Source organism: Cricetulus griseus, chromosome 10, assembly GCF_003668045.3.
Source record: "Cricetulus griseus strain 17A/GY chromosome 10, alternate assembly CriGri-PICRH-1.0, whole genome shotgun sequence".
In the NCBI taxonomy this organism is placed as follows: domain Eukaryota; kingdom Metazoa; phylum Chordata; class Mammalia; order Rodentia; family Cricetidae; genus Cricetulus; species Cricetulus griseus.
Genome location: NC_048603.1, coordinates 15225298 through 15287095, shown reverse-complemented (window position 1 = coordinate 15287095; position 61798 = coordinate 15225298). Strand labels below are relative to the sequence as shown.

Sequence of the window (61798 nt, the reverse complement as noted above, 5' to 3'; positions counted from 1 at the left end):
CCAGGTGCAAAGGACCCCCCCCCTCCACGCACACACACACACACTTAACAGTCTTTTTGCCCTCTCATCTCTCTGCTCTCTTTCTCGCTCTCCTCTCTCTGGGGTAGAGCAGACTTTTCCTGTCTCTCTCTCCTCTCCTGTCCCCTGTTCTGTCTCTGTGTCTCTCTTTCTCTTCCCCCTCCCATCTCTGTTCCCGGTTGGCCAACACCTACCCCTCCCTCTGCTCCCTTTCCCAATAAACTCCACGTGCAAAGTTTGTTGAGTTTTGCGGTTGGTGTTTCATCGCCCGCAGCTACAGCAACGGAACAGCATTGCAGCACACAGTGGGGCGCCTTGCTCATGGCCAAGGTCTCAGGATGAAAAGAGGGAAATTCGCCTTCCGTTTATTCTCTTTGGAAGGACAGTAGGGAAATAAACCCCGGGGTGCAACCCCCAATCTTAAATTTTAATCAGTTGTAGTCAAGGTTTGCAGTTAGGTGGGCCTGGGCACCGCTTCGCAGGAACACAGCCTAGAAACACGTTTTACCTCACTCACTGTAAAACGCTTGAGACCAAAGGAGGAGAAGGGAAAACGCTCTGGTCCAGGTGAGGGCAGGGGTTGCCGGGGCCTGTGAGGCCAATCAGCGGATGGACAGCCGGGATAGCCAATGGTCAGCGGAGGCTTAGTCCCCGCCCCGCTCGCTGCTGCATTGAGCACCTGCTCCCAGTCGCTCGCCGGGCGAGCCAGAGTGAGGTCCAGGTGAGCATCCCGGGGCGGGGGCCGCACAGGGTGAGGTCCAGGTGAGCATCCCGGGGCGGGGGCCGCACATCGCTCGCCGGGAGAGCCAGAGTGAGGTCCAGGTGAGCGTCCCGGGGCGGCGGCCGCACACGGCGAGCCAGGGTGAGGTCCAGGTGAGCATCCTGGGCACACGCACACGCACAGTCGCACTGGACGGGAGCGTGCTGCCGGTGAACGTCCGTCCGGTCCGGTAAGGCGATTGGAACTTTGCAGGCTAACCCTGCGGCTCGCACGGGGGCGCGGTGGTGGAAGTTGGGCACCGGCACCGCTAACCGCTTCAGCCCCGGTGACCACCGCACAAGCCTAGGGAACGACTCCCGGCGCGGACGCTGGCAGGTTCGAGCTCCAGGCGCGTCCCGGGCGGTTTCCCCACGTCCCGGGGCCGGTGGTACCTGGAAACGGTTGCCAAGGCCCGGGGATGCATTTCCCGTCTCTGCCTGCAGAGGGCGCGTCGCCGCCGCCGCCTCGGTGGGAGAGCCGGGTTTCCCCGTTGCCAGGGTTACCAGGAGACGCTGCAGTTTGCCCTGGAGATTTTGTTAACACGCTGATTAGGAAATATGGGAAGCGGGCGTGGAGCAGGAGAATAAATCCAACCCAGCCAAGAGCAAGCTTTAGAGACAAAGACTGCAAAACAGTATGGGAGAAAAAGAAAATACAAAACAAAAACCTCTAAGAATACATAAGCCACCCTCTGGAAGTTGAGAATTAGCTTTGAGTGATATAATGTATGTGTTGAGGTCTGGCTGTGCTAGTTGTGTAGGCGAGGGTGATCTTGAACTCCTGGCCCTCTCAAGGGCTGGCATTTGTGCCACGCCCCGCTCGCTAACATGCGTTAACCTTTTTTTTTCTTTTGGTTTTTTTTCAAGACGGGGTTTCTCTGTGTTAACAGTCCTAGCTGCTGTCCTGTAACTCGTTTTGTTAGACCAGGCTGGCCTCGAACTCACAGAGTGCTGGGATTAAACGCTTGCACCACCAATGCCCAGCTGCACACAGTTAATCTTAAGAAAAATGTATCTTATGGGGTTGGGAGGGGGAGAAGGAGCAGGATAGCTCTCAGAAGAGTCTCAGAGATTTTAGAATAGTGTAATAGTGTTCAGGATGAAAATTTACTGGGGTACAGCAGGGCGTTGGTGGCGCACGCCTTTAATCCCAGCACTAGGGAGGCAGAGGCAGAGGCAGGCGGATGTCTGTGAGTTCGAGGCCAGCCTGGTCTCTAGAGTGAGTTCCAGGACAGCCTCCAAAGCTACACAGAGAAACCCTGTCTCAAAAAACCAAAAAAAAGAACATTTACTGGGTTAGGTAAGAGATACCTCTGGAAGAGCTGTCAGTGCCATCTCTCCAGCCCAAAGCTAACATTTTTAATTGCCACAGTTTTAAGGATTCTACACAGAAAGAAAAAAAAAACACACCCAGAAAACTAAAAACAACAACAACAACAACAACAACAAAAAGAAATAAGCGAACCAAACAAACACTTCAGCAGGACTTAAAGAAATTTGTGGATTCTGAATATTGGCTTTTTATTGCATGGCGTGAACTAGACTACTGCCACAGAAATTTGTAATATATGCTGTTTGTGTTAGGGTTTTTTTGTTTTTGTTTGTTTGTTTGTTGTCAACTTGACACAAGCTGGGGTTATCTAGGAAGAGGGAACTGAAATTAAAAGAGTTGCCTTCGTCAGATTGGCAGGTCTGTGGGGTATTTTCTTGATTACTGATTGATGCTGGAGGGCCCAACCCACTGTGGGTGGCCCTGGGAGGTATCAGTAAGGTGGCTGAACTGGAGCCGTGGGGACAAACCAGCCAGGAGCATCCTGCATGGCCTCTGCTCTGGTTCTTGGCTCCCGGTTCCTGCATGAGTTCCTGTCATGACTTCCTTGGTGATGGACTGTGAGCTGTAAGATAACTAGATTCTGTCCTTCCCAAGTTGCCTTTTAATGGTGTTTGTCACAGAGACAGAAAGCTAGCTAGTTTTGGCGCCGCCCCAACCCCCACATTTTTGTTAGTGTGAAGTTTTTATGACAGATACATTTTGTAAATTTCTAAGTTTTTCAAATAGTGAATGCCATTTATTTATTTATTTTGAGGCAGGGTCTCACTGTGTAGCATTGGCTGGCCTAGAACTCTAAGGAAGACCAAGCCTAGAACTCACAGAGCTCCACCTGCTCCCAAGTGCTGGGATTAAAGGCGTGCGCTGCCACAACTGGTCCTGTCTCTTTTTTTAATTATTATTCTTTAGGTTTTTAAGTTTGAGAACAGCACTGAAGAGGTTTTTTATATAAACTATTATTTTATTAATGTAGGTGTTTTGCCTTCGTGTATGTCTGTGCATCACACATGTCTTGTGCCCACAGAGGCCAGATGAGAGAGCTCCAGATCACCTGAAAGGAGTTGCTGTGAGCCTGGTGTGGGTGCTGGGAATCAAACCCAGGCCCTCTGCTCCTTGCCGCTGAGCCAGCTCCCCAGCCCCACACTTAAAGTTCTAAAATATATAAAGCTGTTAAAACACCCGACTTCATTGCAGGAGGCTTTGTCACTTGTCTGTTAAGAGGGCCCTAGTTCTCTGTCAGCGACAGCTTCATTTCATATCAGAGACACGTAGTTCTCTTTCATCAAGAAAGTCTTCAAATATGATTTTTTTTATAAAGCATTGTTTGTGCACCAAAACCTGCTCTGCCATTCTGTCCCAGCCTAAGGTGAAGACTAAAATACCATCCAGGCAATGGTGGCGCACACGTTTAATTCCAGCACTAGAAAGGCAGAGGCAGGCGAATCTCTGTGAGTTCAAGGCCAGCCTGGTCTACAAAGCTACACAGAGAAACCCTGTCTCAAAAAAACAAAACAAAAGACTAAGATAGCATGCCGGAGGAATGGTTGGACTCAGCTAGTGTTAACAGTTATTATCAGAGAGAAGGTTCAAAATATCCTTCTTCTTGGGAGAAAACAACCACCCCACCCCTTTTCCTCCAGACATACTCGGGGATCCCTGCTACCCAAACTGAGCTAAATCATAATATGCATTGGGTCACATCTATTTTCTTATACCATGTTTCAGCCATGGCGGCTAAGGACTGCCCATCACTGTGGAGCTTTGGAACAACAAAGACGTTCAAAATTCCCGTGGAGCATTTGGATTTCAAGTATATTGAAAAATGTTCAGACGTGAAACACCTGGAAAAAATTCTCTGCGTGCTGAGGTGGGCATTTAAAAAAAAAAATAACTTCGCACTTTAACATGCCAGTTTTTTTGTTTGGTTTGGTTTGGTTTGGTTTTGGTTTTTTGAGACAGAATTTCTCAGTGTAGCTTTGGAGCCTATCCTGGCACTCGCTCTGGAGACCAGGCTGTCCTCGAACTCACAGAGATCCGCCTGTCTCTGCCTCCCGAGTGCTGGGATCAAAGGCACACACCACCAACGCCCAGCTCAACATGCCAGTTTTAATGATACCATTGCCCTCTATTTGTGAAGTGTTAGGGTAGGGAACTCCCAAATATTGAGACTAGAATGTGGGTTCCATGTTGGTTTACACTGTGATTCTGGAGGGCTCTGGCCCATGTACTTCCCACGTGGGACATAGGTTGATTTGGATCCAAGGGAGTCGTCATCTTTGCTCTGCATTGTCCAAGAAGAGGTAAACCAGGCATAATCGCAGCTGCTGGCGAAGGCGTGACCACACAGGGTGACTCACTGCTGCCTGGTCACAGGGAAGATGGTGGGGGGTCCTGAAACAGGAAGTTACTAGAGCCCCACTGTGGTGCTGTCAAACTGCATGCATCCCTGAGTGTGTGTGTGTGGTTGTTAAAAATACAGGTTGAAGGGACTCGTTCCCAGCCATTCTACTTCAGAAAGCCTGAGGAGGAAAACTGTGCTGTTAACAACGCAATGGATTGTTGTGTGGGGGTCTCGGGAAGCGCTGCCCTGTGGACTGCCAACCAAACCCCGTTTGGGTTTCCTTCGAGATTTGATTTGGCAAACTCTTGCGGATCGTGAGCCAACCCCCTTGCCAGGACATAGTTGGCGATGCTTGGCTCTTCACTAATTCTTGTTTTTATTTTCTCTGACCCTCCCTGCTTCAAATAACACAGATTTATTCATTTTGATTTTGTATGTACGTCTACATATATGTACCACATGTACGCCAACGCCCAGAGAGGCCAGATAACTTCATTAGCTTTCGAGGGAAGGAATTCTGTTTCTTGAGTGGTTCACTTTAGGGGTGTTTTGACTAAGCTGTTTCTCTGCCATTTTCTCCTCCTCATATATTTAAAAGAAAGAAAGAAAGAAAGAAAGAAAGAAAGAAAGAAAGAAAGAAAGAAAGAAAAAAGAAAAGAAAGTGACAAGGGCTGGGGATGTTTTAGAATGCTTGCCTACTATTCAGGAGGCCCTGGTTTGACTTACATCAATGGAATTTGGTGCCAAATGCTTGCAATTCCAGCACCAGGAATGTGAGCCCAGAAGGATTAGAAACTCATGCTGGTCCTCAGCCACATATGGAGTTTTATGAGAGTTATATGGAGTTATACATCAGCATGCACCATACGAGACCTTGACTTAAACTCCCTGAAAAGGAAGCCTATGTTATCTCTCATCTTGACTCTAATAGCGAATTTCTGAGACGTTTTCAAATTGCCTTGTCTGCATAAAATGAGCATATATGTTAGGTAGGATTCATAAACTTCAAGTTTATTATTTTATGCATATGGGTGTTGTGCCTGCAGGTAAGTCCATGCATACAGCCACCATGAAGGTCAGGAGGGTGGAGGGCGTCAGGGAACCTGAACGGGAGTGACAACCTCTCATGCATGTGGTGCGCACTGTTTGCTTTGGAACCCTCACCCCCGTGTCTGCCTTGGATTCACTTATACGAATGGCCAATGCCGAATTCCAATCTTGCACAGCCCTTGAGAACAAAGAACCCCGGGGGTCCCAGGTTACCCAGTTGGCAAACCAACAGTCTAGAGGGCCTCTAAATAAGGTGATAATCTAAAATTATAACCGCTCTTTAAGGTCCGGTGAAGAGGGCTATTATCCTGAACTCACAGAGTTTTGTGAAAAGCGCCTCATGGGCTTGGCTCCTGGAAGTCGAGCTCTGAGGAAAGATAAGCCCGCAGCAACGGCGTCCAGCTTCACAGCGGAGGAATGGGAAAAAATCGACAGCGACTTAAAGGTAGAGTGAAGACCAGTTTGGGGCAGCGTGTGTGTGGCTTGACATCTTCGCCTTTCTGCTTGTCAGTGGACGGCTTTTAGTGGTGGCCTCTTTTGTTTTGTTTGTTTGTTTTATGGAGACAGGGTTTCTCTGTGTAGCTTTGGAGACTGTAGACCAGGCTGGTCTCAAACTCACATAGATCCAGCTGCCTCTGCCTCCCTAGTGCTGGGATGAAAGACATGCGTCACCACCACCTGGCAAATGCTGGCTTCTTAATTCTAGACTAATATTGTGAGTTTGTGTGTGGGGATGCATCCTAAATTTCTGTGTCATGCTCAACCACAACCCAGTCACCATCCTTACCTTTAGATACAGATACTTGGGGCTGAGAGTGTTACCACCTGTAACCCTGGCACGTGGGAGGCAGAGGCAGGAGAATCAGAAAGAGCTGGAGCCTGGTCACACAGTTGGTGGGAAGACTGTCACGAGAAACAAAAGCAGAGAAACTCTATGGCTGGCTGTGGGGCTTTAAATCTGCTTTTGTACTTTCTTGACGATTATAAGGACTCAGGTTATCTTGGCAAAGAATTTAAAAATATTTTTGTTGGAGAGAGAGAGTCCGTGTCTGGGTTGAGGATGGCTCTGAGCGCCTAACCTCCGGCTTCTGCTTTGTAAGGGACCGCAGGCTTGTGAACCACACTGGGGTCTCTTTCGTCTTGATGGTAGTGCTTTTATAGTAAATCTTGAAATCTGGTAGTGACAGTTCTTAATTCTGTTGTCTTTGCCAGGGTCACTGTTGCTGTGCTGAAACACCACAGCTGAAAGCAACTCAGGGAGGAAGGGGTTATTCGGCCTACACTCCCACATCACAGTTCCTCATGGAAGGAAGTCAGGGCAGGAACCTGAGGCAGGAGCCGATGCAGAGGCCATGGAGGGGAGCTGCTTACTGGCTTGCTCGCCATGGCGTGCTCAACCTGCTTTCTTACAGCACCCAGAACACCAGTTGTGGGGTGGTCCTCCCCCGTCAGTCACCAATAAAGAAAATGCTCAACAGTCTTGCCTGGCAGCCCATCTTCTGCAGGCATTTTCTAAACTAAGGCTCCCTCCTCTCAGACAACTCTCGCTTGTGTCAAGTTGACAGAAAACCATCCAGAAACCCGTTCTTTTTGTTAGCTGCTGTGCTTTGTTCTGGTCCTCTGCTTTGCCAGTTTCTATACAATAAATGTGCTTCTGGTTGGACTGAACTCTTGAATCATTCTGTTATTGATATTATATTGTAGCTCAAACTGGCCTTGAATCTCGGTCTCTTACCTGTGTGTATCAAGGGCTGGGGTCGTAGGGTGCTGCACTTGCTTTGTGAATCAGTTTCAGGAGAACTATAACATCTCCTTGTTTTGTTCTGTTCCCTCTCGAGAAAGGGTCTTTCTATGTCTCCCCGGCTGTCTCGTAATGCACTGTGTTGAGGAGACTGGCCTTGGTCTCACAGAGAACCACCCGTGACTAAAGACATGCTCCAGCACACCTGTCTGCGCACTAGACCTTAGCAGTATTTCGGCTCCCACTTATAATGTTTTCCCATTCATTTAGCTCTGCGAAAGAGTCTGTTTCCTACCCTCACAGATGAAATGAGCCTGTCAGCACTAAGTATAACGTTAGCTTTAGATTTTATGTAGGTACCCTTTGTCAAACTAGGAAGCTCACTCCGATCCTTGGTTGGTTTTTGTTTGTTTGTTTGTTTGTTTGCTTGCTTGCTTTGTTTTGAGATAGGGTCTTTCTATGTAGCCTGGGCTGTCCTGGGTCTTTCCATGTAGATCAGGCTGTCCTGTGACTTTCCATGCAGACCAGGCTGTCCTGGGTCTTTCCATGTAGACCAGGCTGTCCTGGGAGTTTTATATAGACTGGGCTTTCCTGGGTCTTTCTATGTAGCCTGGGCTTTCCTGGGACTTCTGTGTAGTCCAGGCTGTCCTTGAACTCACAGAGTCACTCTCCTCTGCCTTCTGAGTACTGGGATTAGAAGCATGTGCCACCACACTCTATCTGTTCCTTGTTCAATAAGAATTTTTTTCATGAGCTTGTTTTAAATTTTGTAAAGAAGACGTCTTCAGAATTTATAGAGCTGATAAACAGTTTTATTTTGGTCTCTAAATATGATTTAATGAGATACACAGACATTCCATGCACACAAATGTGTGCGCGTGTGCGTGTGTGGTGTGTGTGTGTGTGTGTGTGTGTGTGTGTGTGTGTGTGTGTGTGTGTGTGTAGTATGTATGTGTGTGTGTGGTTCATGTTGGCGGAATTTCATTGACCTGTTTGTTTATTTATTTAGTGTGTGTGTACATGTGGTGTAGCTCATGTATGTATGGGTACACGCACCTGTGTGTGTCCTCAGAGGGCATTCAGTATCCTCACTGTCACATTGCTCCGTCCTGTTCCTTTGAGGCAGGATCTCTCCCTAAACCCAGAGCTTGCATGCTTTTTGTTTTTGTTTTTGCTAACCCCCTTGACCTTTCTGTTTTCACCCCCAGCATTGCTAGGGCTACAGGTGTCCATGAGACCACTCCTGGCGTGTTATGCGACTCTTGGGATCTGAACTCATGCCCTCATGGTTGCGTACCAAGGGGTCGTAGCCATAGAGCCATCTTTCCAATCCTGGAATTTAAGTATAAATTGTGTATGAGTTTATAATTACCACATTGATCTTTAAAGGTCAGCTTTATATCGTGTGATCTTGAATTCATAGATTAGTTCTGAGGCTTTATGTAGATGCATTGGATTTTGTTTTATCTTTTGAGACATTGGAACTTCTACTTGATACTTTTTCTAGTCCAGTCCAGCCAGGCTGCTATTTATTTGTTTGTTTGTTTATACTTGCCGTATTTTAAAACTACATTCATTTATTTGTTGTGTGTGTGTGCAAGAAAGAGATATCACAAAATTGTTTTTAAATGTACTGCTCTGGCAGGGAAGATGGCTCAGTAGGTAAAAGCCCCTGGAACCCGAGCCTGATGACCCGAGTCATCCCCAGAGCCTAACAGGGTGGTGTGCATCTGTAATCCCCGAAAGTGGGAGGTGGAATTAGCCAGAAGGTCTAGGGCCAGCCAGGCTGGAGCAGTCGCTGCAGCAGAAAGGAGGGCAGAGTGTCCCTAACAAAGTGGAAGGCAGGACCGTAGCATATACACAGCCTCCCTCCCTCCCTCCCTCTCTCCCTCCCTCCCTCCCTCCCTCTCCTTCCCGCCCCACCCGCTCCAGCTGTTTTTATTTTATCACTTTCTGCCCATTGGCCTCCTTGTAGAGGGCAAACAGCTCATCGTGAGTCGTGGAGGTTGCTTTCCTCCGTCGCAAATCCTTTTTTATCCCCCACTTAGTGAGCTGTCTCCTCATGCCCCTGCTTTTCATCTTCGCCTTCATCGAGTCCTTCAGGTTTTTGTTTGTTCGTTTGCCATCCTCTTTGTGGTGTGTGCATTTGTATTCACAAGTGTGTTCACACGTGTGCGCCCATCCGTGTGGGACCCAGAGATAACCATCGGGTGTCTTCCTCAAGCACTTTATTCTCCACTTTATTTTGGGGACAGGATCTCTCTGGACCCGGGCCTAGCCTTACTGATTATGCCAGACTGGCCAGCCAGGAAGTCCCCCACCCCCTCATCCCCCACCCCACCCCCACCCCGGGGATGGTGAGGGAATTACAGGTGCAGGCCTCCTCACCAGGTCCTCGAGCTGTGTGTCCAGCCCTGTGCCACCCAGGCCGTCACCCACCTTCATCGCTTTCTCCTGTGTGTTTCCTGTCACTTCCCTGATGCCCTCCTGCTCCCTTCCCCCCTCCACAGCCCTTGTTTTCCATTCCAGTCTCTCTTCCCTTGCTGCTTTTCTTTTCCTCGCCTGGCGCCCTCCTTTTCAGCCACTCTTCCTCCAGCACAGATCGCACTGACAACGTCCTATGTTAGCGAATTCCAAAGCTCTGCCAAATATTAAAGCCGTCAGTATGTGTTTACTGGATAATAAGTGATACAAATGTCACTGGTAATGGGGAAGTCTCTTTCTTAAGCTTTTTTCCTGGCATCTCTGAACACACGGCTTAGAATGTAGGGTGTGGGCCGCGTGTGGCGGTACATGCCTGTACTCCCAGCATCTGGGAGGGACAGCAGGAGGATGAAGAGCTCAGGGGCCACCTTCAGCTACATAGTTCAAGGCCAGCCTGGGCTACATGAGACCCCCAAAAGATAAAATAAAACATACCAAAAATAAAAGACAAAATAAGAAAAGGTAGGCAAAAACAACATGAAAATTCTTTAAAATTTTTATTCCATCCATCTATATCTGTCTGTCTGTCTGTCTGTCTGTGTGTGTGTCCACAGCACCACATGTGTAGAGTTCAGAGGACAATTTCGGGGAGCCAGTTCTCTTGTACCATTCTCATCCTGAGGACTGAATTCATGTCACTAATCTTGGTGACAAGTACCTTTACCCATTGAGCTATTTCACTGTCTCAGATATTCTTTGCTGAGCTGTAGGGGAAGCTGTAGCCACGCCTTCTTAGGGGCTGGCTACAGGAGTACCTGAGGGCTTGTGAGGGCGTGGTCAGAGTGAGTAGGGGGACTGCGATTTCGGTTTCGGTTTCTCTTTGCTTCTTGCTGTACAGACTACCACCGGCTGGCTGGTTCGCTCTGTAAGTAAGGCTTTTCCCTATTAAATATCCTTATATTTCTACCTGACTCCGTATTGGTAATTTCTTACTATACTGAGCCATCTCGCACCTGCCCCCAAATATTCTTAATGAGACTTACCTACACGTTAAAAAAAATAAATAGTTAATAAAGTAAATTTTGTGTTATGGGTGTTTCTAACAATTAAAAAGAAAAAGGAAGGACCTTCCAGGGAGAAAGACATGGGAAGTGGACCGAGAGACTCTCTGAGTGACTTCTAACTCTACGGTTGCCTTCTGCTCCATCCTTGTCAGACTTGGGTGTCAGAAATCAAAAGAGAGGAGAATACGAGGTATTTCCATGACCCCGAAACATATCAAGAAGTGGAAGATCACCTGCCTCCTGTTCGAGGCTCAGACGACAGTGCTCACAGGGGCAAGGTAGGCCTTTCCGGTACGGGGCTGGGTGGGGGGCAGTGTTGACAGGGGCAGGGTGGTGGCTGTGGCTTACGGGGATATATATATATCTCTGTCCAATCAGTATAAACCACCGTGACCTCAGTGTGGAGGGTTTCCCTGTGCTGCACACTGTGACCTCAGTGTGGAGGGTTTCCCTGTGCTGCACACTGTGACCTCAGTGTGGAGGGTTTCCCTCTGCTGTACACCGTGACCTCAGTGTGGAGGGTTTCCCTCCCCTGTACACTGTGACCTCAGTGTGAAGGGTTTCCCTCCCCTGTACACTGTGACCTCAGTGTGGAGGGTTTCCCTCCCCTGTACACCGTGACCTCAGTGTGGAGGGTTTCCCTCCCCTGCACACTGTGACCTCAGTGTGGAGGGTTTCCCTCCCCTGTACACTGTGACCTCAGTGTGGAGGGTTTCCCTGTGCTGTACACCGTGACCTCAGTGTGGAGGGTTTCCCTCCCCTGTACACTGTGACCTCAGTGTGGAGGGTTTCCCTGTGCTGTACACTGTGACCCCAGTGTGGAGGGTTTCCCTCCCCTGTACACTGTGACCTCAGTGTGGAGGGTTTCCCTCTGCTGTACACTGTGACCTCAGTGTGCAGGGTTTCCCTCTGCTGTACACTGTGACCTCAGTGTGGAGGGTTTCCCTCTGCTGTACACCGTGACCTCAGTGTGGAGGGTTTCCCTGTGCTGCACACTGTGACCTCAGTGTGGAGGGTTTCCCTCCCCTGCACACTGTGACCCCAGTGTGGAGGGTTTCCCTCTGCTGTACACTGTGACCTCAGTGTGGAGGGTTTCCCTCTGCTGTACTCCGTGACCTCAGTGTGCAGGGTTTCCCTCCCCTGTACACTGTGACCTCAGTGTGGAGGGTTTCCCTGTGCTGTACACTGTGACCCCAGTGTGGAGGGTTTCCCTGTGCTGTACACTGTGACCTCAGTGTGGATGGTTTCCCTCCCCTGTACACTGTGACCTCAGTGTGGAGGGTTTCCCTGTGCTGTACACTGTGACCCCAGTGTGGAGAGTTTCCCTCCCCTGTACACTGTGACCTCAGTGTGCAGGGTTTCCCTGTGCTGTACACCGTGACCTCAGTGTGGAGGGTTTCCCTCTGCTGTACTCCGTGACTTCAGTGTGGAGGGTTTCCCTCTGCTGTACACTGTGACCTCAGTGTGGAGGGTTTCCCTGTGCTGTACACTGTGACCCCAGTGTGGAGGGTTTCCCTCTGCTGTACTCCGTGACCCCAGTGTGGAGGGTTTCCCTCTGCTGTACACTGTGACCTCAGTGTGGAGGGTTTCCCTGTGCTGTACTCCGTGACCCCAGTGTGGAGGGTTTCCCTCTGCTGTACACTGTGACCTCAGTGTGGAGGGTTTCCCTGTGCTGTACACTGTGACCCCAGTGTGGAGGGTTTCCCTGTGCTGTACACTGTGACCCCAGTGTGGAGGGTTTCCCTGTGCTGTACACTGTGACCTCAGTGTGGAGGGTTTCCCTCTGCTGTACACTGTGACCTCAGTGTGGAGGGTTTCCCTCTGCTGTACACTGTGACCTCAGTGTGGAGGGTTTCCCTCCCCTGTACACTGTGACCTCAGTGTGGAGGGTTTCCCTGTGCTGTACACCGTGACCTCAGTGTGGAGGGTTTCCCTCTGCTGTACACCGTGACCTCAGTGTGGAGGGTTTCCCTCCCCTGTACACTGTGACCTCAGTGTGGAGGGTTTCCCTGTGCTGTACACTGTGACCCCAGTGTGGAGGGTTTCCCTCTGCTGTACTCCGTGACCCCAGTGTGGAGGGTTTCCCTCTGCTGTACACTGTGACCTCAGTGTGAAGGGTTTCCCTCTGCTGTACACTGTGACCTCAGTGTGAAGGGTTTCCCTGTGCTGTACACTGTGACCTCAGTGTGGAGGGTTTCCCTGTGCTGTACACTGTGACCCCAGTGTGGAGGGTTTCCCTCTGCTGTACACTGTGACCCCAGTGTGGAGGGTTTCCCTGTGCTGTACACCGTGACCTCAGTGTGGAGGGTTTCCCTCCCCTGTACACTGTGACCCCAGTGTGGAGGGTTTCCCTGTGCTGTACACCGTGACCTCAGTGTGGAGGGTTTCCCTGTGCTGTACACTGTGACCCCAGTGTGGAGGGTTTCCCTGTGCTGTACACCGTGACCTCAGTGTGGAGGGTTTCCCTGTGCTGTACACCGTGACCTCAGTGTGGAGGGTTTCCCTCCCCTGTACACTGTGACCCCAGTGTGGAGGGTTTCCCTCTGCTGTACACTGTGACCTCAGTGTGAAGGGTTTCCCTGTGCTGTACACCGTGACCTCAGTGTGGAGGGTTTCCCTGTGCTGTACACTGTGACCCCAGTGTGGAGGGTTTCCCTGTGCTGTACACCGTGACCTCAGTGTGGAGGGTTTCCCTGTGCTGTACACCGTTACCTCAGTGTGGAGGGTTTCCCTCTTTTGGTTTTTCAGTTGCTCCTCTTTTCCTCTCCTTTCTTTTCCTCTAACTCCTTCCCTCTCCATCTTTCTTCCCTTTCTTTCTTTCTTTCTTTTTTTGGTGTGGTACTTACTAGAGTTACTTGGAACCTCTCACATTCAGCAAGGGCTGTACCACTGAGCTCTACACCTCTTTTACTTTTTATTTTGAGACAGTGTCTCCCACAGTGTCCCGAGATGGCCTTGAACTTGTGGCCCTCCTTCCTTATCTTCCCAAATGGCCCGGATGCCCTCTTGTGTAAGCTGGATCTGATCACTTGGTGATGGAAATGAAGCTGCCTTTTCTGAAGGCTTGCATTTTGGGGCCAACATCTTTTCATCTTTCCCCGTGCTCCTCCTCCTCCTCCTCCTTCTTCTTTTTGGTTTTCTGAGACAGGGTTTCTCTGTGGCTTTGGAGGCTGTCCTGGAAGTAGCTCCTATAGACCAGGCTGGTCTCGAACTCACAGAGATCCACCTGCCTCTGCCTCCCGAGTGCTGAGATTGAAGGTGTGCGCCACCAGCGCCCGGCTATTCCGACTCTTCTATTCCAGCCCATTTTTTCAGAGCATGAAAGATACGGCTTGGTGTTTGGGACTTTGGGATCCAATTCTGCCTATCTGGTAGAGGTGCAGCGGCTTCGTCACATGTAATCAGCTGACTACATACGTTAAATGGCAGGCAGACAGGTTACGCACATAGAGACAGACGGCCCTCGGCTCCTTAGTGCATGTGCTTCTCCTGTTTTCATTCTTTTGCGGTTGGTCCGTATTTGGTCTTGTATATCACCACCTTTTAACTCAAGGCTCTCACAAAGAAAGGGTCCACTTAAAGTCAAATTGCAGCCTTTTTGGCACCCGATCGCCTTGCTATTTCTGACTACTCAAGGCTTTCAATTCTGTGTTCCTGCTAGTCTTACAGTTTTGTTGTTGTTAACTTACATTTATTTATTATTTTGTTTTATTTTTTTGAGTAGGGTCTTCCTATGTAGCACTGACTGGCCCTGAACTTACTGTGTAGACCAGGCTGTTCTCAAATTCACAGGAATCTGCCTGCCTCTCCCTCCCAAGTACTGGGACTAAAGGTGTGTACCATCATGCCTGGGCTATTTATCTTTTATTTTGTGTACACACACACACACACACACACACACACACACACACATACACTCACACACACATGCACACACACACACACATACACTCACACACACACACACACACACACACACACACACACACACACACACTTGAGGGCAGGCTTATACCGTAGTACGTGTGTGCCGGGCCAGATCTGGTAAAATGGGTTCTTTCCTTCCACCCTGTGGATTCGGGAGACTGAGCTCAGGTCTGTTTTGGTAGCAAGTCTGTTTACACATTGAGCCATCTAACTGGCACCCCCCCTTTTTTTTTTCTAGAATCTTCAGTTTTATTTCCACATCACTTTCCATCACTCTGTTCTCTGATAATTTACCTTCCTGGACTTCTCTGCTCCTCATTAGGGTTACACTGGCCGTTTGGGATGCTGCCATCTGTAACCAAGGAACGCTTAATTACTAATGGAGCAAAATGGGCTATGTCTATGCCCTAAACCGTAGCAACATAGAATAATTGACCTGGTCTTTGTTTTTATGTATTTATTTATTTTTGATTTTTTGAGACAGGGTTTCTTTATGTAGCCCTAGCTGTCCTGGAACTCACTCTGTAGACCAGGCTGGCCTCAAACTCAACAGAGATCCACCTGCCTCTGCCTCCCAAGGGCTGGGATTAAAGGCATGTACCACCAACGCCTGTGTTTTTAGTGTTTTGTGTGAAAAGCTAAGAAGTGTGCAGAAAGCCTTGTACTGAGCAGGAAATAAACTTTTACAATGCATCTCAACAGAAGTACTGTGGGCCAGCAGGATGGCTCCCCTGGTAAAGGTGTCTGCCACCAAGCCTGATGACCTGAGTTCAATTCCAGGGACCCCACTCATGGTGGAAGGAGGGAAATTTTAGATTTTAGATTTTTTTTTAAATTTTATTTTATGAGTATTTACCTGTGTGTATACCTGTGTGCCATCTGCATGCCTGGTGCTGTCAGAGAACAGAAGAAAGCATCAGATCCCTAGGAACTGGGGTTAGCTGCCATGTGGGTGCTAGGAACTGAACTGGGGGGGGGTGGAAGAATAACAAGTGCTGTTAACCTTCTCATTCTGAGGAATTACACACACACACACACAACAGACACACACACACACAGAGACACACACACACACAGATACACACACACAGACACACAGACACACACACACAGACACACACACACACACACACAGACACACACACACACAGATACACACACACACACACAAACACACAGAGACATACACACAAACACACACACACAGCGACACAGACACAGACACACACACACATATACACAAACACACATACACACAGAGACACAAACACACACACACACACATACACACACACACACACAGACACAGACACACACACATACACACACAGAGACACAGACACACACACACACATACACACACACACAGAGAGAGACACACACACACACACACAGAAAGAGACACATACACACACATACACACAGAGACACACACACAAACACACACATACATATACACACACACACAGACACACACAGAGACACACAAACACACATATACACACACATACACACACAAACACACACAGAGACACACACACATACACACAGAGACACAGACACACACACACATACACACACACAGAGACACACACACAAACACACACAGACACACACACAGACACACACACACACAAACACACACACACACATACACAGGCACACATATACAGGCACACACATACACACACAGGCACACACACACATAGGCACACACACATATACACACACACACAGGCACACACACAGAGAGACACACACACACATACACACGCACACACAGAGACACACATACACACACACACACATAGACACACACACACAGGGACACACACACATATACACACACACACACACACACACACACGAGCGTGCACACCTGTAGAATTCTATTCTCTATGAGGGTGTTGAAGAACCACCTGGTTTTTTTTTGTACGTGTTTTGCCTTTTTGTACATATGTGCACCGTGTGTGTGTGTGTGGGGGGGTGTTGTGAGCCACCGTGCAGCTGGGAACCAAAAGCAGCCAGTGTTCTTTTCTGTTGAGCCGTCGTCCCAGCCCTAGTACTCCAGTGTCTGTCTCTACAGCTCTTTTTAACAGCTAAGTTGCGCCACTTGTTTTAGTTTTCTAACAAGCTGGTTGGTTTAAAACAGAAGGAATGTGCGTTACGGTTCCAGCCCTGGGGCATTGCGGGGCCTCGGTCCCAAATGGAGAGGAGGAGGGGATGGTCTACGCGCCAGTGTTGCTGGGCATCCTCGGCTGTGACGGCTGAATCCAGGCTCCACCTCGCTCTTCTCAGCCGCCCCCCCCCCCCCGTCTTGGAGCACTCCTCGGGAAGCATCCGAGGATGTGTTGGGGGCGACGAAGTACTCCCCAGGCTATGGCTATTGTGGTTTTCCCCCCGGTGCAGCACCTGCCCTGCTTCCCCGACACCAGCAGTGGGTCTGCCACCTAGCTTGGGTCGCTTTGCCCCTGAACAGCTCACTGGAGCCCTTCCCTGCAGTTTCTCTAAGGAGGGAAGAGAGGAGGGCCGCAGACCTGTTGTTCTCTCTGTTGTTCTCTCTGTTGTGCTCCATGTCTCCCAGAACATAGCCATCCGTGAGATGAACTCAGCCTTCAGCCGCAGCACCATCCTCTCATATGTTGGGCTAAGATCTGTTTGATTTTGTTTGTTTGTTTGGTGTTTTGTTTTGTTTTGCTTTTTTTTTTTTTTCCTCTGTGGAATTAGTCCAAATTGAGTGTCTGTCATGACAAACAAAAGAGCTCTGACTAATGCAGCGAAATCGTTATTCTTGTTCTGTAAACACCTGGGCTCTGGAAGAAAGATTGAACTATTTGCTACTTTCATTTTAAGAAAACCGTTAATTAATGCTCACACTCGAGTTTTCAAATATGTCCTTAAAAAATCTGTGAGATTGTACTACTGGTTAATTTGAAATCCTGTCTTTTACCTTAGTATTTTATAATATCATGATAGTGGTGTTGTTCTAAACTCAGGGGGACCTTTTTCTTTTTCTTTTCTTTTCTTTTTTTTTTTTTTTGATCCATTCCATTTATGTATTTCAATCCCATGGCTCACAGTGCATTTATAATAAGTCCTGGTGATCTTAGAACTGACTATGTCACGAAGTATGATCCTATTCTTTCAGGAAACCTACTCTAAAAACAAGCCAGCTAAGAAGAAAGTCCCAAGGGATTATGCTGAGTGGGATAAGTACGTTTCACATTTCTTCACTTAAAACTTGTCTCTGAAACATTGTCTACTGTTAGATTCTACAATTTAAAATATTATAAACCTGAGAAATCAAGTGTACCAAGTTACGGTAGTAAAGTTACCATTTACCAAACACTTCCTACCCCCCCCCCCTTCTTGTTTCTTTTGAGACAGGATCTCACTGTGTGACCCAGGCTGGCCTCAAACTCAGAAGTCCCCTGCCTCAGTCTCCCAGTTGCAATAATTACAAGCATGCACTACCACATCTGGCTCAGCTAAGCACTTTTTAAATTTCATTTTTTAATAATACCTTTTCTGCATCCTTTTGTTATAAAAACCAATCACAAAACTGGTTAGATTTAAGTCTGGTGTGGGTTTTGTTGTTGTTTGACTTTTTTTTTTTTTTTTCCAAGACAGGGTTTCTCTGTGTAGCTTTGGAGCCTATCCTGGCACTTGCTCTGGAGACCAGGCTGGCTTTGAACTCACAGAGATCCACCTGCCTCTGCCTCTGCCTCCCGAGTACTGGGATTAAAGGCGTGTGCCACCAACACCGACTTTTTTTTTTTTTTTTTTTTTTGAGACAGGGTTTCTCTGTGTAGCTCTGACTGTCCTACAACTCACTTTATAAACCAGGCTGGCCTCGAAGTCACAAAGATACACCTGCCTCTGCCTCCCAACTACTGGGATTAAATGTGTGCACCACCACTGTTCTGCAAAACAGGTTAGATTTAAAAAAAAAAAATTATATGGCTCTTACCATATAATGCTAGCTGACCTCAAACTCTCAGAGATCCACCTGTCTCTGCCTCCCAGAGCTGGGATAAAGAGTGGGTGCCACTGTGTCAGGCAATTGCTTAAGAAGAAATAGAAATAATTCAAGGAGCGAATCTATGAAGAATGTATTGCCTAAGAGTATAGACACAGTTACAGGGTGAACATTGGTAACACAAAAATCCAAAGTCCAAATGTCCCCGAGTCTGAAACTCTCAGCACTGCCAGTGGGTAATTTCACACCATGAAACTTCTGTTTCCTTCATGAAATTAAAGTATTACATGAAACTGTGTGTAGGTTACATGTATGGGAAGCAGACAGGAATGTCGTGTTTTAACTTGTGGCTTCCCCATAGATCTCGTTTGGTATATGCAAATATTTGCCAGCATTAGAAAAAAAAAATCTTAACCAGGCAGAGGTGGTGCATGCCTTTAACCCCAGCACTCAGGAGGCAGAGCCAGTAGGATCTCTGTGAGTTCCAGGCCAGCCTGGTCTACAGAGTGAGTTCCAGGACAGCCAGGGCTACATAGTAAGATCCTGTCTTTGAAAAACAAAAACAAAAAACCCCACAAACAAACAGAAAAACAAAACCAAACCACCAGCTCTCAACTCCAACACAGAGTCCCACACATGTACTTTGTCTTCAGATACAGTAATGAGTTTTGTTTCTTACTTGTAACATGCTGTTCATTTTCCCCCATTTTTGTTGTTCTGTCAGATTTGATGTGGAAAAAGAATGTTCAAAAATTGACGAAGACTACAAAGAAAAGATGATAGTAGACAACAAGGCTCATTTGTCTAAAATTGAGACAAAAATAGACACAGCAGGTAATAAGAGAAAATGGGAACAATGAGTCATTTTCTGACAATTTAATTACAGTAAAAACTTGCCAGCTTAGGAAACATTGTCTTTGAGAACGATTGATTTCCATTAAAGTTTGTAGATTTTTGGCCAGGGTTGACCACTCCCAGCAAATTTATTTATGTCTTTAATTACTCAATTTTGTTTGAGACAGGGTCTCACGTAGCCCAGGTTGGCCTTGAGCTCTGTATGTAGCTAATGATAGATAACCTTGGCATTCTGATCATCCTGCCTCCATTGTCCTAGAGCTGGGATTACAGGTGTCTACCTCTGTGCCTGGCCTTCTGAATCACAAAGCTTGCATATAAACCCATTTTTCTTAGAATATTCTTTTGCTTTCCGTTTCCCATTTTCAATCCTCTTCCTTTAAAATTATTCATTTTTTTTTTCCTTTTTGCATCAAATAAAAGAAATGGGGCAATCTGTTGTCCGAAGTCCATACAGAACCTTTAAAGCAAAATCTGGCGTAAGACAACTAACCCCTCAAAAAACTAGGGGGTGATTAGAAAAGAAGAAATAGCTCTGCATCCAGGAAATGTTTTGTTTTGTTTGATCTATGGCCTTCTACTCAGTTAAAATGAGTGTTTTTGGCGTGTGGGAGCACGGCTCCAGGGTAGAGAGCTTGTTGGGCGTGCCCGGGCCCCCGAGTTCTGTCCCCAGGACTGCCAGAAGACCAAATCACGCCAGCGTTTCAGCTTTTAGAGAACCTGCCTTCGGGTGTTGCCACCCATGTTTATTTCCAGGTCTCACTGAGAAGGAGAAGAGCTTTCTTGCCGATCGTGAAAAGGGGAAGGGAAACGAGGCTTTCCACGCAGGGGATTACGAAGAGGCCATCATGTATTACACCAGGCAAGTCGGTTTTCACCTCACTGTGGCCCTGGGCGATGGCTCAGCGGCTAAGAGCACTGGCTGCTCTTCCAGAGAACCCAGGTTCAATTCCCACCACCCACAGGGCCGCTAGCAACCTGTTGTAACTCCAGGGATCTCACATGCAATGAGATGTTTTACTATTGGCTCTTTGAGGAGCCCACCACCCAGCTCCCACATAAATCACACCCGGAGTCTTATTCTTACTCATGAGTGTCCGGCCTTAGCTTAGCTTGTTTCTTGCCACCTTTCCTTAAATTATCCCATCTCACTTCAGCCTCGGGCCTTCCTTTATCTCTCTCTATCCTGTATACCTTTCCTTTCCGTCTCACTGTGTGTGGCTGGGTTGACTGAACCCCTCATTTCTCCTCCTCCCTGTTCTATCTTGCTCCTCCTCTCCCTCTCATTTCTCCTTCTCTTTATCCTCTCTGCCTGCCAGCCCCGCCTATTCCTCTCTCCTGCCTGGCTATTGGCCATTCATCCCTTTATTAGACCATCAGGTGTTTTAGACAGGCAAAGTAACACAGCTTCACACAGTTAAACAAATGCAACATAAACAAAAGTGACCCACCTTAAAATAATATTCCCCAACAATTCATTCTAAACAAAATAAAGTTTTAACTTTAACGCAGTAAGACTGTATATAATAAGAATCATACCTAAGAAACACTGCAACTATAACCATCTAGTCTTCAACTCCATCAAAAGCACAAAAAGTGCGTGGCAAATGACTTTCCAAAAACTCTAGAAATGACAGAGACATCTGACCGCCCGGGGAGGCACACACGTGGTCATAGACATACATGCAGCCAAAACAACCCTGCATGTAAAATTAAAGTGATGTTTTAATTATTGAAACCACATTAATAAACTGAATAGCCTATGTTGGAGTCACTTGCCACACCGTGAATTCACTTGCGACCCAAAGCTCCCCTCATTATCTTTTAGGACTGAGCCCATGCTATGATTTCTCTAGAAGCATCTTCCCTGACTTCCCAGCCAAGTTAGGTGTCTACTCTGTAACGGACACAACTCACCATCCCCTAGTTAGCCGGCTCGCAGCCCTCTGTAGCTCTTCTCAAAGGCACGGTTCAAATTGGTGTGGTCTGATACTGAAGGCACCATAAGTTCTCAGGGCAGAGCCCGCTTGCTGCGTTGTTTTGTAATGTTGTCTCCTCATTGCCCAATGAAGGCTTTGGCTCACAGCAGGCTTTCAGTAGAGACCTGTAGAAAGGATACCTGTTGGTGGTGCACGCCTTTAATCCCAGCACTCGGGAGGCAGAGGCAGGCGGATCTCTGTGAGTTCGAGGCCAGCCTGGTCTCCAGAGCGAGTTCCAGGATAGGCTCCAAAGCCACACAGAGAAACCCTGACTGGAAAAACAAAAAAACAAAAAAGAAAAGAAAAAAGAAAAAAATAAAGGATGCCTGTGGATTGCTAATTTAGTACAGCTGTCCACATTCAGTCAGGTGGACATCAGCCCTGCCACTCATACCTTCTCCCTCTCTCGCCTTCTCCCCCTCGACTCCTTTTTCTGCTAGTCTTATGAGCCCAGGTTGGTCTTGAACCTGTGATCCTCTGGCTCCCATGTTTTTGGTACTGGGATTACAGGCGCCCACCATCTCACCCAGCTGCTTGTCATTTTCTTGCTGTGGATTTTCACTAGTGGAGATTCTCCTGTCCATTACAGGGCGAGACATTTCCCTTCTTTGTTGCAAGGGGTCAACTAGTTGAAGAATTTAAGCAGTAGTGTGGTCAGAGAACTGCGGCCTGCTGCCTTCAAGCCTAGGGCTGACGCCTTACCTCTCTTGCCTTAATGTCCTCAAGGTGATAGAGCTCTAAGCCTGCCACCTTAGGGGCACTGTGGTTAGGACCAGGTGGTTACTGGAGACAAGACAGCAAGCCGACTATCTCGGCATGAATCTTGTCTGTCATTTACCAGCTGTGGCTATTGGCATACCTGAGATTTTCCAGTGCACATGTTTTCTCGTCTCCCAGTGGGCAGAGCAGTAATGCTCCCCTGTGAAGTAGCCCCATGGTCATGACGATTTCATGAACTATGTGTACTCAGTGCCTGCAGTGGGTGTACTGGGTATTGTTACATGGACTTGACACAAGCTAGAGCCATCTGAGAGGAAGGAACTGTATTTCAGTAATTTCAGTGACATTGGTTATATTATTTAGCTAGGACTGACATCCGCAAATACCACAGACCTTGTGGCCTGAATTTTGGAAGGCTAGAAGTCCAAACTCAAGGTGAAGGCAGGAATGGTTTCTGCAGAGGCCTCTGTCCTAGGCTGGCAGGTGTCTGTCTTCTTCCTATCTGCTCACATGACGTGCATGTCACTCTCTCTGGTTCTAATCTCTTCTTTTTATAAGGGTATCAGTTTTGCTAGACTAGAGTCCACACTAAGGGCCTCATCTTAACTTTTTTTGGTTTTTTGAGACAGGGTTTTGTAATGATAAATCTTTCCACCAATTTGCCTGAGCCCTGCCGCCACATTAAGGTCTCAGGTAACACACAGAGTCTTATATTAGGTACAATGCTGCTGGCCAATGACTAAGATTTCTTATTTGCTAGTTCTGTCTTAAGAATCACCCATAACTATTAATCTATGTATATTATAAACTTATCTTATTGAGGACACCGGCAGAATGCGTCCTGTCTTGCTGGCATTCACATGGTGACTGCACAGAGAAGGGAGGGGGAGGAAGAGAAAGCGGTTTCCTGCTTGACCCTGCTTATATTCTGAGTCTGCCATGCTATGTCACTTCCTGCCTGGATCACAAGACTACTCTTTACTACATTTCCCAGAATCCTCCTCGGCTCCTAGTCCCACCTAACTTGCTTCCCTATTGGCCAACAGTACTTTATCAACCAATAAGACAAACATTTACACAGAAGGACCTCCCCCCCATCAGGGTTTCTCTGTAGCTTTGGAGCCTGTCCTAGCTCTTGTAGACCAGGCTGGTCTCGAACTCACAGGGATCCACCTGCCTCTGCCTCCCGAGTGCTGGGATTGAAGGTGTGTGCCACCAATGCCCGACTAACTTATTTATCTTAAAAACATATATATTTTTTTTTGATGGTGGTGGTGGTGGTAATGGGTCGTATTATTTGTAGCCTTGACAGAATCTGGGTCCCTGGACCTGCCTGTGGGGATCATTATCTTGATTGTGTTGGGTTGGGACAACCCACCCACAGTGGGCGGTGTCATTCCCTGCCAAGGATCCTGGGCTGTACAGATGGAGAAAGGGTTCCTCTCAGCAGTGCACATTCACCTCCCTCTCTGCTGCCTGCCTGAGCACATGGCGATTTCCCACCACAATGGACTGTATTTGAACTGTGAGCCAAACAAGCCATTCTGCGTCAAGTTGTTTTGTTGTTGTGTTTTATCACAGTGACAGGAAAAGGGACTAAGGCAGTGGTGCTGGGGATTGGACCAAGGCCAGCACTTGGAGCTAGATCATTGCCTTAACCATCTCTCTAAAGCCTACATCCAAATATACTCCTATCCTGAGACATCATGGGCTTAGGATTTCAACATATAAACTTTCAAGGGACACAGTTCAGCCCTTGGACAGTCTATATTTATTTTTTAAGTATTTTTTAAATTTATTTATTTATTATGTATACAGTTATCTGCATGCATGCTTGCACACTAGAAGAGGGCACCAGATCTCATTACAGATGGTTGTGAGCCACCATGTGGTTGCTGGGAATTGAACTCAGGACCTCTGGAAGAGCAGTCAGTGCTCTTAACCTCTGAGCCATCTCTCCAGCCCCCAGTCTATATTTATTTTATGTACAATCTGTACCAGTTACTTTTGCATGGCTGTGACCCAAACACCCGGAAACAACAGCTTCAAGAAAGGAAAGCTTACTTTTGACTCCTGAGGGTTGAAGCCATGGTCGTCGGTTTGGCCGGTTCTGTTACCTTGGCTCTGAAGTGATGCTGGACATGTTGGTGGTGGGAATAAGCTGTTTACTTCATGGTGGAGATGGGAAACGGACAGAGATGGGGACATCCATGCATTGGGGGTGAAGAGAGAGAAGCCCAAGGGCACGGTCCCAGTAATCTACTCTTCAGCTAACCCTGACCTCCTCATGTTTCCAGAGCCTCTCACCAACCCTGCCACCAGTCCATGGGGACATTTCCTATTCTAACCACAGCATGACTGTAGCTGGCTCTCTCTGCCCGCGGCCTCCCTATAGCCAATCTGTTTCTCTCGTAGGAGCTTATCAGCCCTTCCCACTGTGTCTGCCTACAACAATCGAGCACAAGCAGCAATCAAATTACAGCAATGGAACAGTGCTGTCCAAGACTGTGAGAAGGCCTTGAAGCTAGAGCCTGGAAACATGAAAGGTAACCGGACAGTGAGCATCTTGTCTCGTCGTCCAGGGGGGGTCTCAGATTCCTATGTGTGAACCACTACCTCAGGAGCATTACTCTTTTTTTTTTTAAGATTTTATTTATTTATTATGTATACAGTCATCTTCCTGCATGCCAGCAAAGGCACCAGATCTCATCCAAGGCGGTTGTGAGCCACCATGTGGTTGCTGGGAATTGAACTCAGGACCTCTGGAAGAACAGTCAGTGCTCTTAACCGCTGAGCCATCTCTCCAGCCCCAGGAGCATTACTCTTAATAAACCTGGCTTGGAATTTAAGTCCTTCATTCCTTGAATTGCGGTAGCCAATCAAGAGATGGTGAAGGAAGCTCCCTGGAGGATTATGGGAAATCTACGCTAGCTTACAACTCCCTGACAACCCAAATCATTTTAAAAATTACAAAAATAGGGCTGGAGAGATAGATGGCTTAGAGGTTAAGAGCACTGGCTGCTCTTCCAGAGGTCCTGAGTTTGCCTCCCAGCAACCACACAGTGGCTCACAACCGTCTGTAACAAGATCTGGCGCCCTCTTCTGGCCTGAGGCACACATGCAGGCAGAATACTGTATACATAATAAATAAGTCTTTTTTAAAAAATTACAAAAATAATTCTCCTATCATGACTACTTCTTCAGGTGAATATAGTTTAGGGACCTGAATAAGAATGGCAATACACAACAATGAAGTCTGGCTAAGTGATTTATCCTTTAGGTTTTCACGGTTCACTCTAAGGCTAAAACTAAGTTACAGAATGAGAGAGCTTCGCTTAATTTCTAATTGTGTGTTACAATAGCATATCAAAATTCATCTAATACACCATTTCTCACATGTCAGAATTATAAAGACACTGTTCGAATATGCAAAGTTCCCTCTTATAAAGACCAAAGCACTAGGAAGATACATGTTGGTACTTAGAGGCATATACAGTTATAAATTGAAATCTACAAAAAAAATCTGGCATAGATTACAAAGTGCTCAGTTTCTGGCCCCAGTCGATGTGGTCACCAGGAGGACATCACGGTTCCACATGCTAATTAATTAATTAATTATTTTTGAGACAGGCTGGCCCAGACTTTCAATTCTCCTGCTTCACCATCCCAAAATCTGGGATTTAGGCCTTTGTCACAACCACCACACCCAGCTCTGATCACTTTCTAAAACAGCTACATAGAACTGGGTGAAATGCTCCTGCCTATAATTCCAGTACTTGGAGGGTGGAGACAGGGGGGCCAGAGTTAAACGGCACTCAGCTGTGCAAGGAGTTCAAGACCAGCCTATGCTATGAGACCCTGTCTCAAAAAAAATACTAAACCAAATCAAGCTGAACAAAAACAATCCTTCCCCCCAACAAACAAACAAACAAACAAACAAAAAACCCAGCTCAATCGAGTTCACTAATGTGCCCTGTCCTACCCTTTGCCGATCAGTGTCTACTAAATTTCCATGAGGAATCTTCTGAATTCCCAGAAAATGGTGAACCGAAAGCAGGGGTGACTAAAGGAAGCCAGGTGTTACTGTTCCACGCTGCCGAAGGGAAAGGCGTGCAGGTGGGACAGGGTGAGAGACAAGGAGCTGGCCAGTCTGGCGCTGCAGGAGGGCCAGGTTATTAATGGGGGGACTGTAGCTGCAGAGGGAGTCAGTTTTCTTCAGACGCGGCTCCTGAGAGGCACCCGTAAGAGTTAGAGCTGCATTTCTTGGCTATGATAAAACACCATGGCCAAGGCAACTTAAGAAAGAGAGTTTTCTGGAGGAGTTTGTGGTTCCAGAGGGAAAGGAGTCCAGCCTGGTAAGGGAGACAGAAGGAGCTGCAGGCACTGGAGAGAGGCGACTGGAAGCACGATGAGGCCTTTACTCTCCTACCCCAGTGTCACCCTTCCTCCTGTAGGGCCTCACCTGCTAAACCTCCCTGATGGGGAATGTCCTTCTGTGTATGTTCATCTTCTTGGTTGTTGAATAAAGTACTGTTTGGCCAATGAGGCAGCGAGTTAGGCGGGACCAGGAGCCGAGGAGGATTCTGGGAAATGTAGTAAAAGGAAGTCTTGTGATCCAGGCAGGAAGTGACATAGCAGGCAGACTCATGTATAAGCAAGGGCAAGAAGGGAGTCGTCCCCTTTTCTCTTGCTTTTCCTCCTGGTCTCTGCTCTGGAGTCACCGTGTGATCTCCCGGCAAGAGAGGGTGCCAGCAGAAGGCATCCTCTATAAGATAAGTCTTATAAAATATGCAGATTTATGATAATTAAGACTGAGCTAGGAGATGAGAAATCCTAGTCATTGGCCAAGCAGCATTTTGTACCTAATGTAAGTCTCTGTTTGTTACTTGGGACCGTAACGTGGTGGCGGGTGGAACTCGGGCAGCCTGGCAGAAAGCGCCCACATGGCGGGCAGGGCCCCGGTGGCTGCAGCAGTAAGACTTATCGTTACACCTCCCCAAATAGCCCCACCAACTGGAACCTAGTGTTCAAATACTGATGCCCTTGGGGGACATTTCTCATTCAAATCCCTACACAGCTCATGCTTCAGGAGCCTGCCCCATACCCAGACACATTCACACAGTGCTGCGTGGATTCAGGTTTTTGTTTGTTTTTAAGAAAAGAGCTCATGAAATTGGAAGTGAAAAGTTGTGGGGGAGCGGCCGGGCGTTGGTGGTGCACGCCTTTAATCCCAGCACTCGGGAGGCAGAGGCAGGCTGATCTCTGTGAGTTCGAGGCCAGCCTGGTCTCCAGAGCGAGTGCCAGGATAGGCTCCAAAGCTACACAGAGAAACCCTGTCTCGAAAAAAGAAAAAAAAAAGTGGGGGAGAATGCGGAAAGAATGGAGGGTGGATTTGACCAAAGCATGATTTGCATGTGTGAAAGTGTCAAGGAATGGAAAAGGCCACGCAGCCCCCTCCAAGTACAGCAGGGTTGTGCAGGGTTGCATTCTCTGTGCTCCACAGCACAGACCTGGGGCTCAGGCTCTTCCCACTGGTGTCCTGTGCAAACCGTTTTGAAGCCATCACACCGTATACACGTTAAACTGCCAAGCGTTTGTGTTGGTGTCTTTTCAGCTCTCCTGAGACGCGCCACTGCGTACAAACATCAAAACAAGCTCCAGGAAGCTGCGGAAGACCTGAAGGTAGTGCTGAGCGTGGAGCCTCATAACGACATGGCCAGGGTAAGCAGAGAAAATGATTTCTTAAAGCCGAGTTCTGTAACTTTCTGTTTCTGATTTTATTTATTTATTTGTTCTGGGGAATTTTAAGACAGGGTTTCATCATGTAGCCCTGGGCAGCCTGGAACACGATAGGGAGACTGGACTGGCAGTGAATTCAGAGAGATCTGTGGTGATTTTTGGTTTATGCTCTAACAAATAAAGCTTGCCTGAAGATCAGAGTGCTAAGCCAGCCATACAGACCAGGCAGTGGTGGCGCAAACCTTTAATCCCAGCACTCAGGAGACAGAGGCAGACAGATCTCTGTTAGTTCAAGACCTCCCTGGGCTACATGAAATCGATCCAGTCTAGAAGAGAAACAGAGCCCACACAAAGGTGATCCCAGCACTTGGAGTGACAGGCCTTTAATCCCAGGAGGTGGAGATAGGTGTTATGTAGGTGGGCGGGGAGAGGAATACAAGGTGGGAAGAGACAGGAGAGAGGAGTCTGAGGAGCGGTGCAGTCTGAGGAGATGCTCGCCCTTTGGTCTGAGCATTGGGAGAGGTAAGGATTCCAGTGGCTGGCCGCTCTGCGTCTCTGGACTTTCAGCTACCCCCACCCCTAATATCCGACTGGGGGCTTTTATTATTAAGAACAATTAGAATTCATGTTACAGAGATCCACCTGCCTCTGCCCCTGCCTCCCAAGGGCTGGGATTAACGGCCTGTACGTATACCACCACACCTAGCTGTTCCTGAACGTGTGTTAGAAGTGGTACCCGTCTTGCTGAGTAGGTTATGCTGAGGGTGAGTCAACAGCTAAGCCAAGTTCAGAGCTCTGAAGTGTTGAAATGGAAGAAAGCAAACTGTTGAGGAGAGCTTGTGCGGGGACCAGGGATAGCTCAGCGGAAGAGTGCTCGCCCAGCTCGCCCAGGATGCTGGCTTCAGCTCCCAGCACAGTCACTGTCCCCACCACTGCAAAACAGCAATTTAACAAGAAAGAAAGGAGTCACGCAGACATATGAAGCTTCCACTGAATAACAAGTATTTTCCTCTTCTCTATACCGATGGAGCCACTGCCTTTTCTCTGAGATAATCTCAATGTATTACCCAGAGTTCAGAGAAATCACTAGGTAGGGTTATGAGTGAGCACCGAGGCCACACAGGATGATGTTAGCATGGTGAGCATGGCGCTGGTAGCAGTGCTCCCTGAGTGGATCAGCGTAACTGCCAAGCCCCAGGAAAGATAGGAAATTTCAGTGGCTTCAGTGGCACACGTAAGTATCTGTCTTCGTTACTGCTCGTTACTGCTTCGTTACTGCTGTGGAGACACACCATGACCAAGGCAACTTATATTTAACTGAGGGCTGGCTTACGGTTTCAGAGGTGAGTCCATGACCATCGTGGTGGGGAGCACGAAAACCGGCAGGCATGGCGCTGGGGCAATAGCCTAGCGCGTATATCTTTGTTTTCTGTCTTTTATTTGTTTTTTTTTGAAGACAGCATTTCTCTGTGTAGCCCTGGCTGTCCTGTAACTCACTCTGTAGACCAGGCTGTCCTGGAACTTAGAGATCTGCACATCTCTGCCTCCCAAGTGCCGGGAGTGCTCAGAGAGCTAGAGCTTGCATATTATCCACAACCAGCCAATAGGGATGTGGACTCCTCAAAGCCCACCCCCAGTGACACACCCCCTCCTAATCCTTCCCAGAACAGATCCACCAAGGAGGGACCAAGTGTTCAAATATGAGCCTGTGGGGCCTTTCTCATTCGAACCGCCACTGTGTATCTTCAGTCAGACAGGAGGGGCTTTTACTCACAATCACCGTGTCCCCCTTGTTCCCAAGCCCCACAGTGATCTTACAGAGTGACCCGGCTCTGCATGATGACTGAGGAATCCAAATTTTAGGATTTCAACCACCTACACACACACACACACCACACACACCACACGCACACGCACACGCACACGCACACGGCGTGTATGAAGGAACATGAGGCAGAGTTCCTTGTAACTCAAGCCGCAGGGGATCGCACCCTCTTCTGACCTCTGCAGACACCAGCGTGCATGTGGCATACACTGTCACAGCACCAAATAAAATAATTCTAAAACACTCAATGGGGAGGAACTGTACACATGGTTTTCTCTTTGATGGCATAAAATATCTCAGAACTTAGAACACTATCCTCCACAGCCCTGTGTGCACACATCTCTGTGAGAGTGCACTCATCTCTGTGAGTGAACACATCTCTGTGAGAGTGCACCCATCTCTGTGAGTGTGCACACATCTCTGTGAGACTGCACTCATCTCTGACTGAACACATCTCTGTGAGTGTGCACTCATCTCTGTGAGTGTGCACACATCTCTGCGAGTGTGCACATCTCTGTGAGAGTGCACCCATCTCTGTGAGTGTGCACACATCTCTGTGAGACTGCACTCATCTCTGACTGAACACATCTCTGTGAGTGTGCACTCATCTCTGTGAGTGAACACATCTCTGTGAGAGTGCACCCATCTCTGTGAGTGTGCACACATCTCTGTGAGTGTGCACCCATATCTGTGAGTGTGCACACATCCCTGTGAGTGAACACATCTCTGTGAGAGTGCACCCATCTCTGTGAGTGTGCACACATCTCTGTGAGACTGCACTCATCTCTGACTGAACACATCTCTGTGAGTGTGCACTCATCTCTGTGAGTGTGCACACATCTCTGCGAGTGTGCACACATCTCTGAGTGTGCACACATCTCTGTCAGTGTGCAGACATCTCTGTGAGTGAACACATCTCTGTGAGTGAACACATCTCTGTGAGAGTGCACTCATCTCTGTGAGTGAACACATCTCTGTGAGTGTGCACCCATCTCTGTGAGTGTGCACACATCTCTGTGAGAGTGCACTCATCTCTGTGAGTGAACACATCTCTGTGAGAGTGCACCCATCTCTGTGAGTGTGCACCCATCTCTGTGAGTGCACACATCTCTGCGAGTGTGCACACATCCCTGTGAGTGTGCACACATCTCTGTGAGTGTACAGACATCTCTGTGAGTGTGCACCCATCTCTGTGAGTGTGCACCCATCTCTGTGAGTGTGCACCCATCTCTGTGAGTGCACACATCTCTGTGAGACTGCACTCATCTCTGACTGAACACATCTCTGCGAGTGTGCACACATCTCTGCAAGTGTGCAGACATCTCTGTGAGTGAACACATCTCTGTGAGTAAACACATCTCTGTGAGTGTGCACACATCTCTGTGAATGTGCACACATCTCTGCGAGTGTGCACACATCCCTGTGAGTGTGCACACATCTCTGTGAGTGTGCAGACATCTCTGTGAGAGTGCACACATCTCTGAGTGTGCACACATCTCTGCAAGTGTGCACACATCTCTGCGAGTGTGCACACATCTCTGTGAGACTGCACTCATCTCTGACTGAACACATCTCTGCGAGTGTGCAGACATCTCTGTGAGTGAACACATCTCTGTGAGTGTGCACACATCTCTGCGAGTGTGCACACATCCCTGTGAATGTGCACACATCTCTGCGAGTGTGCACACATCCCTGTGAGTGTGCACACATCTCTGTGAGTGTGCAGACATCTCTGTGAGAGTGCACACATCTCTGAGTGTGCACACATCTCTGCAAGTGTGCACACATCTCTGCGAGTGTGCACACATCTCTGCGAGTGTGCACACATCTCTGCAAGTGTATACATCTCTGCGAGTGTGCACACATCCCTGCGAGTGTGCACACATCTCTGCGAGTGTGCACCCATCTCTGCGAGTGTGCACCCATCTCTGCGAGTGTGCACCCATCTCTGCGAGAGTGTATACATCTCTGAGTGTGCACACATCTCTGAGTGTGCACACATCCCTGCGAGTGTGCACACATCTCTGCGAGTGTGCACCCATCTCTGCGAGTGTGCACCCATCTCTGTGAGTGAACACATCTCTGTGAGTGAACACATCTCTGAGTGTGCACACATCTCTGCGAGTGTGCACACATCTCTGCGAGTGTGCATACATCTCTGCGAGTGTGCACACATCCCTGTGAGTGTGCACACATCTCTGCGAGTGTGCACACATCTCTGCGAGTGTGCACACATCTCTGTGAGTGTGCAGACATCTCTGTGAGAGTGCACACATCTCTGCGAGTGTGCACACATCTCTGCGAGTGTATACATCTCTGCGAGTGTGCACACATCCCTGCGAGTGTGCACACATCTCTGCGAGTGTGCACCCATCTCTGCGAGTGTGCACACATCTCTGCGAGTGTGCACACATCTCTGCGAGTGTATACATCTCTGCGAGTATGCACTCATCTCTGAGTGTGCACACATCTCTGCGAGTGTGCACCCATCTCTGCGAGTGTGCACCCATCTCTGCGAGTGTGCAGACATCTCTGTGAGTGAACACATCTCTGTGAGTGAACACATCTCTGAGTGTGCACACATCTCTGCGAGTGTGCACTCATCTCTGCGAGTGTGCACTCATCTCTGTGAGTGTGCACACATCTCTGCGAGTGTGCACTCATCTCTGTGAGTGTGCACACATCTCTGCGAGTGTGCACTCATCTCTGTGAGTGTGCAGACATCTCTGCGAGTGTGCAGACATCTCTGTGAGTGAACACATCTCTGTGAGTGAACACATCTCTGCGAGTGTGCACCCATCTCTGCGAGTGTGCACCCATCTCTGCGAGTGCACACATCTCTGCGAGAGTGCACACATCTCTGTGAGTGTGCAGACATCTCTGTGAGTGAACACATCTCTGTGAGTGCACACATCTCTGCGAGTGTGCACACATCTCCGCGAGTGTGCACATCTCTGTGAGTGTGCACTCATCTCTGTGAGTGTGCACACATCTCTGCGAGTGCACACATCTCTGTGAGTGTGCACACATCTCTGTGAGTGTGCAGACATCTCTGCGAGTGTGCAGACATCTCTGTGAGTGAACACATCTCTGTGAGTGAACACATCTCTGCGAGTGTGCACCCATCTCTGCGAGTGCACACATCTCTGTGAGAGTGCACACATCTCTGCGAGTGTGCACCCATCTCTGCGAGTGCACACATCTCTGTGAGTGTGCAGACATCTCTGTGAGTGAACACATCTCTGTGAGTGCACACATCTCTGCGAGTGTGCACACATCTCCGCGAGTGTGCAGACATCTCTGTGAGTGTGCACTCATCTCTGTGAGTGTGCACACATCTCTGCGAGTGTGCACCCATCTCTGCGAGTGCACACATCTCTGTGAGTGTGCAGACATCTCTGTGAGTGCACACATCTCTGTGAGTGAACACATCTCTGTGAGAGTGCACACATCTTTGAGTGTTCACACATCTCTGCGAGTGTGCACACATCTCTGCAAGTGTGCACACATCTCTGCGAGTGTGCACTCATCTCTGCGAGTGTGCACTCATCTCTGCGAGTGTGCACTCATCTCTGCGAGTGTGCACTCATCTCTGTGAGTGTGCACTCATCTCTGTGAGTGTGCACATCTCTGTGAGTGTGCACACATCTCTGAGTGTGCACTCATCTCTGCGAGTGTGCACTCATCTCTGCGAGTGTGCACGCATCTCTGTGAGTGTGCACTCATCTCTGTGAGTGTGCACTCATCTCTGAGTGTGCACACAGAAACATCTGGAAGCTCATCAAAGTGTCACTCTTGTTAAGTGGGAGGGAGGAGCCCGGCTGTTTTCCTTCTCAATGTGTTCTGTGCGTGTTCGGTGTTTGACGTCATGGCTGCGCCCGAGTGCTCAATGCCCGAGCAGCCAGAAGAGGGCGCCAGAGCTCCAAGAACTGCAGTCACAGATGGTCGCGAGCAGACACGTGGGAGCTGGGAATTGAACCCAGGTCGTCTGCACGAGCAGTCAGTGCTCTTAACTGATGAGCTGTCTGTAGCCCCACTTTGTTGTTGTTATTACTGTTATTTTGTTATTCACGGTTCATTTATCAGTTTGCCTATTTTACGGTGGGCGTAAGTCATTTTAACCAGATAAAACGATGAAATTGTTGTAAAAAGGAAACTAGATGAGTTTTAAAGTCTTCTGCTTGTTCATTTTAAAGTAGCCTCATATTCTTACTGAAGAGAATGACTTTGATGCGCTGTAGAATGTTATCTTAAGGCTCGTTACTTTTGTTTATGCTGTGGGACGTTTGTTTAATGATGCAGAGATGGGTTTGATGAAATAAAATTCACCTGCGGTCAGGAGGCTGGGTCAGCAACTGGCTGACAGGAAGCTCTAGGGAGGAGCCAGGTGGAGAAGGGGCCATAACCAGGGGTGAGACTGACTGAGTGCAAGGGCTTCTTGGGAGCCTCGGAAGAGGTTAGGTAGGTGAGCCGCTTGCTATTCAGCGTCTCTGGGAAGCCGGATTCCCGCTAACGAATCTTGAGTTCGTTAGCGGGACAGAGATTTGAGTAAGCTTCCCCAGTAGCTTCCAAAGATCCGGTGCCTGTGGGAATTGGCTTCAGTTTTGGTGGCCTAGCCACTGCTGGTAGCCACGGAGTTGCAGTTGCTGAATAGGATAGCCGTAGCTTAAAAGGCAACAGTAATTAAAAAAAAAAAAAAAGAAGAGAAAAAAACCCAACAGCAACAGAATCAACTAACCTGGGCTCACAGGACTGAACTGACAACCAGGGAGCCCGAGTGGGACTGACCTAGGCCCTCTGCGTATATGTTAGTTGTGTAGCTTGGTCTCCTTGTGGGACGCCTAACAGTGGGAACAGGGGCCATCCCTGGGAAAAACAAATGATTGTGTTCTTTATTAAAAGAAAAACGATTATGTTACAGAAAATCCTGTCAGAGATTGAAAGCGATCTGAAGAAACCAGAGTCTGCCTCTGAGCCCCAAACCCAAGGGAAAAGGATGGTTATTGAGGAAGTGGAGAGCTCGGGGGATGAAGGTGAAAAGCAAAGCAGAGATAAACCTGAAGACGGTGGTGGAGACACAGGTGAGACGTCTCTTCTTTCTGGTTATTGCGAACTGCTGTTTCCATCACGAGGCTGCTTGAGGAAACTGCTGGTTTCCCGAACTTTGCTCTAGCTTTACCTTAAAGTCTCCGGTCAAGTTCAGCCCTGCTTTTCTTTTTAAATTTATTTTACAATCGTGTTTTACATGCCGGGTAGGGGCACACGTGTGGAGGTCAGAGGACAGCTGTGCATGAGTCCTGGGGTTGAACTCGGGGTGTCAGACTTGGTACCAGGGCTTTGACCAGCTGAGGAGGGGGAGCGGGGAGTTGTTTTTTCGAGACAAGCTTTCTCTGTGTAGCCCTGGCTGCCCTGGAACTCGCTCTGTAGACCAGGCTGGCCTCGAACTCACGAAGATCCACCTGCCTCTGCCTCCCGAGTGCTAGGATTAAAGGTGTGCGCCACCAACGCCGGTTCAACATGAATATTTACAAGAAGATATTGGTAGGTTCTCTCCCTGGAGCCTATGAGTTCGTACTCATGGATTTTCACCCTATTTACACTGTCATGCACGTATTCCCTACTATGGAACAGACCGCAAACCCCATCAAGGGAATGGTTGGTGACCCCCATAAGTAGTCTTGCCTCGGTTGCGCTAGGGAGCACAAACTGCTTTGCAGGTTGGTGTTGTAGCATGCAGGACCTAGCACCTTCCAGCACTGTGGAGGCTAGCCTTCAGGGAAGACTCCCCGGTCACCGTCTGCAGCCAACATGTACGGTGCCTTGGGCGACAGGGTCTCCCCATCTCTTTTGTGGTGGGCGACCAAGAGCGATGGGAATAGGCTGCGTTGTTTCGGGTGCCCTTGGGTGCCTCTGTGATGAGTAAGTCACTGGTTAAGAAGTAGCCTGTCAGACTGAGGTACCACATAAGGCACAGTGTTAACTTCACAAGTGACAACTGCTGAATACCTGCCCCGTGTTAGAGGCTGCGGTTAGACACTCAGGTTTTTTTTTTTTTCTCCTGCCCTTCTCCCTCGGCTCTGTAGATCTTGTACTAAGAAATACCTGCCGGTTGGTCGGAGTTCCCGGGCTTCCCCTCAGAGCTTGCCCATCTGTTTGTCTCTCTGCTTCCCTAGCAGGATAGATTGTTAGAAATGGTTGTCACGGCATGACTGGCTGCCGGGCTTCCGTGCTGTCTCGTCACAGTCAGGGAAAGTGAGCACCCAGCCTGGCGTGGTGACTTTTGTCTGCGGTCCCAGCAGCTGGGAGGTGGAGGAAGGTGTGGATCAGAAGTTCGCAGTTTCCCTCCTCATCTGCAGCTTAGGCCACAAGAGCCCAGTCTCGAAACAGGGTCTTGCTGTGTAGGCCGTGCTGGCCTGGAACTTGAGACCTCCTACCCCTGCCTTCTGAGTGCTGGGATGGCAGGCATGCACCACTATGTCTGGTTTGCGATGGAATGGTTTTCTAATGTGGAACTATCCTTTTATTCTTTTGAAAATTTCTTTATAAGTGTTTTGTTTGCATGTATGTAAGTATACCACACACATACCCTCAGGGGGTGTCAGATCCCCGTGGACATGGAGCGATGGATGGTTGTGAACCGCCATGTGGGTGCAGGGAACTGAACTTGGGTCCTCCACAGGGGCGGCCAGGGCTCTTAACCGCTGAGCCATCTCTCCACCCCCTACCTTTTCATTCTTCAGATACAGCACTCTTAGTCATGGTGTGTGATCTTTTTAGTGTGTTGTTCTGCCGGACCGTAAGTGTTTTGTTAAGACTTTCTTGTGTCTCCACTACATCCGAGGTCTTACTGCTGGCCCCTTTTGTCCCGAATCCCCCTGGTTTCCGAGTCAGGCCAGGTCCCTGCTTCTGTCACCTGAGACACTCTTCCATCTCCTCAAGAGACTTCTGGGCTTCTCCTTTAGGTGCATTTCTCCAGGGATCCCGGGGCGGGGGGGTCTGGGACTGCACCCACACCCACCATTTGGTGACCCTTTAGGTGTCTCTTTATGACACCGCCTCCTGACGGTCCACCAGCATTGTCCGTCAGTAATGGAGTTCCCTGTAGGACTCACAGGCCCCTGTGTGTACCTTTCCGTAGACATGGAGAGTTACTCAGGCATCTCGAACGCCAGCTGGGCTAGCCTCTCTGTAACTGAGATATGATTCCTTGTGTCTGTCTCCTGCCTTCTCTTGTAAAGTGAGAATTGATGAAGATACATGTTAAGGCTTTGACCCCTGTAAAAAAGCCATCTGTAGTTATTTCGGTCAGACATGAGGGAACACCACACAGAGGGACAAAATAATGCTAACCCCCTCCCCACCCCATCTCTGCTGGCAAGGCTGCAGGGGACACAGCTCCCCTGGTGAGCTGTGCGGCCAGAGGCTCTCCTCATTGGCCTCCCCTGGGGGCAGCAGATAGTCTGGTCTCACAGCAGGGAAGACTTCCTAGAGCTGTCAGTGTGAGGCAGAAGTTGAGTTTATTAAGAAAAGGTTTTAATACAGATGTAAGCACAGGAAATGGGAAGGCAGGCAAGGAGAGGTAGGAGGTTGAGAAAAGGACGGTGACGCTGGCTTCTGAAGACACTCAGTCCCGTGAGAGTGTCTTGCCCACAGCCCTGCAGAGAACTGGGTGGCCCTTGAAGGTTGTTTAGAGGAGTTAGGGGTCAAGAGAAAATGTAGCATACCTTTTGTCTTAGGAACATGTCCTTAGTACCAGAGGGTATATGAGGTACTGTATGGAGTTCATCTAACCGGTTTTACAGGCTGGAAAGATAAAAATGGGTCAGAAGGTTGAAGGACTCGTCACCATGCACAGGCCACAATTCAGACATGTTTTGAGTGTAAACACGGCTCATAGCCTTATTCATGTGATTTATTTTTATTTATTTATTTATTTATTTATTTATTTATTTATTTATTTAATTCTCAGCCAGCAGGGGCACCAAGCCTCCTTCCTTTCCCATTCCCATCGCTCTTTCTGTCCACTTTTTACACCAGTTTGTACTCACACCCGTTGACTTCAGGGGGAGGACTTTAGTAGTAGCTTCACCAGTCTTGTGATTAACTGAGATTACACATAATCTTTTCTGTTATAATAACAGAGCCTCTTTTGGTTGCTGACTCAAATTGGATTAAAAAAAAAAAAACTTGTATTTGAGTACGGTGGCTCAAACCTGTAATCTCTAATATTCAGAAGGCTGAGGCAGGAGAGTTATCCTGAGTACCAGGCCAGCCTGGGCTACAACATGAGTATCTGTCTGAAAAAAGGGGGAGGAGGTAAGGAGGGAGGAGGGGGAGAAGGAAGAGAGGGAGGGAGGAGGAGGAGGGGGGAGGAGGGGGAGAAGGAAGAGAGGGAGGGAAGGAGGGAGGGAGGGATTTCACTACCTGTGAACAGGTGATCAGTGACCATGGGTTTTCATGAGATAAACTGTAGTTTTCTCTGCTGTCTCAGATCTTGGCCTTTCTTTATAAAGATGATGAAAAATACAGCCAGGAAAATTTGGATTAGAAATTGTTAAACAGAGGAGACGTGGGAACTCGGGTGTCTATGGTTTCTGTTTGTCTGAGACAATGTCTCAGTATACACCCCTGGGTGCCTGGCAGAGATCTGCCTGCCTCTGCCTCCAGCAGGCACCACCAGGCTTAAAGGCCTTTTTTAATTTTTTCTTAAAGCAGCGCTTTGGCATACTTGTCAATGCTTTAAGTATCCCACAAGTGGAGAGCATACCATTTTCATATTTAACACTAGAATCAAGTTATTAATGCCTGAAACTTGCAGTTGAATTCCAAGAAGTTTTTTTTTTTCCTTTGAGTGGAAAATTCACCGTTCTGTTTTTATTTTTTTGAGACAGGGTCCCCTTAGGTAGTCCATGCTGGCCAGGAATTTGTCATATCCTCCAAGGGCTGTGATTATAGACATGCGCGCCACCACATCCAGCCATGAGCGGAAAGTTGACTATTTTTAGGGCCTCATTAAAGCCCTAAATACTTTGTATGATTTTTTTTTTCTGAATTCGTTTTCGAAAGGAATTGGGGAGAAAAAAAAATCACTTTGACTTTATCTTTCAAATGACCTTTTTCTCCTAGTTCCCAGACACTTGGGCATAGTCCTCACCGCGAGGGTCAAGTTCTAGTGACTTCATTCATTCATTCATTCATTCATTCATTCATTCATTCATCCATCCATCCATCCATCCATCCATTCATTCATTCCTACGTGGCGAATGAATGCAAGCTCTACCTGGACAGGGAACAGGGATGGCTTTGAAAGGCCAGCTCGCAGTCGCCTGCCCTGGAGCGGTTGAGGAGTTAATCATCTCGGGCCGGCTCCTTGCAGATGGGCGCTGGACCGGGTCCTCGGGGATGCTGGGGCCGGGCGGGCGGGGGCGGGCGGGCGGGCAGGACGCCCACTCGGGGCGGCGGGGAGCTGGGACTCCGCCCGCGGGGTGGCGCCTCCCGCACCGGCCGGGCCGGATCGCGGGCCCGGGGATGATGCTCTCACCTCCCGCTCGCCCTTCCCTGCAGCCGGCGCCATGGGCAACAACATCCCGAGGAAGCTGCTGGGCCGGAGCGAGGGCAGCCGGCGGTCGCGGCGGGGCCGGACCCCGACCCCGGGGCCCCGAGCCGAGCAGCGGGGAGGCCCGCGGGAGCCGGTGGCGACGACGACGTCCGGAGGCGGCGACACCCCGCAGCCCGGGGAGCCCCGAGCCCCCGACGGTCCCGGCGACCTCAGGAGCCGCGGCAACGAGCTGTTCCGCTGCGGGCAGTTCGCCCAGGCGGCCGCGCAGTACTCGGCGGCGATAGCGCAGCTGGAACCGGCAGGTAGGAGAGCCGCTTGCCGCCGCCCGCCCGCTCGCCCACCACCGCGGGGTCCTCGGCTGCTCTCCCCCCCCCGCCGGCCGGGGCTGGCCGGGGCTGGCCGGGGCTGGGGACAGAAGCCGAGGTGACAGGCACCGGCCCCGCATTCCTTCCCGGTGACTAGTTCACCGCGCCACCTGACCGACGTGAGCAACACCGGGAGGAATGCAGAGCCGGAGCCTGTGCCGGCCCGGCAGGTTTGCACGGGTCCCTGCCCTCCCGTCCCCTCCCGTTCCTTCCCCTCCCCGGGCGGGCGGCTGGTGCGGGGACAGCTCCTCCGCAGGGCGCAGGGCGGAGATCTGCAGGGCGAGCAGGCTGTGGGACCCACTGCAGTGCCACACGCGCGTGCGGAGAGCGAGCAGCGAGCGAGCCACCGGCCGTGGTTTTGCTAATGGTTTTTAACCGGGTTCAATGCGGTTTTAGGAGGTGCAAGCGTGGACGAGCTGAGCATCTTGTATTCAAACAGAGCAGCGTGCTACCTCAAGGAAGGGAACTGCAGCTGCTGCATCCAGGATTGTAACAGGTAAACGCCAGGCGCGCCCCGGTTTTGTCAAGTGATGGCTGTGACAGCAGCAGCAGCAGCGTGGAGGAGGCAACGTGTAACAGCCTTCTAAGTTTTCTGTGTGAGAGCCTAGATCCCTAAGACTGTTACAAGCACGGTAACTAAAATGTAGGAAATCCCTAAGTACACACACACACACACACACACACACACACACACACACACACATTACAGCTATAGAGAATTATACAAACTTTTCCCTTCCCCTGCTCCCCCTTCTCTGTCTGGGTGCCCAGTGATGCCTAATAACTAGTTTCGGGCCACTTGTCACCAGGGTAACTTCTGCTGAATTTTGCACAGGTTGTCTGTCCCCAGCAGCCTTCCAATGACTCAGTGCCGTCCTCAGATAAACTCCCTTGTTGGCACCACCTGGCTCCCCACACTGGACCACTTCCTTCCAGTAGTCACCACGCCTGCCCTAGGCCTTCCTTCTGCCACCACCTTCCAGATACGGATCACGCTGTCTGGCCCCGACTTTGCGCCTGAAACCCCGCCCGCTCAGCTGCTGGCCTCCCCGGTGGGTTTCCCCAGGGCCCCTGGTCATCAGCAGGCTGAACACTGGTCCCCACCCTTGGCTGCGACTGCAGGCCCTCCACGCATTCACTGCAGCGCCGCACTGCCTGGCTGCATGAATATATGCACACCAAGAAAACACTTTCTTTTCTTTTACCATTCACTAAGTAATAAACCCTTGGGCAAGCAGTTACTATCAGCACATCTGAAAACAATAAGCCGCGTCCCGGGAGGACTAACACAGGCCTGGTGTACTCCTGCCGTCCGTTCCTCCGTTCCGTATACTCAGAGACGCTCACACCTTTTCTCCCCCATGGAAAGCTCTAGTTTGAGCAGTAGGTTTATGAGCCCTGTTTATAAGGCAAGCAGTTTCTGCCGTTGGCTTGGTCAGCTTACTGACGTAGATTCAGCTTGGAGTGTTTGCATCTCCAGTGTCAAAAAGAAGTTCTGTGGCCCTCGGGGGTTGGTTTGTTTTCTGTTTTTGCCAATACTGCAAACTAAAGTTTAATCCAACAGAGTTTATATTTTGGTTTGAGTGACCTGTCCTCACCCACAGTTGAGCTCGTTCCCATTAGTTAACTGCCATGTTTTCAGGATTTTATGAGCTAGTTGATGTCGGGTGGGTAGCCTGAAATCTGTCGTGGTACGAGCACTAATGCCATGAACACAATCAGATGCCCCAAATCTGAGCGCTCTCCCCACTGGGGCTGTTACATGTCTACCATTGCCTGTGACCGAGAGGGCCACGTGAATGTATGAGCTAGGCGTGCTGTGATGGCAGTGAGAGCATCCTTTCTGTGTCAGTGCCTATTTCTCGTGTATTGCTCCTGAGGAAATCAAAGATGGGGACTCCAGCCAGAGGGCCCCTGGGAAGTGGGGTGGGCAGTAGTTTAGGGAGAGTGACCCCTGAGCTGTGTTCTAAGCCCAGGAATGTGGCTCTGCCAGTCAGGGCTGACCTCTGTGTAGGCCGACCTACTTAGGTGTTTCCCTCTGATACCTGATGAGAGTCCCAGCAGGCGGGCTGGAGACCTGCCTCGTGGGATGCTTATGCTCTGAGACTTGCTTTAACCGAAGAAAGACCGTGACATGTTTCAGGGGCATGTCCAAATACGGACGTCTGTGAGTCTGCATGAGCGAGGACTGCACATGGTTTTTTTTTGTTTGTTTGTTTGCTTGTTTTTTCAGGAACCTTGTTGGTTTAGTTTTCAGTTAATATTTGCTTTTCAAAGAGTTCCACAAGCTCTTATAAAGTCAAACCTTGAGAGAGAAGCCAGGAGTCTCGGCTCACACCTGTAATGCCAGCACTCGGGAGGTGGAGGCCTAGGAGCTGAAGGTCACCCTTAGCCACTGGGAGAGTCTGAGCCCAGCCGGGGCTACATTAGACCCTGACACAAAAAACAAACCAGACATTTTAAACAAGGAAAGACTTTTAACCCGTGAAGATACTGTTTTTAAGAATGACTTTCAAAGCACTTATTTAAGTCATGTGGGCACCGTGTGGGTGCCCAAGGAGATGAGAGATGTTGCATCCCCCGGAGCTGGAGTTATAGGTGGCCGTGAGCTGCCCAATGCGGGGGTGGAGGGGTGGGGGGTGGGGTGGGATCAAGCTGAGGGCCTCTGCAAGAACAGCAGAGGTTCTAGCCACTGAACCCTCTCCCCAGCCCGACAATACATGTCTGTGTACCTTTGGAGCAGCAGTGTTTCCCAGAGGTTTGTTTGCAGAATCACTCTTGGGAATGGAGGGTGGTGTACAAGAGGCTGTGGGGCCACTCCCGCTTCACGCCATGGCTTCTCCACAGTTTAGTGTGTGGGCCTCACATAAGACACAAAGAGGCTATCATGCCTAAGCAACACACTTGAACACACACACACACACACACACACACACATGAGCATGTACACACACACACACACACTTGAGGATGCACGCTTGAGCATTCACACACACACACACACATATGAGCATGTACACACACACACACACACACTTGAGGATGCACACTTGAGCATTCACACACACACACACACACACACTTGAGGATGCACACTTGAGCATTCACACACACACATATGAGCATGTACACACACACACACACACACACACTTGAGGATGCACACTTGAGCATTCACACACACACACACACACACTTGAGGATGCACACTTGAGCATTCACACACACACATATGAGCATGTACACACACACACACACACACTTGAGGATGCACACTTGAGCATTCACACACACACACACATATGAGCATGTACACACGTGCACACTTGAGCATGCTCATACACACCACACACACAAGCATGCACACACACACTTGAGCATACATACATGCACACATATATGTACACACACACATCTCTGGGCAGCTTCCTATTTAGAATATTTAAATAGGCTGAAGTTGCCTCTGCTCCCGACAGACTTGCACGCGGGGGGGGGGGGGACCACACTCATGAGTGTCACCATTGTTAGCCTGAGTAGCCAGCCTCCTGTCCCCACGGTGCGCTCTGCTGTGGGTGCTCTCAGCGCTTGTCTGTGTTTATGGTTGGACGATTCTTCTCGTTAATGGAATTTCCATTCATAAACTCATATCCATTCAGGATTTCGGTTAAAGAATAAAAAGGCTAAATCCTGTCATTTCCTACGTTAGGAAGTGCTAAGAATCTCGCGTCCCATTCTATCGGTTTTCGATCCCAAGTTTGACTGTGTGGTTCCTAGAGCAATGAACACCAGTGGGGATGATGGAGGTGGCGTGGTGGGTGTGTCAGGGACACCTTTGCCCTCTCTGGTCTCACAGATGAAATTTATCTTCAGTGATACTGAAAGTACTTTACAGGCTAATCAGTGCAAGATGAAAAACTCACGAATAAGAAAGTGCGGTAGGTTTAGTCCCCGATTCCCTTCGGGTCTGTTACTGATATTCTGTAGGCAGAGCTGTTCGTGGAGACCACCGGTCAGCTCTGTCCCACAAACCACTCCCAAATAACCACACAGAGACTTACTATTCACTATAAACGCTTGGCAGCTAGCTTAGACTTGTTAATAACTCTTACAACTTAAATGTTTTTATGTATGTTCTGCCATGTGGCCCAGCACCTTATCTCTGTAGGGCACGCCCATCTCCTCCTCCCTCTGGATCTTGCTCTCTACTCCCAAGACTCCGCCCTCCTCCCCCACGGAGTCCTCCTAGTCTGGCTGTCCCACCCAGCCTCTTGCTGCCCAGCTGTAGGCCAGTCATCTCTTTGTTAACCAATGAGAGTAACACACATTTACAGTGTGCGCAAATTGTTCCACAGCAGACCCCTTTTTACAATGAAATCATAATGCACTAAAAAGTGTTAGAAAGCTGACTCCAGAAAACATCACATAGGTTCTTGTGGTTCAGTAATAAGGCACCTTATTAAATATTATAATACTTGATAAGGTGCAATTAAGAATTATCTTTCAAAGTGTGTGTGTGTGTGTGTGTGTGTGTGTAAGTGTAAGTCCCAGGTCAATATCCAGTGTTGTTCTCACTCTCCATTTTATCTTTGGGGACAAAGTCTCTCACTGATTCTGGACTTGACTGCTTACAGATTCACCTAGACCGGCTGGGCAGTGAACCCCAGCAAGCCCATGTTTACCTCATCCACTCTGGGATGTCACACACATGCTGCTGTAGTGGCTTTATGTAGGTATACGGGGAATCTCAATGCAGGGCCTCGTGCTTGAGAGCTGAGCCGTCTCCTTCATTGCAAGACTTCATAAGCTGTCCACAACGTGAATCTCGAAGCCTTGCTCTGGGGTTGGGGCTGTACTGGTTCTGTGGGGGCGGGGGAGGGGGGCGACTATACGGCTGCAGGGCCAGGGAGCTCACACTTTTTTGTGGAACAAGGACACTCCAGAGTGCTCTGTTGTCCGTGGTTCCAAGACGGTGTGATTGCTGTGCTGCCAGGACCCCAGGGCAAAATATCAGGTGTGATGCTCGAGAGTCCAGTACTGCGGTATACACAGTGAGATAGAAAGTAAAGGGCTCTTCCCAAGGTAACTGATGTGTAATATTCTGGTCCTCTCAGGGCTCTGGAACTTTGTCCGTTCTCAGTGAAGCCTCTTCTGCGACGAGCAATGGCCTACGAAACCTCAGAGAAATACAGGAAAGCGTACGTGGACTATAAAACAGTGCTGCAGATAGACTATGGGATCCAGCTGGCAAGCAGCAGTATTAACAGGTAATGGAGTCTGAGGCTGCTCTCTGGGGTCTGCGTCCGTCAAAGAAGGGTCTAAGAATGCTGTCAAGTTTGTCACAGGTCCCCATCCACTTTACATGAATGGCCCTCTCGTCCAAACTCCATCTCTAACAATCCCTTCGTAACCCCTGGCTTAGCCTCTCCCATCTTATATTTATTTCTGCGAAGTGACTTCATTTTGATAACACCACTTGTGCAGCCTCCGTGTGCAGCCTCCGTGTGCTCCTTGAATCTGGATGTCAAAAGGTGTTTCCGTGGATGTCCAAGTCAGTACTGGCACTAGGATAGTGTCGAAGTAGGTGCTGTAGACAGACTACACCTTCTCACAGGATTTATGCATTGCCTCGGGCACCACATCTGTCAGGACAGTGCCAGCTGTTTGTGCTCAGGGAGAATGCCCTGTGAACCTGCTCATGGACCCTTGTAAACAGACACCTGCTTAGAAGGAGAGGAGTGTTACGTAGTGATGAAAATTGCCGAGAGTTTGATCTAGTTAAATTTCTGACCAACTTATCCCATGCAGGAGAATGAGAAGGCAAGAATCTCCAGACTAGAGGGCTGGAAGTGTAGCTTAGGGCCCTGAGTTCAAACCCTACTAAAACAGACTTCATGAATCATGAATATTCAGGTAAAAATTGAAAACTATGCATCAGGTAAGATTTCCTAGTGACGTATATGTAGTATTTTATGGTATCTTCTTATTCCATTTTCCCAAATGGCAGCTTTTCAAGCATTTCTGACTATCCTGGTCCCTGTGCTGGTCTTAGCATGCCAGGCCTCTCACACTCTGCAATAGGCAAAAGGCAGAGGTGGTGTGGTCTCTGCCTCTCAGCAAGCTAGAGTACCGTTAGGGGGAGCAGTGTAAGCGCTCACCCCAGGTGGCACAGTGTGCTGGATGGTGAGATGCAGGGACTATAGAGGGTGAGCAGGCCTGGTCGTGGCTGCTGTAGAGAACTTGCCCAAGTGCCTTTGAAGGGCCCTTGCACAACACCAGAAGGATCTGAGCACTGCAGGAGACGGTGAGAACGGCCTGGTTCACACGAATCCATTTTTCAGTCATGCCCTGCCTTTCCCGGGGCTTCAGCTTTGGTGCTGGGGAGCCGTCCCTTGGCAGTCACCCAACTCAGTGGAAGGAAGTCTGGCATGTTCAGTCTGAGCATCCTTAATTCCGAAACCTCAAAACTCAGGTTCAGAACTGGAAACTTTTGGACGCCTCCATGAATTCCAGTCCCATTGTAACACCCACCCATGCGCACACACACACACACACACACACACACACACACACACACAAACACAGACACACACAGACACACACAGACACACACAGACACACACAGACACACACAGACACACACACACACACACACACACACACACGCACATATACACACGCACACACGCACACACACACACACATACACACCCACGGCCCCTGCTACCATGGTACTTCAGGAATCCAAACAATAGGATGAAAGTTTGTGGCAATAGACTGATTGGCATGAATGTGTATGCGAGACCATGTTGATTCTAACTTCTCAACTTTCTGTGTTCTTTAAAAAAAGATAAAACTTACACAAGATTAAACACCTGAAGGTGTAGGGTCCATGGCATCGAGTGAACACAGCGTCCTGCGGCCATCAGTTTCCCCTTGTCCTGTCCCCTTTTCATCACACACAGAGGCAAGTCTGTCCCCCCGACCACCAGGCAGCCACGCCCTCTTCTCCCTCCCTAGTCCACGGCAGCCAGCTTTTCAAGTCTGCCTCCTGCCTCGTGTGGCTTTATCCATTCGGTTATTTATTTATTTATTTTTTTCGAGACAGGGTTTCTCTGTGACTTTGGAGGCTGTCCTGGAACTAGCTCTTGTAGACCAGGCTGGTCTCGAACTCACAGAGATCCACCTGCCTCTGCCTCCCGAGTGCTGGGATTAAAGGCGCGTGCCACCAACGCCCGGCCAAAATGTGTAGCCCAGGCTGGGCAAGAACTAGTGATCCTGCTGCCTCTGCCTCCTTCAGCAAATCCTACCGGCAAGCACCACCACGACCGGCTTTGATTGATTTTTATGGTGCCGTATTCATGCTTGCTTTTCCATTTATTACAGTCCATTGTGGAAAATCAGGGACTACTAACTTTTTAATTTAAACATCTGTGCTTAGTTTGTTTTTGTCTCCCACTAACATCTGTCACTCTCCCTCTCTAGGAACCTTAGTACGTTAGACCCCCTGCATTGCTTGCCCCGGCAACACCGAATCTCTGTTCAGCTGCCTCTTCCCTCCTCTCTTCTGGTAATACAAAGCTTGCTTGAGAATCCTGTTTTCAAAGCCTTTTCCTTCTACCTTTGTAGATGGCTATACATTAATGTTCAAATTTATCTTTTTCACACACAGCCAGTAAGATGTAGTTACTATAGCTGTAGTTTATGATGGAAACTTGCATATAAAAGAAACTATAGGAAAAGCATGTGTAATTATCTGTATATAAAGATAAACCTTTTTTTTTTTTATACAAAAGTATATGCAATTACAGACCCAACTAACATGAATCATTTACTAGTCACCAGCCAACTCCCAGTTTTGGGAAGTGTCTTTTTAAAACCAGATATTTGTCACAAGGACATAACCCAATTTTGCTTTTAAATCTAAATTCTACTTTAAATAAATAAATACAACTTTGAGATAGGATCTCACTGTGTAGTCCTGGCTGGCCTTGAACTCGTGATGCTATTAAAGCTGTGCGCCGCTGTGCCCAGCCTCTGTATATTTATAATGATAGGAAAATGATAACCAATAACGTTAATCTGAATTTTAAGGTGGTCATTAAGATAAGGCTTTAGACTCGGGAGGCAGAGTCAGGCAGATCTCTGACTTCGAGGCCAGCCTGGTCTACAGAGCAAGTGCCAGGATAGGCTCTAAAGCTACACACAGAAACCCTGTCTCAGAAAACAAAAAAAAACAAACAAACAAAAAAAAAGAAGATAAGGCTTTAGTGAAATACTCTAATATTCTATTTTTCCCTTTATTCATATGAGAAAAATGTCAGTGGATAACGAAACAGCATATGGGAACTGTGTTGGCGCACACGGCCACTTAAGAGGCAGCAGTGTCTGGGCAGGAGAGATGGCTCAGTGTGAAGAGCACCCACTGCTCTTCCAGAGGTCCTGAGTTCAATTCCCAGCACTCACACTACAGCTCCCAACCGTCTGTGAGTCCAGTTCTAGGGGACCTTACACCTGCACACATGCAGGCAAAACAGTAATGCACATAAAATAAAAATAAGTTACTTTAAAAAGAATGGGAGAAGCTAGCCCTCATGGGTGTCAGCCCATGGCGTGCACCTGGGGGTACAGTTTTAGTTGAGCACAGGACCCCCAGCGGCTTTCAAGGGTAACACATTGTCAGTTCAGCAGCTGGCTAAGGATTATGGGGGATATTTCTCCCAGTCCTAAGTTTTTTAGTTGCACGTCTCACTTTTTCAAAAATTAAAAATTTAATTGTGTGTATGCTAAAGTTTTAAAACAAATGAATAGATATTATTTTTTTTCTGAGGAGAAAATGTTCTCCCCGTGCCTGGAGGCCCATGCTTCTAATCTCAGCTAGCCAGGCAGGAGGATCGCAAGTTCAGAGCTCCACAGGGCAAGATGGGAAGGCCTTATCTGAAAACAAACAAACAAACAAACAAAAAAAAAACAAGAAGGAAAAGGAAATGGTCTAATTAAAGTAATCAATGCCAACCTTTAAAAATCCCTAAAAATAGTCAACTTTCCGCTCATGGCTGGATGTGGTGGCGCGTGTCTGTAATCACAGCCCTTGGAGGACATGACAGTTTATATGGACTGCACGTTCTTCAACAAGGAAGCACACTTAGCTACAGCTCTGTCAGTATGACATCATCATCATCATCTCTTTATAGCCCTTGGTGCCCTGGAACTCACTCTGTAGCCCAGGCTGCCCTCCAACGCAGGGATCCGCCTGCCTCTGCCTCCTGGTGCTGGGATTAAAGGCGAGCGCGCCGCCACCGCAGGGCGGTCAGTCTGATACTTGATGGTACCTTTCTCTCTTCAGGCTAACAAACATACTAATGGAGCTAGACGGACCAAAATGGCGTGAGAAGCTGCCACCCACCCCGGTTGTACCCTCCACGTCTGAGCCACTGCCTCCTGCTGCTGCAGAGACCCCAGACCGAGAGCCACAGCCCAGCGGCTGCCCGGCCGGCATCACAGGTGGGGAGCACACTCCCAGGGTGGCGCAGAGGGGGTGGAGCCTGAACTGGGGTCCAGCTTTTCTTCCTTTCTGCTACCCGACCGATGTCAGGAAAAGGGGGTACGGGAAAGGGTGGGCGGGGAGTAACTGAGGCACGAGGTAGCTCCCAGGAGTAAATGGAGGCGCGCGCGCGCACACGGGACTTGGCCCTCGTGCTGCCTGTGGAAGCCGGTGGCCACCTCTTAGTGTGGAGCCGGCATTATTGAGAGGAAGAGAAAGAGTTGAGCCATCCCAGAAGCCATGTGACAAAAGTAAAAGGACTAACACCGCTGTGATAACGTTTATGATAACGTTTATAGATTCAGGGCAGGTGAGGATGCTTGGTGTGTAAAAGTGTGCTTGCCGTGCAAACCTGAGTTCAGTCTTCCAGAATCTATGGTGGAGGGGAGAGCAGACGGCCCAAAACTGCCTCTGAACCCCACATGTTTGCTGCGAGACAAGTCACATATACACATCACGCAGACAAATAATAAATTCTCAAATGGCAATGCGCAGATCTATAGTAGGAAAATTTGGGTGCCAGGTAAACGCCACACCAGGCTTTAAAAGTTCAACAATATTCATCAAATATTCATCCGATCTTTTGCTTTTTAAGGTTTATTGATTTTATGTGTGTAAGTACTTTGCCTGGATGTACATATGTGCACCACATACGTGCCTGGGACCTGAAGAGGTCGGACGAAGGCATCGAATCCCCTGAAACTGGAGTTACAAACGGTTGTGAGCCACCACATGGGTGCTGGGGATCGAACCCAGGTCCTATGCAAGACAGCAAGTGCTCTATCCACCGAGCCATCTCTCCAGTCCCCAGCTTTTAAAAAAACCATGGGTGTGCATGGACTTGTGTCTGTGGGTACAGGGGCTCACAGAGGCCTGGCATGGTGCCAGGAATCAAACCCCGGTTCTCTGCAAGCACAGTGTTCTTAACCACTGAGCCATTGCTCTGGCCCAAGCTTTGTGGTTTTGCTTTTTTGCTTTTTTTTTATTATTATTTTATTATTTTTTACATTCCAATCCCAGTTCCCCCTCCCTCCTCTCCTCCCACCTCCCACCTGCTCCACAGAGAGGGTGAGGCCTCCCCTAGGAAGTCTACTAAGTCTGTCCCATCATCTCCTTGAGGCAGGACCAAGGCCCCTCTCCACCCCACACCCCTGTGTCTAGGCTGGGCAAGGTGTCTCTCCATATAGAATGGGCTCCACTAAGTCGGCTCCACTAAGTCAGTTTGTGCATTAGAGTTAGATCTTGGACCCACTGCCAGTGGCCTCATATATTGTCCCAGTCACACCATTGTCACCTATATTAAGGGAGTCTAGTTTGGTCTTATGCAGATTCCCCATTTGTCAGACCTGAGTCACTGATCTCTCACTAGCTCGGGTCAGCTGATTCTGTGGGTTTCCCCATCATGGTCTTGACCCCTTTGTTCATATTTTTGCTCCTCCCTCACTTTGACTGTTCTCCAGGAGCTTGGACCATTGGTTAATTGTGGGTTTCTGCATCTGCTTCCATCTGTTTCTGGAAGAGGGCTCTAGCTTCTCTGGGGTTGTGGATTATAGTGGGTATCTTTTGCTCTATGTCTGGTATCTACTTATGAGTGAGTACATACTATGTTTGTCTTTCTGGTTTTGGGTCACCTTCCTCAGGATGTTTTTTCTAATTCTGTCCATTTGCCTGTGAATTTTAGGATGTCATTGTTTCTTACCGCTGAGTAGTACTCCGTTGTGTAAATATAGCACATTTTCTTTATCCATTCTTCAGTTGAGGGGCATCTAGGTTGTTTCCAAGATCTGGCTTTTATGAACAATGTTGCTATGAACATAGTTGAGCAAATGTCCTTGTGGTGTGAATGTGTCTCCTTCGGGTATGTGCCCAACAGTGGTATTGCAGGCTATTGAGCTAGGTTGATTCCTAATTTTCTGAGAAATTGCCACACTGATTTCTACAGCGGCTGTACAAGTTTATACTCCCACCAGCAATGGAGGAGTGTTCCCCTTTCTCCACATCCTCTCCAGCATAGACTGTCATTCTGACAGGTGTAAGATGAAATCTCAGAGGTGTTTTGATTGGCATTTCCCTAATGACTAAGGATGTTGAGTATTTCCTTAGGTGTCTTTCTGCCATTTGAGACTGTTCTGTTGAGAATTCTCCGTTTAGATCTGTACCCCATTTTTTAATCAGATTATTTGGTAGTTTGATTTCTAGTTTGTGTTCTTTGTATATTTTGGAGGTCAGCCCTCTGTTGGATGTGGGGTTGAGTAAGGGTTCCCCATAGTCCAGCCTGGCCCCTATCATGACAGGGAACCATGAGTTACCCTGAATGCTGGGCCTCCCGCCTTCACCACATAAAAGCTGGGATTGCCGGTGTGGACCCCACCATGCCTATTCACTGATGGTATTCAAAGAGGCGGCGGCGGCATGCTTTGCAATCACAGGGGCTTGTGATGTCATGGAAGCAGCCACGTCTGAGACTGCCTCATTCCACCTAGTCCCCCCGTGTCCTGGTGTATGGCTTGATTCTCTCATCTCTCACACAATTCTTGCTCCTGTGTCTCCAGAGTTCCAGTGGAGGAAAGAACACGTGCCAACATGTGTGACACACTGCTCCCATGTAACAGCGTTATAACTGTTCATACTATACTCAGCAGCTTCTCTTTAATATTATGTTTTATTCTGTTTCCGCCTAGCTCCTTGTGGTGTGCAAGCGCGTGACTCTGCGATGGAGGATTTACTGATAACCGTTCTTAAGCTTTTATAGATGTACTCCTGGGAATGTTTTCTCTATATATTTATCTTATTGCTCCCATAGATGAAAAACTGTTTCAAGTCCTTAAGGAAGAAGGAAATCAACTTGTGAGGGACAAAAACTATAAGGACGCCATTAGCAAATACAGCGAGTGCTTAAAAATTAACAGCCAGGAGTGCGCCATCTATACAAACAGGCAAGTTCTCCGTGGTGTTCTGTAGGTCTTCTGTGAACAGCTTCTATTGTTTTAAAATCACTTCTGATAAATTAGCTTCAATTATCGCTAGTTCTATGTAATACTTCTAGGAATCAGTATGCAAGCTGTCTTGGGTATCTCTGAAAGAGCCAGGCTGCAGGAGTTGGAGAGGGTGGTTGGGAAAGATGAGGATGTGATGCCCTGGTCACATGGGCCACGGTTGCTGACTGAGCTGGTCCTCCTCTGGCCCTGCACTGGCTGCCTGGCCAGGCTGCAGCAAGCTGGGCCTAAGCTCTGTCCAGTGTGGGAGCTGGGACATGGGGGTTGGGGGAGGTGACTGATGGCCTTCCAAGTACTGTCTTACAGAGCCATGTCCCTTTTATTCTGAAGTGCCTCAGGAGAGACAAGCCTCTTTTCCAGAGAGTAGTAGGAACTGGCAGGTTGTTCTAGAACCATCTTTAACACTGTGATACTTAGGGATTGGATGGGAGAAAGTAGAGGACAGTCACTGGAAGAATAAAGAATCAGTTTGGAGCATTTTTTTTAGCTGTTTCATACCATTTTTAATTTTTTCTGTGAGAATCTCCATATGTGAGTACTGAGTTTGCATCATTTCAACCCCTCCCTCCAATAAAGTCTATTTATTTTACGTGTGAGTGTTTGGCCTGTATGGGATGGATGTGCGTGCATGATACCTGCAGAGGTCAGAACAGGGTCTTTGATCCCGTGGAACTGGAGCTCCCAATGGCTGCCAGCCACCATGAGGACGCTGGCACCAGGCCCAGGAGCCCTGCAAGAACAAGTGCTCTTAACTGCTGAGTCGTCCATCCCTTCAGCCCCTCAGATAAACTCTTGACTGGCCTCTTAGGGTGGCTTTGTGCTCGTTTCCCTCTTGTGGCCACTGCTGGCCACACTCATTGTCACTAAATCCAACGGACAGTTTCTGCTCCTCTGCTTCAGCCCTTGCAGAGAGGGCAGGAACAGCGCTCAGGTTTCTTGGAAGACCCTTTTGCCCGTGGCACGGAGCTCAATGCCTGGTCCTCCCCTCTGCTGGCTTCCCACCGTCTGGTGCCTTGCTGCTTGGAAGGTCCGGATCCCTGGGATCCCCGTTCCTGACTTGTGGTCTAGACCGGCTCATCCCTCCCTCGAACCCGTCTCCACTCAGCTCTTATCCTTGTGCCTCCCGGATCTGTTTTCCCATCTTCCGTATTGGAGAAGCCGATTAGCCTTTCTTTCCCAAGCAGGCGGTAACCTCGGGTGGGCCCACCTCACCTACCCTCCAGAGTGGCTGTCAGTCCCCCCAGGTGCCCCCTCCCCACCTCCTGTTATCTCTGACAGGTTTGCAGCGCCCCCTGCAGCATCCCTGTAGCTACAGTGAGCGAGCGGAAGGCCATCCGTTGTGGACAGGCCTCTGCTGGGCCCAGGATGAAACACCTTTGTGATCTGGCCTGTCCGTCTCCCAGCCACGCTTTTCCTAGTTGGCCAACGCCATGCTCTGCCCAGGCTGTGTCCTTGGCCTCCCTCCTCTGTCCCCTTTCCCTATCCCTTACGCCCAAAGCCTTGGCAAGGTCATTTCCCCTTCATATGCCTGCCTTCAACTTTAGCTTGGTGAAAACGATACTCTCTGCTCGCTCTGCCCCACAAGACCCGCTGCGGGTCTCAGCTGCTTGCTTCCAGAGCCCTTAACAGATTTTATGAAGATGCTCCTTCCTGTTCCGTTTCCCACCTGGTTGTGTCCTCCTTTTGGGTCAGGGTATGCCTTGTTCCCATCCTTTTGGGTCAGGGTATGCCTTGTTCCCAGCCTGCCCCGCCCCCTCCCGCCCCATGTCATCCCCAGTGAGAGCGCCACACCTGCCTTCCCGTGTTACGCCCCAGTTGAAGCAACTGTGGCTTAAAACAGACTCAAGGCGCTGGTTTTGATCCTCACTGGGTGCTTTTCCTTCTTTTTAAACATACCATAGAATTTTTTTTTTAATTGTGCGTGCGTGCGTGCATGCGTGCGTGCGTGTGGGTGTATGCATGTGTGTGTGTGTGTGTGCGTGCGTGCGTGCGTGTGTGTGTGTGTGTGTGTGTATGCATGTGTGTGGGTGTGCGTGCGTGCGTGCGTGCGTGTGTGTGCGTGCGTGCGTGTGTGTGTGTATATGCATGTGTGTGTGGGTGGGTGGGTGTGCGTGCGTGCGTGTGTGTGTAAGCGTGTGTGCATGTGCGTGTGTGTGTGTGGGGGGGTGTATGCATGCGTGTGGGTGTATGCACATGAGTGCAGGGGTCTGAGCAGGTGTCAGATCCCTGGAGGAGAGTAATAGGCAGCCGTGAGCTACCCAGCATGAACTCGGGTTCTCCAAACCCGCGAGAGCGGCAAGTGTTGTAAACACAGCTAACCTCCCAGCCCGCTAGCTTCCTAAATACGCTGACCTGCTTCCCTTTGCCTTTCTTTGCTTGCGTTGTGCCAGAGCCCTCTGTTACTTGAAGCTGGGCCAGTTTGAAGAGGCGAAGCTGGACTGTGACCAGGCCCTTCAGATAGACGGGGAGAACGAGAAAGCGTGTTACAGACTAGCGCTCGCCCAGGAAGGGCTCAAGGTGAGGGCGTCTCTGTGTGTGTGTAAATCTCATCTCGGAACAGACACTGAGTGTGAATGAATCCACATCATGAATCCACAGTGCGATTGAATCCTGATGATATACACAGACCTGCTCGGAAACCCCAAAACCAACTCCCCAGTTTCCACCCCCATCTCCATTGTGGACTGGGCAGTTTCTAAGTCCCTGGTCCAGCTCGGCCTCAGTCCACAGGGAGCATTTTGGCTACAGTTTCCCAGCTTTACTTTCCTAAGGCTTCAGGGAATGCTCACTTTGAGGGAGATGGCTCATCGCCCGCTGTGTTATTATGTAAATATAGGAAACTTCCAAAGAAAAACAAAAAACCAGCCACTAGCCATACCTTTGGCTCCCAACAAAGATTGCAGTTGGGGGGGGGGAGGGGAGAGAAGGAGGTCCTTGATGGCACATGGGCCACCCAGTGGAAGCTGGGAGAGATGTAGCCAAGACATAGAAGCTTACAGTGGCCTGGGCCCTGAGCTAGCTTAGCTGATGGCCCGGTGGGACTGCAACATACTCACAACATACAGTGAAGAAAGCAAGCGCTGTAAAGATGCTTTTTCTCATGCAAACTCTCCTGAATGGAAATCTTTATAATAAAGACAGGGAGGTGTGTGTGTGTGTGTGTGTGTGTGAGAGAGAGAGAGAGAGAGAGAGAGAGAGAGAGAGAGAGAGAGAGAGAGAGAGAGACTCTGACAGCCCAGGCATCACACTTCCTAGATAGCAGAGCCTGGCTTTCAAGTTGGTTTTCCTGTCTCCACCTGCCTCCCAGGTGGTGTTCTACATAGAAATATGGGTCACTGACTGTTCACGTGGCGGGAATAACATTACCAGGCACCTGTCATTGTATAATACATTTCCCGAAATGTATTTTCTGGAGAAGGGGGACCTTATTCACACAGGGTTCACTCTACCTCAGGGTAGTCTGAAACTAGCTATATAACTCAGGCTAGCCTCAAACTGGTGATCCTCCTGCCTCAGCCTCCCAAGTACTAAGAAGATAATTGTTACATGAAGACTCTCACTGGATTTTTTTGTTCGGTTGTTTTTAGAGACAGGGTTTCTCTTTGTAGCTTTGGAGCCTGTCCTGGAACTAGTTGTATAGACCAGGCTGTCCTTGAACTCTTCCTGCCTCTTCCTCCTGAGTGCTGGGATTAAAGGTGTGGTGCCTCCACCACCCACCTCCCACAGGACTCTTAAATGTCTTAGCCCCCTTTCTCCTCCTCCAACTCCTCTTCTCCCGCTGTGAGTGTGGAAATTTCTACTTGGTAGGACAGCCATCATCACATTGGAATAGGAACCACCTGGCACACCTCATTCACAACCCTCTCCAAATAGGTCTACATTCTAGCGTATCGAGAGTTAGAACTTCAACTATGAATTGGGGGAGCGGGGATTGAGACCATCACAGCAGGGGAGGATTAACTCAAGATTATTTGAAGGTAAAATTGGGAAGACAAAACAGTATATGGGGAGGGGCACCTCCTAGGCCCCTGAGGTGGTCATGGAGACTAGCGCCAGGTCTCTGTAGATCGCTCATCCTGTGAGCACTGGGTCGTCATCAGGTCTCTGTAGACCCTCATCCTCTCAGTCTGCACGGAGCCTGTCTGTGTCCAGCACCCAGGACAGATGCAGCCGTTGAGGGCTGGGAAGGGGTGGTGGTGGTGGCTGCAGCACACACTATGTTCAACACCCCCACCCCCCGCTAGCAGCATTCTAACCTGTAAGCCCCATGTAAAGATTTTCCTAGATGGTTCAAGAGACTTGTTCAACACTGCCTCAACCCTGCGCTTTGGGCCAGTGACGCATGCACTCTGCAGGGCCTCAAGCTGGCCCCTCCGGCTGACGGCTCTGTCTAAGGAGGCCTGGAGTTTTATACTTCCTTGGAATGACTCCTAGCAATGTCTGATGATGCAGACAGATGAAATCTAGTTGAAGCAGCTGTCTCTTCCCTTAGGCCCCCGTAGCTTGCTTGGCAGCAAAAGCCTTTAGCCATGAGCCATCTCATGTGGCTGGATGCATCTTCTTAAAAATGTGTTCTTTTCAGCACCTCAAGCAACCACTCCCACCCCCACCCGTGTGTGTGTGTGTGTGTGTGTGTGTGTGTGTGTGTGTGTGTGTGTACATACATGCCAGGGCCCACGTGTGGAGGTCAGGGGGCAGCCTCCATCATGTTTGAAACAGGTTTCTCATTCGCCGCTGTGTACAGCAGGCAGCTGGGCCCACCGGAGAACAGGCATCTGCCGGTCTGTGGCATTGCCAGTGTGCACTAACCTATGTTGCTGTACAGGTTCTGGGGGATCTGAACTTAGGTCCCCATGCTTTCATGCCAGCACTTTACCCAGGAAGCCATCGCCCCAACCTGATTGTTAGTACCTTATCTTCATTTTTGGCAGAGTCATCAGAGGAAGGAGCCTCAGCTGGGGAAATGCCTCCTTGAGATCCAGCTGTCGGGCATTTTCTTAATTAGTGATCAATGGGGAAGGGCCCAGCCCATGGTGGGTGGTGGTCTATAAGATGGTGGGTTGAGCAAGCCAGCAGCAAGCAGCTCCCCTGCCTACAGGATCCTACCCTGTTTGAGTTCCTGTCCTAACTTCCTTCAGTGATGAACAGGAATGCTGAAGGGTACCCCCTCCCCCCCCCCAAAAAAAAAAAAAACCCTTCCATCCCCAACTTGCTTTTTGGTCATGGTGTTTTTGCCACAGCAAAATGGGAAAAGCATCTCTGGGCATGTGAGGGATACCTAGATTAGGGTAAGATGGGGAGACCCATCCTAAAATGGTTTGGAGTGAGAGAGAAAGCAAGCTGAGCACAGACCCTTGTTTCTCTTCCCTTCCTGAGTGTGGATGCGTGTGACACCTTCCCTGGCATGATGACTGAGCCGTGAGACAAAATAAACCCTTCTGGCAACAAGGAAAGTAATTCGGGGCTATTGAGCTCACTCGTTTCTTTCAGCAGAGGAGTGCCTAGCGTGAAGTTTGTAGTGAGTGCCTGACTACCTTTGTCTCATCCACGCCCACTGTGTGAATGGCACTGGCGGAAGCCACCTGCACACACAGCACAAATCACTGTTATCTAAGCTAACTCCAAACCATCCTGTTACCTTTTTCAGAATCGCCAGGAAAGCTTAGCTGACCCTGGCCAGGCCCTCCTACACCCAGGTGCCGGTGAGGCAAAGATGGGGCCGCAAGAGGCAACCAGGGACCCCGACGCTAAGAATGGCACAGCGCCTACCAGCAAAGGGAGGGAGAGGAGGAGAATCCAAGTCCAAGAGGTATTTGTATTTGAGATGCGTTGAAAACAGTCTGCTGAGATTTTACACATTCCTAAGGTCACATTCCTGTGAGTTCTACAGGATCTTTCCCTGTCTATTCTGATGGCCAGTTATGAAGACAGAATTTGCCTCTGGATGTACCACTAGCCACCGGATAGTGTGTGTCTGTGTGTCACGGCAGTTCTTGTTTCCACTGTCTGGCTTGTGCCCCGGGAGCTCTAGGCCACGAGCCTCTACTGGGTTGACATGTGGAGAAGATAGAGCTCATCCTCAGCCATGCAAACCACTTCTCTCGGGGGCTTTGCCAGGCTGATGTACTGCTACTCTTCAGTTCTGGTCGTCCTGTAGATCTGCCTGCCTCCTAGTGTTGGGATCAAAGCCATGCACTGTCACTCCTGGCCCCTTGTCTCTAACTCTTCAATAACGAGAGCCTGGGAATCGTATCTACCTCTGTGACCCCTAGATGATGCCATGCTATTTGCTTTGTCATCTAAGAAGAATGTCAGGACACGCGCTCTTGGGAATCCATGAATGCTGATATCCTACTTATGATCTGACATTTCCAATAAGAGACAGCAGGTGAGGACCTGTGACTGTTTGCCCCTTTGAGCAAGGAAAAAACAAAACCTGTGTTTTAAGAGAAATGACCAATGTAGGCTCAATTTATTAAACTAAGGAAATGAAAATGAACATTGCTCATAAAAACAGAAACACTGGCCAGGCGTTGGTGCTGCATGCCTTTAATTTCAGCACTTGGGAGGCAGAGGCAGGCGGATCTCTGTGAATTCGAGGACAGCCAGGGCTACAGGGAAACTGTCTCAAAAAACAAAACCCTGAAGAAATTTGCTTTCACTTTCATGGTATAATTTTCTCTTGTGAATTTTCTCAGGTGAATGAAAGCAGTGATGAGGAGCCCGAGAGGCCTGCAGAGGCCTCTGCCGCCTCCCCGCCCGCCTCGGAGGGAGCTGGCAATAGAGGGTCTGCAGAATGCTCCCCAAAACTCGAGGTCTCCAAGCCTAGCAACGCCTATGAGTTCGGACAGGTCCTAAATGCTATCTGCACCAAGAAAGATGCAGAGGCCTGTGCACACCTGTTGGCCATCACCGCACCCAAAGATCTGCCAGTGTGGCTGAGTAACAAGCTGGAAGGGGACATGTTCCTCCTCCTCATTCAGTCCCTCAAGAGCCACCTCGTGGCCAAGGACCCCTCGCTGGTGTATGAGCATCTCTTGCACCTGAGCAAAGCACAGAGGTTTAAGGTAGGCAGCCACACACCCTGCCTGGGAGGAGCCTGCGCTTTGGGGTCTCTAACTCTTGTGTTCATCCCACCCCACCGTAACACGGGACTGTCACCTTTTCCAGATGACCCTGACACTAATTAACGGAGGCCAAAAGGAGCAGATTGTGCAGCTGCTTGACAGCCTGTCACACGCGCCAACCGACCGTTTTACTGTGGAGGATGTTCAGGCCCTAAGAAGGCAGTATGAGCTTTAGCACGGCTGCCGAGTTCCGGACGCTCCCAGATGGCAGTGCCACAAAGCGAGCTGCACGGGCAAAGCTACACCCAGAAGGATCCCCGTAGGGACGGCTGGACGCTGTACTTATTTTTATAACCTAAATACACACACACATATTTATTTTACAATCTAGTTTTTGTTGTAAATACTGTGTCCTAGACCAATACCTTTATATTTAATAGCTATATTTGGAACTTGGCAAATTGCATTCTACTTTCTAGTCCTTTCAGACGTGAACTGAAGACATTCATTCCTATCTTTAAAAGTGAATGTTAACAGTGGTGATTGCATCACCTTCTGTCTCCCTCAGAGCGGAGTGGCTTATTGTCAGTTGAGATGAAATACAAAATTTAGAGCCACAAGGGACTTATTTTTTCTAATATGAAAACATTGCCGAAACTTCCAACCCTTTTTACTATATGTGACTTTTCACGTATATGGCCTGTGAGCAGTAAAACTGTCTGAAGCAAATCCATCCTGCCCTTTATTTCCCAAACATTCAAATGTCCCCACCCAGCTTTACTGAGTAGTTTTTAACAGTACAGGAAAAATGTATATAAAGTGAAAAGTCACTGGATGCTCCTTTCTGTGGGCTAAAGGTGCTTCCTGTGTAATAAGCATCCAGGCCTTTACAAAGGTATGTTGTTAATGTGTGTGCCTGTGTACCTACCTCATCCACCCACGCAGGGCCCTCTGGAACTGGAGTCAGATGACGTGAGCCGTGTCCAGCCTCCACTCCAGGTCCCAATTGCTGCACTGTCAATTACTTGTGTATTGCACGGACAATCTTTCAGGAGTATTTGTTCAGCTGAAAGCTAAAGTCAAAGACTGACTTTTTAAATAAGACTCATCGTGGGTAAATGGTACCTTTCAAACTCTGCCGTTTCTTTCCCTCCAAGGGTTCTGTTTTTACTTAAACCTGCGGTAACTGGTTCTCTAGCCCTTACATACATGTTTTCAGAACAGTAGATGACGGACTGTCATACATACATAAATGATGGCAGTCTCTTAAGATTGTATCATCTACTGCTGTCATAGACAACTTAGCTCGTTCACCCTGCTGATCACACACATTTCTCCAAACACGTCCTCAACTGGGATGGGTGACAATTGCTTTCACCCATGTTGTTGGAAGAGATAACACCACCCACCTCTGAACGCTCTGCAGAGGCTAGCACAGGCTAGCACATAGGATATACCCACTCTCCAGACAAGAAGCTGGCTGGAGCTCTGGCACCCCCTTCCTGGGACGCAGTCCTGTGAGAGCCCTCAGGAGCAGCTGCACTTTCCCCAAGGCGCAGGACGCCGAGTGCCAGCTACTGATCTAGAAGAGAAGCTCCTGTTATAGAGAAGAACTCTAACCCATTTGTGGAGTGCCTGCACAGTCATGTGGGAACCAGCCACAGGTAGCTCTTGTACACTCCCAGACAGCTGGAACGTACCGCCAGTCCACGTGTGGAGTAACTGACTGATACAGAGGGGAACTGAACTGTGAACCTCACAGGAAAGCACCAGAGGTGATGACCCTAAATGAACTGACATCAAATATGAGGCTCTCTAATAGAATAAAAATGCCAACGTGGTGTTTAAGGCACCCAGGGACTAAAGGGGACAAGGTGTAAACGCTAAGTCCATGAGAAATACCTGAGAAGGGGCTGGAGAGATGGCTCAGAGGTCAAGAGCCTTGGCTGCTCTTCCAGAGGACCTGAGTTCAATTCCCAGCAACCCCATGGTGGCTCACAACCATCTGTAATGAGATCTGGTGCCCTCTTCTGGCCTGCAGATATACATGGAAGCAGAATGTTGTATACATAATAAATAAAACCTTAAAAATACCCGAGGATTAAATTGTTTTGATGCAGAATTTCAGTGTCACAACAACCCATCACTGCCACCACACATGTGACTGGCAGGAAGGAGCCAGACACAGCATCTTGATCACCTATTCTTTCCTTGGGGTTTAAATAGTTTTAGATACTCAACGTCACTTTGTCTCTGTTAGGTCAGTACTTTAGTCTGTGTAGGAGGAATGACTCCTTCCTACAACTGAGTGATGTGCTGGCAGCTTATTCAGTCGGTAGTGTTTCAGCCCGGCCCGTCTTGTACTACACAAGGGTTTACTAAAATGCCAACAAAAAAGAACGTACTGGCAAGTGTGGAGTTGGGCTCACACAGTGCTGCTGGTAATAGAAGGTGGACTGTCAGTTTCCCAGAAACTTTAACACCTAGGGCCAAGAAAACAAGATATATGCTCATATAGA

General features: G+C 48.9%; 1 protein-coding gene across 1 annotated transcript; it reads left to right on the top strand.

The window, feature by feature from the left end:
* Positions 1-3762: 3762 nt before the first annotated feature.
* LOC100756676 (sperm-associated antigen 1) lies at positions 3763-61232 on the top strand. The gene is made up of 18 exons (XM_035449652.1): positions 3763-3974; positions 5784-5943; positions 10880-11005; positions 17803-17867; positions 19358-19467; positions 20245-20350; positions 24603-24733; positions 27802-27908; positions 34673-34832; positions 39316-39612; positions 40072-40171; positions 44787-44939; positions 49019-49176; positions 52020-52152; positions 54603-54729; positions 57860-58021; positions 58911-59279; positions 59383-61232. Exons 1-18 carry the CDS (start codon positions 3793-3795, stop codon positions 59512-59514), a joined length of 2778 nt encoding a protein of 925 aa, XP_035305543.1. The 5' UTR covers positions 3763-3792; the 3' UTR covers positions 59515-61232.
* Positions 61233-61798: the final 566 nt, after the last annotated feature.

Excerpts from the sequence above, each read along its gene's own strand:
- LOC100756676 (XM_035449652.1), top strand. The coding sequence starts at position 3,793 with ATGCATTGGGTCACATCTATTTTCTTATACCATGTTTCAGCCATGGCG. Across the intron at positions 24,734-27,801 it reads AGAGCCTGGAAACATGAAAG|CTCTCCTGAGACGCGCCACT; the intron begins GTAACCGGACAG and ends GTGTCTTTTCAG. Across the intron at positions 54,730-57,859 it reads TCGCCCAGGAAGGGCTCAAG|AATCGCCAGGAAAGCTTAGC; the intron begins GTGAGGGCGTCT and ends TACCTTTTTCAG.